Genomic DNA, 72089 nt, shown 5'->3' with positions numbered 1-72089 from the left:
CATGCAGTTTTCACCAATCAATAGAGTGATGCATGAGGAAGGTTTAGGTGTATAATTTGTTTGTGTAGCCAGTGCGAAGCCGGGGAATGTCCCTAGTTAAATATAGTAAATAAATGTATGTTATTCTAGTAGATATTTGTCAGTGTTGGAAAAAATATATACACACTTACGTTATAGCTACACACACAGAAAAACAAAAATTAAGTTACTGGTATAATTACTTAATACTTGTTTCTGTAGATGTAGGTATGTACCAAAAATGTGAGCATGAGTTTCATCAATATTCGTAACTTTTGGTAGTAAATCGAATTCTGTGTGTGTACAGTCAGCATCAAAAGTAGCGGATGAAACAACGTGCCAAAAGTATCTGATATTCCGGATAACTTTTCCAAATATAGATAAATTGTTAAAATTTGCGCTCAAAAGTATATCTTTTACAGTCTTAGTTGTTCTATATTAAAGACGACACTTTTTGTTAAGCTATTACAGAATGGTAGATACTTATGAAACGTTATTTGATCCGCTACTTTTGCTTATGCTGACTGTACGACCAAAGCGAAAGCAATAGCATAAAAATAGGCATAGGCAGCGTCACTACCAACCAACAAGGCTAGAATACCGTTTCGGTGTTTAGATATTTTATCGGTTACGGCGTGGTGAGTGCAACGTGGCAAAGTGTTTTGTACCCACACTAAGTTGAACATAAAATATAATCAGATTAGATTAGATCAATTTTATTTTTATTGAAAATTGCATGGTATTTTACAAATGTCACAATGTATCTAAACAGCGTGAATTCACAAAAAGATCGCCGTAATGAAAAATATAATAATTAAAAATAACACTATCTGATAATCATAAACAGACCGGGCAGTAAGGTACGAGTATATCTAGTGATTAGGAATAAAGGGAAATGCTTGGAACACATTTGAGGACTCCGTAAATTTGTTTGGACTAGTTATTTTATTTAACTTTATTGGGTAAATGGGAAATTGCATATCGTGGCTTGGAATCTAGCACGAGATCCAAAACAACACAGACAGCATGCACACAGCATGCTTTACAAGTAAGCGCAAATGTTACAAATGATTGAACACCATATCAACAAATAAAATAACTATCTAAACATTACACTATAACAGAGTTTACTTTACATTATTAAGATTTAACATCGCAAATGAGACAAACCCAAGTCAAAGCTGATGTCATCTGTCAGTGAGAGGAGAGAAGGATGTCGGCCAAGCATTTCTTAAACCTAGCAATGTGGGGGTCAAAATCACCGGCAATGATCACCGGCTAGTAGTAGTGTTGAGTTGCTCACTCGTGAGGCACCTCATTTGTACCACTCACTTTGTTAAATTGTCGCAGAACTTCACACCGCATAAATGTCATACATCACTCCTCAATTAATTTTACTCATTTACTCGCGCGCATCACACACAGCTCTTACCACTCAAACACTTCAAATTTAAAAAAAAACTCTCAGCCTTTCAAACTCACTCGCGTTCCTCACAACTCGCAAGAGAGTCGCGAGGCGCTCGGTGCTCGCCGACATTCAAATGAAGAAATGAGTCATTGACGTCATCGTATTCATCGCTCATACTATCAACTGCCCAACTACAAACCTTATTGCAAGGACAAAAGGTCCACCGAGAAATGCGTTGTGTTTATACCATTCACTCGCCTCACTGTGACATCCCCTCAAAAATCCTTTCAAAATGAAACAATGAATTGGATTTACCGAAAGAGGGAGTGAGACAGACACGCGCCGTGCTTCAATAACACCTCATCGAAAATACGTTAAAAATGAAACACGAAAGAAAACAAGCGTAAGCGTCCGCAAGCTTACATACATATTACGCCATTTTGATCCTAGCATTGCTAAGTTACTTGTCAAAAGCGAAAAATCTAAGTCATCAAAGAACCTACCGAAGAAATTTTTTTTTCTCTGTCGCACTTGTAATTTCATACGTAAGTGCGACAGCAAAGCAAAACTTCGTGGTTCGCGGTAGGCCTCCATATTTGTTAGCTATTATTGTACTAACGCGCATACCAGTATAACCTGACCTCAAGACTCATATTGCTGGTGTCATGTATAATCTGAATCAATTAGACTGGACAGTGAAATGGTTACTTGATAAGCGATTGAAATGCCAACCAAGTCTCACTGGGCATTTACGAAGCTTGCTTAAAAACAGTTATCGTTTAAGAGACCAAAATATTATTTAAATTATTGAAATATAATATAGTGGCGTACACAAAATATGATAATTTACATTAGTTTATTAATAAAAAAAGTAAATATAATTTGTATAGGTGAAATAAACATGTACATTTTAACGATTTGAATTTGTAATACTTTTTGTTAACGTGCTTCGTAAACTATTTCGATCATTTATGATTTTGACATATTTATAATACGAGAAACTCGAAAAAGTTGTTCGTAATCTTTAGTTGTGTTTTATAAATAGTGATCAGTGACCATTCTTATAATTATGCCAAAATAACAATATATTAACATTGTTTTCGCGATAAAATATACCTGTGGGTCTTTCGTTGTGTCTTTTGCATACAAAAATCAAGTGTATATTACACGCCGGTGGCATTACCGCGCGAACGTTATTGAGGCTTTCGTTTGTTATCATATTACAATGATATTATTACTGATAAATGATGAGGTGGTAAGTTAGTAATTTCTATATAATAATGGTACAAACAATATTGGATTTGTTCTCCTTAGTTTGTTAATTGTTTGTTTGGTAGTTTATGGTTAGTATTTATTTCAATATATGAATGTTAAACTTAAAATGATATCAAGTAGCAAAAATTGATACTGAACAATCTAACAATAAAAATAATAAACTGCTAAATTAGAACAAGTTTCATAAAAGCATCAAATTAAGTTGCAATAGGATGTATGTACTTTAACTCCTTAGTTTGATTCTTAAATGTATGTCTTCTGTTGTTAAAGTTCTGTTTTAAACCTCCAGAATTGCACTCCAATTAAATATTTAAAAGGAAGTTTAGCAATGCCTAAATATGTATTTACATTAAATATGGTTTGCTGCCGTTGGAGTTGATGGAATAGTCGATGCTGCAAAACTGCTAGTACCTCTCCTCATTTGAAGTAAGACATTGTAACACCTCATTTTAGAGAATGAGGTACTCATACAAACTCATTTTAAATTGATGTCCTACCCATCACTAGCTAGTAGGTCATTATATTGGCGACACATTCTTGTAATTGGATTATATATATTATTATATTAATATATTATAGAACATTATTACACAAATTGAGTAAGTCCCACAGTAAGCTCAATAAGGCTTGTGTTGAGGGTACTTAGACAACGATATATATAAATTTTATATATTTATAAATACTTAAATACATAGAAAACACCCATGACTCAGGAACAAATATCCATGCCCAACACACGAATAAATGCCCTTACCAGGATTTGAACCCGGAACCATCGGCTTCGTAGGCAGGGTCACTATCCACTAGGCCAAACTGGTCGTCAAAATAATTATAGAATGAAGTATTGCTTTTGTATACTGTAAGAGCGAAAAGTTGTAAGTTAGGAGGGGAACATATAAAAAAGAACATATTGCGATTTCAGGGTTTGTTCCACAGCAAAAGTTACTCAGTATGACTCAAACATTAATGGGTCTCTTTCTTTGCCTTTCGTTCTGTTCCATAGGGACCGTGCACGTTGGAGGGTCTGCCATCTTGTGGTCGGAATCGGAATTATATACATGTACATTTACACGTCACGTGTTTTCTTGTGCATAGTAGGTTCTGCCATCTTGTGGGCTACATCGGAACAATAAACATCACATTTACGCCTCGCGCCAAAAATCTGACGGCTCCTGTGCTGCCTCCTACAGTTCATGCACTTTTCCTATATTGTATATAACTGGGTGACCCAGCAAAATTTGTTATATAATGTGAAGAAATACAATATTACAATCAATGTAAGATAAAATTCCAATGTCAGCTTTAGAAAATTGAACCTACTACTAGCATTTTCAGAAAGTATCATGTGAGGTTTAATTGTGAGTCTAGCGGGATGCAAGAACGCTTCAATGATCTGACAATTCACTCATTTCCTTCCTGACTCGTCTTCATAATCTAAAGACATTTATTATTATTGGGGTTTCGGGCCTTTGATGCCACGTCGACCAGGTAGTGATCTATTGTGACAGCCCTTTAAAGTTCATTACTGATGCCCGTTGAATCCAGGAAATTCCAGATTCTTTGGGCCGTAATGTTCTGTACCTCATAGGGTTGCAATACGTGCCGCCCTAAGTGGGTACTTCTTTTTGACATTAGTGGTCCACAGGAGCAGAGAATGTGCATTGCAGTCTCCTCTGACTCATGGCAGAACCTGCATGTCGCGTCTTGTTTCTTCCCAATTTGAAACATGTGTTTGTTCAACTTACAGTGTCCAGTCAATATTCTGGTCACCGCGCAGGTTTTATGTCTTTTGAGCTCTAAGAGCTCCTTAGCAAATTTGTTGTTGAACCCTTTGATTAGAGCTTTCGAGTGTTCTTGTCCTTTGACGAATTTCCACCAATCGATTGCTCTTGTTTTTTCTAAGTTGCTGAGCAGAGAATATGCATCCCGTTTTGTGATTCCACAGAACGGTTCTGGGCCGACCGGGGATCTAAAGACATACATACTGATATACTGTGTAGGCGAACAGCATAAAATTTCAAGTAATTTACTATATCTTAAAATGAACTTTTAAAACACCTTTTACGATTTCCTTATCTTTTTGTTTCTTACGATTCTGTTGGTGACGATCAGCCCGTCTAATAATTGGGACTTTTTTTTCTGTATTTAAACTGAAGGAATTTAAATAGCTACTTACCTACTATAGACATTAAATCGTATACTCGCATTATACATTCGCTAGATCTATAAGATAGGCGTCGCAAATTTCACCAAAAACTGAGAGAAATAATTGTAGTTATGTTCTATTCATATAGATGGCATTACTTATTTATTATAATGTCCTTTTAACATTGCCCGTACTTATTAAAACGATCATCATTGATTGACTTTCTGGACCGCCGTCATAAATACAATGAGACTCGAGGCGTTGTGTCGATGAATAATATTTTTGATGAATTTATTCTGACGATATTAATATTATAACTTTGCCCACCAGGTTAATATGAATTATAATACTACAGTATAACTTCTCAAACGTAGGAGACGTACCACCACATAACCACATAATGCCATCTAACGACGCATTCCCACAAATTGTGAGAAATAGGTATATCATTATAGGTATCATACGAGATTGAGCGAGTCATACATTTAGTTTGGTATTTTTCATATGGGACGCCTAATATATTAAATGCGATAATTTCGCTAGGTGACAAATAAGTATATCATAGATATGAATTCCGTATTTCGTTTTAAAATCAATAGCATAATTCTATGTGTGTGTGCTTACCTACTGATTTTAGCGCTACCGAAGATATGTCTTTGATGATTACAGTGTTTAGGCATGACTCCACCAGTGTGCAGCACAAGCATTTTTGTATTGAATATGCTTGTGCCGCAGCGCAGCAAACTAACGGAATCCCGCTTTTAAACCTACCTAACCACCCAGTAATCTAAAACTAGAACTTGTCACTTATGGTTTGCGACAATAACTACCGTATACATTCCTCACTGGTTATCGGTGACTTAGCAAATAGTTATAAAACAACACCATTTAGCGACATATACCTTAACTACGTCGGCCATTGGTTAGCGGCGGCGCGCGACGAACAGCGGCGCCGGCGCCGCGTTGGTGCTCGCTGCTGGCGCTCCCGTTCCCCGACCAGCAGGTTGGGCGGAGAGAGTTTGCGCGTGCGCACCGCCATGTGCGCGCAGGACGGTTCAGCAACCCGCTGTAGAGGTACATACTGAGCTACTGGCGTGGCGGGGTCTCAGAGAGTTAATGATTGTAACGCCTTGGCCACGTAACGTTTACGTCAACGTTAGCGTTGAGCGTTGACGCACGGAACGTGCGTTCCGTGGCATTTGGGTGAAAGTTAAGTCTAAGAAAAATCTTGTCAGAGTTTGACAGATGACAGTTAAAAATCTCTTACTTAGAACGTTTTTATAATCGACCCTCTGTCGGGTGTCAAATTATGAATATGGGAAAGTAAAATATGTGCTTTTGTATGTTCATTTAATTATATAACAATTATTTAGGTAAATCTCAAAAATAATAAAACGGCTTTGATGTTATGAAGTACTCTCAACCAGCTGACTTCCTCTTTGATCAATACGCCGTCCAATATCGGAGCAGAATGTGCGAAAACGCTCCGTAAAGATAAAATTTTCAAATAAGTCAATGAATAATGTCGATATTATGTTTTGTGGTTACTGGATTGTCAAACGGCAACTTTGACCACCTGAGTGACGGCATATTACGTAGCTGGACAGCGCCATCTACATCAACTGTCAGATTCGAAGCAACATTTTTTTCTAAAATTTAAAAAATCTTCTACAATCACTAACTCTTTTCTCATAACTACTAAAGATGTTAAAGTACGGGAAAAGTGAGGAATCGTCTTACCAAAGGAATCAAAACTTTCTGTTACGGAACTTAAACTTAGTACGCGTCTTTGTATTCCTTTGTCGATGCTTAAATAATATGACCTATTTAGCGTATGATGGTTGCGTTTACGTCTTTGGAAAAAGCTACATATTCCTATAATCGTGTGAAGTATTTAGCACAATTATTTATTTCTCTGATTGCTTCGTACGATTGCCGCATCAGTGTATACATGTTTTTATTTTATTTTTAAATTAGTCCCAAATACATATCATCCCAAAAATATATTTACAAATTCCTCGTCTTTGCCCAACCTGGAAAGGTATCCAATATGATATGTAGACCTGATGTAATTAAATTTATTAAATGTTGTTGTCATTAAGCATTTGTGTCTTTATCTAGGACAGTAAACGCCCACCACACGTTCATACGCCAGTAGCTATAGCTGGGAGTCGCGTGACACGCCTAGTCAAGTTGTGGTTAATCGGTAGCTTATGGATCATTGCTGTCATTTTAAAATTTTCGTGCATAGTCAAACCAAGCGTTTGCAATGATAAAGTGTGAAAATATCATTGTAGATGTCAAAATTCTGAAAATATGATACGACAGTAGGTAAACATTTGAAAATTTGTCGCAACATGTTATTTTAAAAGTATGCCCTATTAGTTTAATACATATATTGTTAAAAATACTTCAGTACTCATCTAGCTAACACAAGGAAAAAACTGAAAAGACAAGTCTTCAATACAAATACAGCAAATTTTAGTACCTTTACTTTACCTAAAATTTATTCAATAGCTTTGGTGATTCATAAGTTACCGTGGAATTCGGCCCGTCGCCAATTTCGGCAACTCAGCGACGACACGGCAAGTGATAAAATGCCACTTTGACTACCGTGATAGAGGCCAATTTTGCCCAGCAGAAAGAAAGTTTAATGTCGCTCTTTTGTCGCCGTTGCGTCGCTTGAATCAACGACGTGCCTTTCGCTAGGTTTACAGTGTGTAAGGTTGACATGGTGGCTGATTTTGACAAACAGAAGCACTCCCAATGTAAAGAAAAAGGTAAAGAAATCGTTTTTAACTATAAGAGTTATCTAATTACCAGTAGCAAGGCATCGATATTTACTATTAGTGCAGGGAAGCGCTGACGTAGGAATTCAAGCATAATCTATAAATTTATCGCAGTCGATATGATAAAAAATAGAAACGATGTCGTGCGTTCGGACTAGGTAATCTGTGCATTGGCGGTCACTTGAAACAACAGCGCTTTTACAAATACAAAAGCCATCATGTCATCCACTGCACACGCACAGACTAGCACCGCTCACACGCCATCTTGGAAATACTACACGTTTTATAGCTCACCGCAACACAAAATACGCAAAGGAAAATCACAAAAAGCACATGGTATCTAGCCACGGATTTACAACACGTATTTCATTTGTACATACATACGATTACGCACATTTTTGACACTTCTGCGTTCTTTTTAGAAACACCATGTATCGCACAAACGTTTCGAATGATCTACCTACACCAAACTTCGCATCGTAGCAACGTTTCGTTCTGTTTTATTCCTTAAAAGAATATTTCACAAAAACTTACTGATTCTTGTTAGATACTGTTGTTTAATCGCACATCTTTTGTTCTCATAAAATACTTAAAAATCTAAGGTTTTATTATGTGACTTCGGATGCTACAATACCGCCATGTTCAAATTACAAAAAAGAATCTACCATGGATGCAACAAACAAATGATTATGATTAGCTTTTACAGAAATAAGGTGGGTTAAATACAAATAAACAAACGTCACATATAAAAGTATTCTGGCTAAAACGGAGCATCCGCAGTCATGTCTTAAAACCAATCCTTCCCCTTCTAATCCACACTTCTCCTTGCAGAAAGCACCACGACGGCAAACGCTACCGCCACCACGTGTCCCCCGACTGCAACACGGTCGCCTCCCTCGACTCCTCGTCCTCGGAGTCCCGTTCGGGCCTGAACAGGTACTACAGGCAAGCTTGGGAGGAGCTCCACGAAGCAACCGGCGCTAAAGGTAGAAGACACGACAGGGAAGCGCCGAAAGACGGGTCGGAACTTGTCGTGTCAGACGTCTACCCAGCCCCGAGGGACAAGAGGAGACATCATCATCACCACCATCATCGCCAGCCGAGGCATCCGGATTGGCATTCGCCGCATCGTCCACAGCACAATCATAAGCCTAGGTATTAACTAGCTGTTGTAAAAATCATTTCAGTCTGACGTTTTTTTCGCTAGTGTGTTGTGCATAAAACAGTCACATTTTGCAGTGTATGTATATGTTATTTTCATTAATATGCAGTACTCATAGAACTTTTTTAGATTGACTGATGATAGAATGATCAGTTTCTGATTTACGCTCGACAGAAAAAAATCACGAACATAAGCACTTTAAAAAATGTATAACAAATTTTCCACAATAGCTAAAAATATGGAAATTGCTTGAAAAAAATCGTCAATATCATGTTTGATCACTTAATGATTACTTTTTTTAATATCATTAAAACATACAAAAAAATTAAAATTCATAAACATGGTATCCGCGGTCCCGAGCGCGCACAACCATCTCGCTCAGAGAGAGGGAGAGAAGAACACTGGACCTCAAGAAAATACGAAGGGCGCAATTTGCAGGTAAAATAAATACAGTTGTTTTTAACTATGATTTAATTTAACGCAACTTTGCCCGGTCACTTGAGTATCTACATTCCACCAAGTGCAAAGTTAGACGTTGTTATAACACTCAGTGAAATGCGAGGTTGAAATTATTCACCTAAACTATGACTGAAATGGTTGTTAGACACCGTAATTTAAATATTGCTTCCATTGGGTCGAAATGGCGTTAGATTGTAGATGATGAACGTAGGTATTAAATGTCAGAAGTCCTTTGTTGGCTGGATAAAATAAAATATCAGGTTAACAAAGCGCAGTGTGACGAACAGTAGGATGACACGACTTTGTACAAAGCTCGTCTGTTAATAATTACATAGTACAGCTTCGTGTAGGTAGCGAAAACGTAGTCGTCTCGTCGTCGTACCTATAAATGTATACATATCTATTTAAGTAACGGTTTTTCCTGTAGACATTTACGTAACTTTATATTTGTTTTCTTTTTATTACTCATCAGAACGGCACATCTACCAAGCGAAATAAAATTATAAACTGAAATGAATGTCATATAAAACTAAGAAAAAGAAAAAGTTTAAGGTCTCCAGTGCCCCAGGCAGTGCACGGCGGCATAAGTCGATTTTTTCCAAGTAAGTACCTATATGCATTTACTGAAGGCTTATGACGCCCCCTGGCCACTCCTAAGGTAGAACAGTATGGTTCGACCTTCTAACTGAATTGACTCAGGTGATTCCGAGCTAGCGGGATAGATGGCGCTAATAACCATAATAGAATAGAATTAACTAAAGCAGAGCTAATTTGTATTCTTTATATTTCGGATAATTAACTAGCACTATAGTTTGTATCTTTAGGTATTTAAAATAATGTAAACAAACTACAATTAGGTATTTTATTAGGCAAGAAAATTCTTCAAGTCAATTAAACTCGATGTGCCAATACTTACAGAAGTTTTACTACGATATATATCTTACTCGACGTAACAACGAAGCTGCTGTAACCGTGCTATTTTGTTAATAGGAAGGTATCGGGATGATAAATGATACGATTTCTGATTTCTGGAAAGGGAATTGAGATTATTATTTATTATTATAGATTTCATTATATACTTATATATAGCTGCATTACTCGTTTACTTATATGATTTAATGATAAAGGACAAGCTATAATTATTAAAAAAAAAAAAACAGAAACGTCTGCGAACGAGTGAGTGAGTTGAGTGAGTTCAAGTCTCATCCAGAACAGTAATTTTTCCACTTATAAATTTATTCCAATCTATAGTTATTTATTAAACAGTCGATGCTTTGTACAGAGTCTAGTACTGAACCAAATAGCTATTTAAACAATTGTTATTTGTTAATTATGTTTAAACATTAATATAAGGGATTTAACGAACAATACTTTCTATAATATAATTATCAATAAATGATTTCATGACGTATACAACGAAGTAAGATATGAGACTGTCATTTTTATACATTTCAACTGTCATAATTCATAGTACTGTAGTATACATAGTGTCATTCACGAAGACGCGCGCCTTGACTCCCATTATCATGTTACTAAAGATTAGATTTGACAAATCTGCGAGTCATCGTGAATGGCACAAACTATAGGTATTTTACTTCACTTATGGAATCTACTTAATAATTACATTCTCTTCAGTAGTTGAATATATAATAGATTTAATTATATGTAATCGTTTATAGACACATGCAGTTGAGATCTATTAATTACTAGCTATTATTTTAGTAAAAAAACAAAGGAATAAGTACTAAAACGCATGTAAGTAGTGAATAATATTTACAGCTGCTCTAGTTTGACTGCTGAAGTATATAGCGCTATACAGCATCATACATTATGAAAGAAAGATACAAAGCAAAAATAATACATTATATTATGTAACATTTGTGACTTCAAAATATTACACGACTGTTATTAAAAAGCTTCTACAGACGTTGCAACGAATGGCATGCGAAATAAGATAATTGCTAGCTGAGTAAGATCAAAAAAGATCAAGAAAGAAAGATTAAATAAACTAGGCGAGCCGTCTCCACGTCATGTCAGGGTACTGCCAGATTCTTACTGCAGTGAGGGGCCCATTGCAGGTTACAAATATAAAGTAAGGCCCAGAAAAACTACGAGGTCCAGCGTTTCGCCATTGTGTTGATAGCTTCAGCTTTTCTCGCAGTGAACAGCGACATTTCGTCTTTTTCGCATTAAGAAGTAAGTTATTTGCTGTGAACCAGTCTAGTACCACTTCCAAAGCTTCATTGTCATGGCTATAATCGCTCAAGTTTCCTGTCAACTTTGAAAATTAGTGAGGTGTCATCAGCAAATAAGACTATTTCACATTTATGCTTTACAAGATTCGCGACATTTCCATCTTCACCACTTAGATCCAGTCCTCAACTGTGCCTTTCTCCAGAAACTTCCTACCTCACACTACTAAACTGTGGAATGAACTGTCGCTTGCGGTATTGCCGGACCGATACGACTATGGAGTGTGGAATTAAAAGGAGTGCAATCTCTTATGGTAGAACTGTTGCAAAAGTGTCCAGCTGTCAGCTATAAATAATAGTTCGAAATCTCTCCAGAGTAGCGCTGGAGTAGCTAAGAATCTAGGCGTTATTGACGGAGTGAAGTGCGCTGTCTATGATTTTATTATTGTTTCCAGTATTCTAGGTATTGTAGCGCCACCTATTTAAAGTATTTTGATAACACTTTTTGGTACATGGAGATTTCATTCCTTACATAGATACGACCTTCAAACCTTCAAGAAAAGAGCGTACTCCAATCTTAAATTCCGACAACGCACAACCCCAGTGTTACCGGTGTCCATGGGCGGCAGTGATCGATTACCATCGCTCCTATATCATATATAAAAAAAGGATCGAGCAACGGATTCAGAAATCGTTCTGCCAAAGCAGCAAAGTATTGCAAATCGCATGCGATTATCTGTGACGTTTGGAGAGGCCATTAGTATCCCTTTGTATTTAGTAAAATTTTATATTAAACGCTACGACTATGATTACCTTGATCTGTTCTTATTGTTTATTAGTTAATATTATATTTCTCATTTACACTAGTTTAGTCAGTAAGCAGTTATTCTCCACTGTACATATTGTAGGTTAAGTTCTGTAAGACTAGATTGAAGTTAATCATCGTGTTTCGCTCTTTAATAAGCTACCTGTATTTGTAATTATCATATTTTGTTAACTTTGCCCAGGTACAAAACTAGACTCCGTCTAAGCTAACTGAACAAAGTGAGGGCGTCATTATAAACGTCATACTTTCATAGAAATTTGACATAAATGTTGACATTGCCACACTATGCCATTACAGAGTTTGCTTGATTCGATTCTACCCTATTGTCAATATACTTTTAGTTTTAGTATTTTGATATATTTCCGGTGATAAATTCAACATCAGCTTTGTCGAATTTAATAATAAAATAATAAAATTTTAGGTACATTCCATTCCATAAACAACGCACCTTTTTCTTTAAAGTTCAATTTTCACCAAAGTTGAATTATACAGAAATACGATACTTTTTACCAGCGGCGGCATCATGGTTCCATTTTTAGGGTTCCGTAGCCAAATGGCAAAAAACGGAACCCTTATAGATTCGTCATGTCCGTCTGTCTGTCCGATTCTGTCACAGCCACTTTTTTCCGAAACTATAAGAGCTGTACTGTTCAAACTTGGTAAGTAGATGTATTCTATGAACCGCATTAGGATGTTTACACAAAAATAGAAAAAAAACAATAAATTTTGGGGGTTCCCCATACTTAGAACTGAAACTCAAAAAATCTTTTTTCATCAAACCCATACGTGTGGGGTATCTATGGATAGGTCTTCAAAAATAATATTGAGGTTTCTAATATCATTTTTTTCTAAAATGAATAGTTTGCGCGAGAGACACTTCCAAAGTGGTAAAATGTGTGTCCCCCCCCCCGTAACTTCTAAAATAACAGAATGAAAAATCTAAAAAAAATATATGATATACATTGCCATGTAAACTTCCACCGAAAATTGGTTTGAACGAGATCTAGTAAGTAGTTTTTTTTTAATACGTCATGAAATTAAAAAAAAAAAAAAAATTTCATCATACCCATACGTGTGGGGTATCTATGGATAGGTCTTCAAAAATGATATTAATGTTTCTAATATCATTTTTTTCTAAACTGAATAGTTTGCGCGAGAGAACCTTCCAAAGTGAAAAAAAGTGTGTCCCCCCCCCCGTAACTTCTAAAATAACAGAATGAAAAATCTAAAAAAAATATATGATATACATTGCCATGTAAACTTCCACCGAAAATTGGTTTGAACGAGATCTAGTAAGTAGTTTTTTTTTAATACGTCATGAAATTAAAAAAAAAAAATTTTTTTCATCATACCCATACGTGTGGGGTATCTATGGATAGGTCTTCAAAAATGATATTAATGTTTCTAATATCATTTTTTTCTAAACTGAATAGTTTGCGCGAGAGAACCTTCCAAAGTGAAAAAAAGTGTGTCCCCCCCCCTGTAACTTCTAAAATAACAGAATGAAAAATCTAAAAAAAATATATGATATACATTACCATGCAAACTTCCACCGAAAATTGTTTTGAACGAGATCTAGTGAGTAGTTTTTTTTTTAATAAGTCATAAAATTTAAAAAAAATTTTTTTCTTCAAACATATACGTGTAAGGTATGTATGGATAGGTCTTCAAAAATGATAGTTAGGTTCCTAATATCATTTTTTTCTAAATTGAATAGTTTGCGCGAGAGACACTTCCAAAGTGGTAGGTAAAATGTGTGTCCAAAGTGGTAAAATGTTGAACAAGATCTAGTAAGAAGATTTTTTTTTAATACGTCTTAAATTGTACGGAACCCTTCATGCGCGAGTCCGACTCGCACTTGGCCGCTTTTTATCACTTGTCACTATGCCCGTCACTTTCGCACTTACGTACTTGTTAGAACGGGACAGGTATGGTGACAAATGATAAAGAGCCGACCATCTTAGCCTTACTGTATTAAGATAAAGATGGGCAAAGTTACAATGCTTACCGTTTCTATTAATTACGCTATATATTTTTTTCTTATTTTATTATATCCTTTTACACTTCCACGTGTGGTACAAAGTAATATTAATTAAATCGACTCGTGAGTAGTACAAGTCACGTGCTTATTTTGAATATATATGAAAAAACAATTTGTATGAAAATGTGCCATGAACGGGCAGACATGACGTAAGATGATCTGATGGTGTGTAATAATTTATTACTGTAATTATTTAATATATACTGTGTACGAATAAATGTATTTGTAAATAATTTCACGGATTACAGTTGGCGATTGATGTGTAGGTATACTTATATTATTTGAATTCAAACTTAGAAACAATCATACTTCATTTTAGCTACCGACATGTTTTGATGACTAATAAAATAAACTAAATTCAATAATGTATTTTTTCAAGGGATCAATAGTCAGACCAAGCTAAGTTGGCACTTGGCAGTGATTTTGATAGCACAAGGTGCAAGTGTTATTTTAAACGTCAAACTTCTATGAAATTACAACTTGCACCGTCTGGGCTATCAAATTCGCTGTCATCTTAGCTTGGTCTGACAATATCAACACGTCAAAATATATTTGTTGCCGACTGTACCAGCCTGCGATATACTTATGTTTACGGTTGTATAGATGTCCGACTTGTATCAGAGTATTTTAGAATTAAATATTTTGTGATAAACAATATTTGTTTTTGTCCCTATCTATCTATAGGGAGTATTACTGCCATGTTCTGCCGCCAGAGTGCAGCACTAGCCCCTATCGTAAACCATAGAGTAACTTATACATACAGCATAGGGACCGTGCGCGTTGGAGGGTCTGCCATCTTGTGGTCTGAATCGGAACCATAAACATTTTGCTCTAAAATCGTTACCGGGCTTTTTTTTGATCGCCAAGAACACCTACAATCGTCGTCACTAGTCGTGCCCACAGCGCCAAGGATACCTATCTATAGGTGTTATGGCGGACGCTGTCAAAGTAACCTTCACACTTGAAAGTTTAATACTCCACCGAACACTGTCTATGACCGTAATATGATAAGATTCATATTATGGAGTGTGGAATTAAGAGGAGTGACATCTCTTATGGTAGAACTGTTGCAAAAGTGTCCAGCTGTCAGCTATAAATAATAGTTCTAAATCTCTCCAGAGTAGCGCTAGAGTAGCTAAGAACCTAGGCGTTATTGACAGTGAATTGCGCTATGATTTGATTTTTTTGTTCAAGTACTCTAGGTATTGTAGCGCCACCTATTTAAAGTTTTTTTGATGACACTTTTTGGTACATGGAGATTTCGTTCCTTATCTCCACCTTCCGTAATTCATATACTAGCCGTGTCTTATCCAACCTCGACATTGGTAGAACCATCAACACCTTGATGGAGCCATAACACGAAAAATTTATTGATTGAAGTAAAGTTTACATTCGCTCGCTTGGCCCAGCCATTCAGACGACGATTTAGACGACCAGTTTGGCCTAGTGGGTAGTGACCCTGCCTACGAAGCCGATGGTCCCGGGTTCAAATCCTGGTAAGGGCATTTATTCGTGTGATGAGCATGGATATTTGTTCCTGAGTCATGGGTGTTTTCTATGTATTTAAATTAATTTATATATTATATATATCGTGGTCTAAGTACCCTCAACACAAGCTTTATTGAGCTTACTGTGGGACTTAGTCAATTTGTGTAATAATGTCCTATAATATAGTGCAGGGAACACAGATGATTTTATTTTATTTGAAAATTGAACGAAACAAAACAAATGAAACACTGTTCCAATGGAATACGGTTTATTTTTCCTTGAACTGAATAAGTAAAGTTAAGTAAGATATGATGTAAAGTTGTTTTATAATCGGTTTGCTGTACAACTTCAATCTCTGATTCTGTGATTTTCTAGTCTAAGGGCATGTTTCACAATGTTCTTTCTTTATCATATCTTTATTGTGAAACGCCAAAATTGACTTTATTCGTCAGATTCGTAAGTGGCAAGTCGCTTATTCAGGATTTTATTGGACATTGTGAAACAGGCCCTAATTGGACTTCCTCCCTTTGATTATCATTTGGGATGAATTCTAGTAATCAATATAATGTACTTCCTTAATTATGTACTCACGACTACTAACACAAACGTTATTAATTCTACGATACATTTACGACTATCAAATGGACGAACGTTATATTAAATCTACTTTTTTAGGGTTCCGTAGCCAAATGGCAAAAAACGGAACCCTTATAGATTCGTCATGTCCGTCTGTCTGTCCGATTCTGTCACAGCCACTTTTTTCCGAAACTATAAAAGCTATACTGTTCAAACTTGGTAAGTAGATGTATTCTATGAACCGCATTATGATGTTCACACAAAAATAGAAAAAAACAATAAATTTTGGGGGTTCCCCATACTTAGAACTGAAACTCAAAAAATCTTTTTTCATCAAACTCATACGTGTGGGGTATCTATGGATAGGTCTTTAAAAATGATATTGAGGTTTCTAATATCATTTTTTTCTAAACTGAAAAGTTTGCGCGAGAGACACTTCCAAAGTGGTAAAAAGTGTGTCCCCCCCCCCCGTAACTTCTAAAATAACAGAATGAAAAATCTAAAAAAAATATATGATATACATTGCCATGCAAACTTCCACCGAAAATTGGTTCGAACGAGATCTAGTAAGTAGTTTTTTTTTAATACGTCATAAAAATTTAAAAAAAAAAATTTTTTCATCAAACCCATACGTGTGGGGTATCTATGGATAGGTCTTCAAAAATGATATTTAAGTTTCTAATATCATTTTTTTCTAAACTGAATAGTTTGCGCGAGAGACACTTCCAAAGTGAAAAAATGTGTGTCCCCCCCCTGTAACTTCTAAAATAACAGAATGAAAAATCTAAAAAAAATATATGATATACATTGCCATGCAAACTTCCACCGAAAATTGGTTCGAACGAGATCTAGTAAGTAGTTTTTTTTTAATACGTCATAAAAATTTAAAAAAAAAATTTTTTTCATCAAACCCATACGTGTGGGGTATCTATGGATAGGTCTTCAAAAATGATATTTAGGTTTCTAATATCATTTTTTTCTAAACTGAATAGTTTGCGCGAGAGACACTTCCAAAGTGAAAAAATGTGTGTCCCCCCCCCTGTAACTTCTAAAATAACAGAATGAAAAATCTAAAAAAAATATATGATATACATTACCATGCAAACTTCCACCGAAAATTGGTTTGAACGAGATCTAGTGAATAGTTTTTTTTTTAATACGTCAATAAATTAAAAAAAATTTTTTTCATCAAACCCATACGCGTGGGGTATCTATGGATAGGTCTTCAAAAATGATATTTAGGTTCCTAACATCATTTTTTTCTAAACTGAATAGTTTGCGCGAGAGACAGTTCCAAAGTGGTAAAATGTGTGTCCAAAGTGGTAAAATGTTGAACAAGATCTAGCAAGTAGATTTTTTTTTAATACGTCTTAAATGGTACGGAACCCTTCATGCGCGAGTCCGACTCGCACTTGGCCGCTTTTTTTTAATTCAGTCTTTGACCATCTTTAGAGAAATAACTTAACCTACAGTTGAACATTGCAACAGCTGCAACTGAAACAACATTCTTAAACATAATTACATATACTATAGGTACGGTCACTAATGAAAATATCGATACGGACAAAGTGCCATAAATATGTATAAACTACCCTAATATATGGACCATAAAGTCGTGTATACATATTTTTGGCACTTCAATCGTGGCGTTCAGACGTGACTAGACCCCGTCTTTTAGCATTGAAAGTAAACAATCCTGACGTGTTTATAAAAAAAAACTTGAAAAATAATTTACATGAAGTATGTAACAATTTATATGCAGATGGAAACGCCGCCAGCATCCTTGGTAAAGTCAACACATTCACTGCCAGACAAAAAACGGCGCACTACCCCAGAAACCGGTGGTCTATAGCTGCGTACAAAACAACCCGCCCAGCGGGTTGTCCGGCATCTGAACAAAGTTCACGAGCGCCCACCAGGTGGGTCCCCTGCAGTGAATGTGTTAAATATCGATACGGACAAAGTGCCAAAAATATGTATGCACGACTTTATGGGCAACAGCGGCAACTTAAAACTACATTCAATACGCGACCTTAATGCCAATACATTAAGGTAGTGTGTACATATTTTTGTTACTTTGTCCGTATCGATATTTATTACCTTGATTGCACAATGCCTCAAGGGCCTATTTTAGATTTAACCTAATTATAGTAACACCTCGGTATATATCCATTATGTAAATAAATAAATAAATAATAAATAAATAAATATTATAGGACATTATTACACAAATTGACTAAGTCCCACAGTAAGCTCAATAAGGCTTGCGTTGAGGGTACTTAGACAACGATATATATAATATATAAATATTTATAAATACTTAAATACATAGAAAACACCCATGACTCAGGAACAAATATCCATGCTCATCACACGAATAAATGCCCTTACCAGGATTTGAACCCGGGACCATCAGCTTCGTAGGCAGGGTCACTACCCACTAGGCCAGACCGGTCGTCGAAACATTTACTTATATATATTTTATTATCATTTACATTAATTTGGTTTCATAAGTACCTATATATAAGTAAATTCCGAGAGATGGGCGCCGACGTGAGATGATGGCACACCAAGAAGACTATTTTTTTAAACGTTTTTTTATTAAAAAGGCACGTCAAGATTGTTTATCCTTTTTCTAATGCAAAAAAACGAGGTATATTAATGGTGGGTTATTCATAATTAATATTATTATGTAATCGTTTTTAACACTTTCACTTCCAACGACGCGCTAGGCGGGTTCTCTGTTCGCAGGCGTTTTTCCCTATAACTCTGTATCTTTAGGTATTTAAATAAAATTAAACAAATCATTTATACATTTTCGGGTAGTTATAACATTTATTGGTTAACCAACCAAATACAAAACCGCCTGGATCTGTCACTGAACGATCTGACTTTAACCTACATTATTTGATCATGTAATGTTTTCATCTACCCTCTACTGGCTTGAGGAGCCATTTGAGGGTAGATTTTGTTTACTTTTATTTAAATACCTAAAGATATTACTACCTTATCGGCTTGCGCTAGCACTGAATGTGTTAATATCTGTACAGTCACGTCTCAAAATGACGATACGGACAAAGTGCCAAATATATGTATACACTACCTTAATATATGGCCAACAAGTTCGTCTATACTATTATTGGCACTTTACACATATCGATATTTTTAGACGTGATTGTAATCACTTGTACTTAGGTCATACTGAAAGCTCCTGAAATCTTTTTTTTAAATATTTATAAAATCCCTGACATATAATTTTCAAACAGCATTCCAAAAATACAAATCATCACCGAACAAATTGTATCTAAAAATATACAATTTCCAAACAAGTTATATTTTCAAGATTTTCATTGCGTGACCTCTAAATGGCTCATTCCAGAAACTTTCAGTATTATCCACGTACTAAACTATGTACAGTCCACTGTAGATAGTTCAGTACTGACGACCCTTGTTACGCTATGGTTCATGTTTTTCGCTATCTTACGTTTTACATTACTAAACTTAAATTAACTTAATGTTACACATTTACAACATTGAAAAAAAGTAGATTTCGCGGAATAGGTTACGCAAAATTCTGCGTAGGCGCCACTAGCACAAACTGTAAATCAACCGCCGTAATACATCAATGTCATATTTATTTGTAACGAATGATCTGCGAAAACTTGTCTATAAACTGTTTAATGCATAGTATACAGGGTGACCTTAGCCATTGGACAAACCCTTAACCTCACCCTTACCCTTGGAGCTTATTAGTATCATAAATGATTACTCTGTAGTGGAAAAGCGTCGAGGATTTTTCGATGAGGAACTATGATTTTTTTTTTATTATTATATATATAAGGTAGAAGTACTAGTGCTCGACGCTGCACTAGTACTCGACTTGGGCACTTTATGTCAAAGTGACAAGGATTAAGATCGAATACAGAAAAATCTTCGTTGTTCAAATTTAACCTATATTTCCATGAAATAAAGTGCCCATGTCGGTGACTAGTGCAGTGTCGAGCACTAGTACTTCTACCTTATGTCTTTTTTAATAAATTCTGATTAATAAATCGTTTAACGCTTTATTTTTCGGATTGTAGGTACCTACTGCAAAGTAGAATTTTCGTAAAAAAAAAAATTAAATGAAAAATGCAAATATGCATATTCCGTGTTTGGTATTAAACTTTGTGATGGTAGTGTATGTTACTCTATGGTTTACGGTATGTGCTAGTGCTGCCCCTGGCGGCAAATTGCACTATTACTATCCCTTTTAAAGCTTTGGACGTAAAGCCCCCGGTTCATTTTATGAACTCCTTTTATTTATGAACCCCCTTATTCATCAACGTGTACTAAAGTTACGATGCCGCTGATCATCGTTTGTCCCTTTCCATCATACCAATACGTCGGAAAGGGACGAACGATGATCAGCGGCATCGTAACTTTAGTACACGTTTATGAATAAGGGGGTTAGTGTTAAACCCCGCCATATACGAAGCTGGCCCACAAGTACGATGCCATACAATTTGTATCATTATTTTTGTTTTTTTTTCTTACACGTCTGGGGTCATCAGTTTATTACATCGCATGAATTTTTGCCTCCTTGTTACACCTGGTCACATTAGGCAACCCTCCCCCCTGGTGTGTCGTCACATATTTGTCAATCTCTTTAACGAAATAACTGAAATAAGCAATTAGAATGAAGTATTATTTTAATAAAAAAATATTTTTATTAATATCAATTTAGAAATTGTATGACACGAAACCGATGAGGAATAAAATGTCACGCAATAAAACTATATATCGTTGCAAAAACTAGTTATTTAGCTGTACAATTTTTGTTTATATGTGAAGTTAAGTGACGTCACAAAGCTGTTCACTCCCCCCATGTCACATGTCACATTTTTTGTACCCCTCCCTCCCCCTCGTGTGATGTTATTAATGGAGGACCCCTATTTTAAAAAATAACATTATAAATGAAAACTAAATTAATTTAATTTAAACAAAAAGTATTATTTTCTAAATATTCTTCAAACGCACGTTTGTTAAAATCATCAAAAATAAGGTATGTCCCCCCCCCCGGTCACATTTTTGTACCCCTCCCTCCCCCTCGTGTGATGTTATTAATAGAGGACCCCTCTTTTACAAATTACCATTATAAATGAAAACTAAATTAATTTCATTTAAACAAAAAGTATTATTTTCTAAATATTCAAAACGCACGTTTGTTAAAATCATCAAAAATAAGGTACCTGCTCCAAATAAGGCCCGTTTTTATTTTGCTTATATTTTACGTGAACTTGTAGTTTTGTCTATGACACTAGCGAATACGGACGCAAAATTCACACTTATGGTCTGTCAAGCAATTTCAGTCAGTAGAAAAAAAGTGGCATATTTAAAAAATGTATGCGCGAAATGTTATCGTCCCATAGACAATTTGAAATCCGCGCTTTTTTCTATTAACGAACTTGTTTGACTGATTTCACAATAGCAAACCATTTTGGAAGTAGGCCAGTTTAAGTACCCTTTGGCGTAGGTACCTTATGCGGTGCGCAGTTTAAAAAAATGGCAACGTTATCTCCCGGCTTGTAAGATGGGAGGCTGACGATACAAACTACATCCCGAATCCCGCGGGATCGGAATCCCACAACAAGTGGGACTAAATGCGCGGGATCCCGGAATCGTAAGCCCTATTCGGCCTGGAAACATCAGTGAAGGGGCTCCGGCCGTTCCTGTCGACGGCTGCAGTGTGCTCCTGAGGCATTTTGAGTGGATGCACTGGTTTCGTCTAAAAGAAAATATCGCAATTTTTTTAAATAGACATAATTTTAACAAGCTTTTATTTACTTTCACCTGACCGTTGTCTGTAAACAAATCTTGCAAGTTAAATTTGACCAACTTCCCGGTTTCCGATTGAGCTGAAATTTTGCATACATATGTAACTCGGGTGACAATGCAATATTATGGTACCATCGAGCTGATCTGATGATGGAGACAAGAGGTGGACATAGGAACTCTGTGATAAAACAACGCAACCTAATTTGGGGTTTTTAGAAAAGGCTCGATATTATCGAATTAGTTCGTACAAAATTTCACTTACCCCCCTCGTTGCACAATGTACTATTGGGAGAATCAACTTTTTACGTCACTCGTTGCCATGGTTACGATTAGTTGTCCAGGGGACAAAAGTTCATTGAAATACTGATTCTATGGTACTTAAATGTATTAAACTTGCGTTTTTGTGGTCGTTATAACCAATGTCCATAATGGGCCCCCTACTAAGCATGTTAATAGAACGGCATACAACGTCTCTTCAAACAAACTGTGCCACTGTTGTCCCTTGGACAACGGGACAGAATAACAAAACAAAAAAAGTTGATTCAGCCTATTACTAATGACTTCACTTTAGACTGAGAATTGAAGAGGGTTACATAACATGTATAAAAAACACACCTAGCTATCTCGGATTTGTCTCAAAATTGAAATCTTTCTTAATCCAGAAGGTCTACTTTTCCGTAACTGGACTTCTGACTGAATAGCTTTAAAAAACCAATAAATTTTTGACATGAATTAATATTGATATTTTATTTCTTATTTCTACAGATTTTTATTATTTACTCCTTACCTGTGTTATTATTAGGCACAATTTATTGTTTTATGTTAATAAAATAATAATAATTCAGCCTATATACGTCCCACTGCTGGGCACAGGCCTCCTCTCATACGCGAGAGGGCTCGGGCTATAGTCCCCACGCTAGCCCAATGCGGATTGGGGACTTCACATACACCTTTGAATTTCTTCGCAGATGTATGCAGGTTTCCTCAAGATGATTTCCTTCACCGAAAAGCAAATTAACTAAGTCCCACAGTAAGCTCAATAAGGCTTGTGTTGAAGGTACTTAGACAACGATATATATAATATATAAATATTTATAAATACTATTTAAAAATGATATTTCGTACATAAGGAAGCGGTGGTGGCCGAGTGGATATGACGTCCGACTTTCAATCCGGAGGTCGCGGGTTCAAATCCTGGCTCGTACCAATGAGTTTTTCGGAATTTGTGTAGTAATGTCCTATAATATTAAAAAAAAAAATGACAATGTATGCTTTTTTTTTATACTACGTCGGTGGCAAACAAGCATACGGCCTGCCTGATGGTAAGCAGTCTCCGTGGCCTATGTACACCTGCAACTCCAGAGGAGTTACATGCGCGTTGCCGACCCTAACCCCACCCCCCTCGTAAAATAAATGTGAATATGACTGACCTCTACTCGGGGTCCGCGTGGGCGCTCTGGTCGCCGGCGGTGCGCGCGTCGAGCCGCTCCAGCATCTCCTCGAGCGCGGGCGTGGTGAACGACGAGAGGAACTCGAGCGTGTGCAGATCCACGTTCTTGTGCTTCCTGGTCTCCAGCAGGCGGAGCGCGTGCTCGGGGCACACGGCGGACTTGCGGCCCGTGAGCCCGGTCACCTATACAATAATAGTTATTTTCATCACACTTGCTCGAAAAAGATCTTATTTCATATATAGTCCTCCTCATCGATTTCGATGACGGCGACCTCAGCAATTACGGATTACGCCGATTATGGGCCCTAATGTGGCTGGCCAGGCCGAACTTGGTCTTAAAGACTCTTTTACAGGTGTTACAATAGAGTTGGCCAGACGCGTTGTATGTATACGTGTAAGAGGGCTTCGGTCTCTCTTTACGTTGTTGGCGTTTGGTATCTAAGGCATTGAGGCGGTTTTCCTCAAACGATTTGATGTGGTTAAAAATGGTGGACCGCCAAGATGCTCTGTCTGCAGCAAGCTCCTCCCAGCGCTCAGGGTTGATGTTGCAAGCATTCAGGTGTCGTTTGAGCACGTCCTTGTAACGCAGATGCTGACCGCCGTGCTTGCGTTTGCCTTCCACCAATTCAGAGTAGAATACGGTTTTGGGCAACCGGCGGTCATCCATACGGAGGACATGTCCACACCACCCTAGCTGTCGCTGCATTAGTAGAGCCTCCATACCATAGAGGCCAGAACGACGCAGGATTTCAGAATGATGGATTGTGAAGAAAAAGCTATAACTCCCTAGCGTAATATGGTAATTTTCGCACTAGTGCTATAAAGTAGCTCCGGGGGTAAGAATATTGCAAACTCGAGTCTTAGATTATCACCCTCGTGTCCAAAATTTCACTTTCCCCCCTCGTTGCACAATGTACTATTACAGTACACATGCTGCTACTTTTCCGCACTAGTGCGTAAATTAACACATTATGTAACTATGTCGAAAAGTTAAAGGGTTGTAATCGTAGTTATGGTAACTGCTACATAATAAAAGGCATTAAAATACGCGAGTGTGGGTTTAAGAAACGAACGAAGTGAGTTTCTTAAAAAGATCACACGAGTGTTTTAATGCCTAATTATGTACAGTTACGTACACTATTTTATCTACACGCATATTATAAACTTTCTATGAAATATTTACTAACCCAAATAACAGCCAAATATCTGAACACACGTCTATTATCAAGGCGTTAAAAGTGCGTGTTCAGATATTTTTGAGCACCTCGACCGCTCCGATATATCTGATGGCGACTGTACATTACGATACAAGGGCGAAAAATAGGAAATTCTCACATGTATCGTACAACGTTTTACAGTAAATATGGCCCTTTAAACTTTCGACATAGTTACGTAATGTGTTAACAAGACGAGTGTTGTCCTGTACGCGCGGAACTTGAGAAAATGATTATAAGTGCATGGCTATAAGGCCGCGGAATACGTGACCGGCGGTGGCGGGGTGTGATACTGAGAGCTACGTTTAGTGATGTCTAACCTTGGACAGGAACAGGGTGGAGCGGCAGTACTCGCACTCGTCTTGGTAGCGAGTGTTCCACGCGCGGACTACGTGACCGGCGGTGGCGGGGTGTGATACTGAGAGCTACGTTTAGTGATGTCTAACCTTGGACAGGAACTGCGTGTAGCGGTAGAACTCGCACTCGACTTGGTCGCGAGTGTTCCACGCGCGGACTACGTGACCGGCGGTGGCGGGGTGTGATACTGAGAGCTACGTTTAGTGATGTCTAACCTTGGACAGGAACAGGGTGGAGCGGCAGAACTCGCACTCGACTTGGTCGCGAGTGTTCCACGCGCGGACTACGTGACCGGCGGCGGCGGGGGTTGATACTGCGAGCTACGTTTAGTGATGTCTAACCTTGGACAGGAACTGCGTGTAGCGGTAGAACTCGCACTCGACTTGGTCGCGAGTGTTCCACGCGCGGACTACGTGACCGGCGGCGGCGGGGGTTGATACTGCGAACTACGTTTAGTGATTTCTAACCTTGGACAGGAACAGCGTGTAGCGGTAGAACTCGCACTCGTCTTGGTCGCGAGTGTTCCACGCGCGGACTACGTGACCGGCGGTGGCGGGGTGTGATACTGCGAGCTACGTTTAGTGATGTCTAACCTTGGACAGGAACAGGGTGGAGCGGCAGTACTCGCACTCGTCTTGGTCGCGAGTGTTCCACGCGCGGACTACGTGACCGGCGGCGGCGGGGGTTGATACTGCGAGCTACGTTTAGTGATGTCTAACCTTGGACAGGAACAGGGTGGAGCGGCAGTACTCGCACTCGTCTTGGTCGCGAGTGTTCCACGCGCGGAAGTACGACGTGTTGAGCGGCGCCGACGATGGGGGACGTTCTTGCACCTGCAAATAAAATGTCGGAATAAAGAATCAATAATTAATTCAATCATCTCTTAATCCTCCTTTTTTGAAGTCGGTTAAAAATAAAGTTTCCTTTTATCAAAATGTCCTATGTCTTATATCTAAGGTTTCCCTCGATGTCCCATAATGTGGGGACGGCCTGTGTACAATGCAAGCATCGCACATTTCTCGCGTCAGCGTTTAAATTAAATATAATGACTTTATAATAATTGCTGTATTTGCGATTACGCCATACATCGATTTATGAATTAGTTTACGTTTATACGTGCTCCTAGCTAGTACTCATATACCTTGGTTATCAATAAATGCATATACCAAAATCAGTGTTTCCATCAAGACCACAATCAACCATCAAGAATCATATCAGCTCAGATGTACGACCCGTACATCTTTTGGTCCTTCGAACCCATCAGTGACTGTGACAGTGATTTCATCCCATCGGCCTCCCACAAGCGGGTCCCGCCGTGCGGATTGAATCTATATACACTTAGTTTTCTCAGACAGGGCAGGGACGTATTCTGTGCAACACGGGCGCGTTACCTTGAGCCCCTTGTGGTCGAGGGCGCGGCGGTGCTCCAGCTCGGCGCTGAGCAGCGTGGCCAGCACGGAGCACACCTGGTGAGGGGCCGAGGAGTCGGCGCTGCCGTTCAGGAGGAGCTGCTCCAGGGAGAACATGGTCGGCTCGCAGCTGTTGCGCAGCTCCTGTTGCCATAACACGTTATTTTCGTCACACTTGCTCGAAAAAGATCTTATTTCATGCAGGTGTGCTGAAGGACAAAGGCCTATTTTGTTCCCGCGGGAGTTATGGATTGTCAAGAAAAAGCTATAGCTCCCTAGGGAGTTAAAGCTTCTTTTTTAATTATGTCACTTATTCATACAAACCGAGTAGCATAAATGAGTTTTACTCTTAAAATACTAACGTTTATAATTTAACTTTTTTTGTTTATGTTTAAAATTATTTAATTTGATTAATTTAACAGCCGTTTAAAATATGTTTATATAATTTTCAATCGTGGCTGAATGCCGACTATGTCTGTGCCTTCGATGCCTCACCTGCCAAGAAATTACAAAATGGCGGACGAATGTTTGATATATCACCGTATTTAAGAATTATTTGGCTTATAATTTAGTTTTTTCTTCGCAAGTGTGATGAGAAACATTGTGTGTAACTCCGGGGGTAAGAATATTGCAAACTCGGGTGGCTCCAGCCTCCGGCTGTCGGGAATTACCACCCTCGTATCCAAAATTTCACTTACCCCCCTCGTTGCACAATGTATTATTATTTCATGCAGGTGTACCGAAGGACAAAGGGCTATATTGTTCCCATGGGAGTTATGGATTGTGAAAAAGAAAAAGATAACTCCCTATTTTTTTTTATTATGTCATTCCCTTTAAATAGCAACAAAAAAAACTCACTTGAAACAGTTTAAACACATCCGTCAGCCAAGCGTTTGATGCAAAGTATACACTCTCCGATATCCCGAACCCAGTAGTTATTGAGCAGGAATGGGCTTCGGGGAACACCAGGACATATTCCCCGGGCCGCTGCAGCAGCCTTGACAGCTTCACTCCATGCTCGCTGAGGATGTTGGGTGGCACCATGGTGATCTCGGAGGCCAGCCAGATGGACTTGTTCTGACAGTAGGCGGGGCACAGTGTTTCTACTGCGCGACGGAAATTTGCGCTTTCGTCGCGAGGGATGCCGTACCTGGAATAAAGCCATGTGGAGACTGGTCTGCTTCAACTTCAACATTTATTCAGCAAATAGGCCACAAGGGCACTTTTACACGTCAACATGGAATTTACATACAAACAAAAACAAGCACATCAACAATTAAGTATAAAATACAATTACAAAAAAATTACTAAAATAATAATAATAAAAAAAAGGGATACAAAAAAAAACTGAAATTATCCAGAGGTGTAAATATCTCTAAATGTCAGAACTAAATGACTTTTATCAAATTAGTCTTAGAGAGACACCTCATTCGGTTCTCGTATGTTTCTTTTATCCTGATGAATGTTTTAATTATACTGAATTTTTGACTCTTAGAGACTCTTTACATCTCTAAGGATAATTTGATAAAAATCATTTAGTTCTGACATTTAGAGATATTTACACCTCTAAGTAATTTTAGATTTCTTTTTGTATCTGTTTTTTTTTTTTTTTGTAATTCAACATTTAGAGACTTCATACATCTCTAAGTAATAATAATAGTTTACTTACTTTTTTCTTTAAACAATAATACTTTATTTTGCATTAATATTTTCAATTAATTGTATTTTATAATTGTTGATGTGCTTGTTTTTGTTTGTATGTAAATTCCATGTTGACGTGTAAAAGTGCCCTTGTGGCCTATTTACTGTATAAATGTAAAATTGAAAAATTGTAATCGAAAAGTTATTCATTACTGAATTATGGTCCTTTTTGAGTGCCACGTCGATCTGCAGTGATCTATTTTACCAAAGAGAAATTGAAATAGAGGTGGATTGTCAAAGAAAACTTCGTGGCCACAGTAAATTTACTGAGATCATTCGACACATTATTAAAACCTTTAGAACGCCATTTGACTTAGATCCTTATTTTTTTTAATCATGTGTTAAATTTGTTAAATATCAAAAAGTGGCGCCATCTTACTGGGCACAACCACGTATTTAAGTAAACAAAATCTACCCTCAAATGTCTCCTTAAGTTGAGGGTATATGAAAACATTACATGATCAAATAATGTAGGTTAAAGTCAGATTGTTCAGTGACAGATCCAGGCGGTTTTGTATTTGGTTGGTTAACCAATAAATGTTATAACTACCCGAAAATTTAGACATTGTAGTAGTAGTAGTAAACACTTTATTGCACAAAACAAGTACATAACTCAGAAAAAATACGGTAAATGTGTACAAAGGCGAACTTATCCTTTTAAGGGATCTCTTCCAGCTAACCTTTAAGTGAGAGAGATACATAAGAAATGGTAGTCAAACTAAAACAATATGTACATGACGGCAAGGCTAAAGAAGTAACTAATCCTACAAACGTAACTAAATACTACACGATGCATTAAGTGCAAAGGCATATATATATATATATATATATAAAACTACATATTTATAAACATATTAATACATACCTAACATACACATTAATAAATAGTAAATATGACATATTGAGAAAAATTATAGAAAGTAAAATAGAAGGTAAAAGAGGTAAGGGAAGACCTAGAACAACATGGAGTAAAAATATTTGGGATTGGACCGGTACCAAGAACGCCGCCACTCTTTCTAGAACGGCAAAGATTAGAGAAAACTTTCGCATGATGATCGCCGACATCCGATAGGATATGGCACCATAAGAAGAAGACATACCTAACTACATATATAAATAAATACATACAAATATTTTAAAATATGTAACCTACCTACGTTTCTTCCAATTGAAATTAATTTTGATTAGAATAGTTAGGTTACTTTTATTTAAATACCTAAAGATACAAAGTATATATGGCAGTCACTACCTACTATAGTTGATACAGAATAAGAATATTTTATTTGCTATAAACATTACCACGCGCACGCACGCACGCACGCACGCACGCACGCACACACACACACACGCACACAAACACACACACACACACACACACACACACACAAGTGCACGCACCATATCTTCTCGGCCCCGCTGTGCATGTACTCGGTCCAGGGCAGGCCGTGGGGGTCGCGGTGCCAGCACGAGGTGCTGAACAGCATGCTGAGGTGGAGCGTGGGCACAGTCACGCCCAGCACTGGGCCGAGGTAGCGGAGCACGTTGTTCGGGTTCCGCGCCAGGACCTGTGAGGAGGTCGAGGGTTCGAATGCTGACACTGCCAGGAACCCACCAGGTGGGCGCTCGTGAACTGATGCCGGACAACCCGCTGGGCTAGTCTTTATACAGAGCTACAGACCCCCGTCTACGCCAAAGAGCCCACCTAGCGAGCGCACATCGTCACGGCTATATCGCCCGGACACCAGCAGAGAAGATTTATTTATTATAATTGAAGTAAACACAAAGACAGCTGGATATAGACTGATTTATTATTTTTAAAAACCTACCCACACCAATACATATTTATGAATATACTACATCTCCCTCTTAATGAATTGTTGAAGTAATCCAATTATTACAAGTTTTAACCGATTTGGATTACAGTAATTATAAGTTATTGTAACTCCTTACAGTATATAATTATAGCTAGTACATTTCATGAAGAGCCTTGATTTTCACTTTTATTATTATGTTATCAAAGTCTAATTTCGCTAGACAGCTTACCTTCGTGAGATGCAGTATCTATAATCTTAATCTTACATATTGGCCGCACAGTTATGAACATAACATACTAATTTATAATGTTTATCCTTCCTATCCTTGTGAATTATTGTTGTGATCATACGTATGCCTAAACTTAATTGCAAACTTGTGTTAAAATAACAAAGCAAGGAATAAATGAAATGAAATTAATTAAAAACAGTTAGATATTTTTAAATTTGCTTGTATCAGGTCCAACTTAACATTAAGATTATTTGTTTAGGTACATACTTTAACTATTACATTCAATAATCGTTCATATATAAAAGTTCTCATATACATAAGGTTTATTTTTGCTAACACGAGGAACTGCAATTACGATATACATGATTGACATAGGTAAATATGTAATATACCTATTTTATATATATTTAACATGGGTTATTATTGCTTTAACTTTTTTCTGGCCTCTATAGCAGCAGCCCTCGGCAAGCGTTGATAGCTATTTTCATTACGCCCTGAGACAACAGGCTGACCGGTCTGAGAACGCGTATCCTGAACCGCGGTGTCGGGGGCCGTATCGAGTGACTCTCCTACGTCGTCGTAAACCCTGTCATCGCTTGAACACCCTGCATCTTCACCGTCCAATATCTCGTGATGAGATGATGCGTGAGATGCAATCTCGGGTTCCAGCTTAATCAGATGCCGCCTATTTCTTCGGTAACGCTTGCCTGAGGCATCCGTTACGAAGTACGATCGCGGCTGTGACGCCCGGCCCGTGACCCGCGCCGCGCGCCTCCGGCCGCCACTGCCGTCTAGTGCGATGACGTCATCACCCGGCTGCAGCTCCGGCAGCGCTCGCGCCCGCTCGTCGTGCCATTGTTTACTCCGCGCCTGATTACGCACTATGTTATCATAATTTATTTATTTATTTATTTAATCTTTATTGCACAAAAGAAAACAATCTTATAGTACAAAAGGCGGACTTAATGCCACGAGGCATTCTCTACCAGTCAACCTTAAGGCTAAGCAGAGAGATTGAGAGCGGTGCTACAATTACAATAGCAAAACAAATCAAGCAAAAATACATGAAATAACATATACATACAAACATAATACACACATACATATATAAATAAATATGTAGATATATATACATATATATAAATAAAGACGAAACATCTGAAGCTAATAAATAAATACATTAAGAATCTTTCATTCTGCTAGCAAAGAAAGCACGTAATGATTTTTTGAAAGCGAACTTATTTGGCGCATTTTTGATGTAAAAAGGAAGTCCATTCCAAAGACGCGCCACCTGCACGGTGAACGAATTTGACATGAACCCAGTCCGGTGAAGAGGGATGGACAGAGACATATTGCCAGAAGAGCGAAGTTGACGGTCGCGGGTAACGCCATAATATTGAAAGAAGGATTTGAGGTATTCAGGAGAATGTGGATCGTTAAGCACAGAAAAAAGAGTGGAAAGCAAGCGAATATTGCGTCGTTGACGAATGGGAAGCCAGCCAAGTTGTGCGCGAAAAGAAGAAACGTGATCATATTTGCGGAGGCAAAAAACGAAGCGAATGCAGTTATTAAGCAGGCGGTCCAATTTATCGAGCAACTCTTCGTTTAAGTCCGGATAACACACATCACCATAATCAATAATGGGCAGTATAAGGGTGTTAATTAGCCGTGTTAATCGACCGTGTTGTCCCTATCCGGTACTAATTTATCCTCATGAATTGGTAATCGCGTATTTAATCTCCTACCCATTAGCAGTTGTGCAGGACTAGCGATTCCATCCCGCGGCGTGGCTCTAAAATTCAATAAACCTAAATAAAAGTCTGAACCCGTGTCCAATGATTTTTTTAAGATCATTTTCATTGTCCTTACCGCTCGTTCGCTGCGACCGTTTGATTGAGCGTAGTTGGGAGATGACGTGGAGTGCCTAAAGTCCCAGACTTCTGCAAATTTCTTGAATTCCCTCGACGCATAGGCTGGGCCGTTATCTGAAATGAGCTCCACTGGAATTCCGTGTCGGGCAAATTGATCCTTTAGTGCTAGCACTACAGCGGCTGAATTTATAGATCTTAAGGGACATACCTCGACAAAGTTTGAAAAGTAGTCGACTAAGAGCAAGTAGTTTTTACTCTTGTACTCAAAAATATCCGAACCAACTTTGGCCCATGGTATGCCCGGTATGAGGTGCGGCACCATCGGCTCCCGCTGCGGCGCGGGCGCGTGCTGCGCGCAGGTGCGGCAGCGGCGCACGGCGCGCTCGACGTCACGCGACATGCCCGGCCACCACATTACCTCCCTGGCGCGCCGCTTGCACCGGTCTATGCCGAGGTGGCCTTCGTGCACCCGCGACACCATCTCTGTTCGGAGTCCGGTCGGAATATACACCAGATTATTCTTGAATAAGACGCCGTCTGTGTATTCAAAGCATTCCCTGCCGTCCCATAATGCTCGCACACATTCATCAGACTCGTGTTTTGAGGTTGGCCACCCGTTTTTGATGTAATTTATTAAAACTTGACATACCTTGTCCTTGCAAGTGACTTGTCTTATTGTATCCATCTTGTTATCACTTATGCGCACCGACCGCAACAAGAAACAGGTTTGATCGTCAACTTCCTGTGAGATCTTATCGCTCATTAAGTCTGGAAGGGCCGCACGTGACAAAGTATCCGCGATGAACATGTACTTTCCGGGTTTGTATACAACAGAAAAATCATACCTCTGAACACGCAACATCATACGCTGCAACCGAGCCGGTACAGCATCCAGGGATTTCTTAAACAGCGCTTCCAAGGGTTTGTGGTCCGTTTCAACTACCACGTCTGATTTCCCGTATACATACTGATGGAACCTCTCGAGAGCAAAAACAATCGCCAACATCTCCTTCTCGATCTGCGCGTAGCGTTGCTGCGTGTCGGTGAGCGTGGCAGAAGCAAACTCAACCGGACGCTCCTGTTGCAGGACAACAGCTCCTAGGGCCTGGCTACTCGCATCTACGGAAAGCACGCAGGGACGATCCGGCGCGAACAGCGCCAGCACCGGCGCCTCACACAGCGCCTGCTTCAACGCGCGCACCACGTGCTCCTCGCACTCGCCCCAGCACCACTCACTGTCTTTTTTAAGGAGGTTTCTAAGTGGAGCTACTTGTTCCGAATAACAAGGAATGAACTTGGCAACATAATTGATCATACCTAGAAACCTTTCTAGAGAGTGCCTGTCACTAGGGCTCGGCATTTCTTTAATAGCCTTTAATTTTTTGTCATCGATTTTAATCCCTTCCGAATTAAAAGTATGACCTAAATATGTTACCTCACTCACACAAAATTCACACTTTTCCTTATTAAATTTTATACCTACTTGTCTCGCTCTTTCAAGCAAACTTCGTAACCGACTGTCATGCTCTTCCTCCGTGGCTCCCCAGACGATAACGTCATCGACGAACGAATCGACACCTTCGAGGTCCTCCAGCAGCTGTCTTATTTTACTGTGAAACACCTCAGAAGCCGAATTAATTCCATATGGTAAGCGTAAAAATTGATACCTACCATATGGCGTGCCAAATGTGCACAGATCGGCACTGTCATCGTCTAACTGGATCATCCAGAACCCGGACCTGGCATCTAACTTACTGAAGTAACGCGCTCCCTTTAACTTTGTCGCTATCTCTGTTACCGTAGGCAACGGGTAGTGCTGACGACGTATAACGCGGTTCAATGGTCGTGGATCGAGGCACACTCGAAAACTCCCATCTTTTTTAGCAACCATAACTATAGCATTTACCCACGAGGTGGGGTGCGTAACCTTACGTATGACACCTAAACTCTCCATGCGAGTCAACTCGGTCAACAACTGATCCCTGACACCTAACGGTATTTTGCGTACAGGACAAATGCATGGACACGCGTCGCTTTCAATAGGTATCTTATACTGACCTGGAAGTTTACCTAGGCCACTGAACAAATCAGTAAAGTCGTCAACGTTTAGCGAATAGACACGTTTTACTAGGCCTAATTCTCTCAGAGCGTATTTTCCAAGAATACTTTGATATTCCCCCTCCGCTATAATAAATTTCAACATAAATTCCTGTTGTTTGTATATGCATTTAATAATACACGAGCCTATAAAGGGAATATAATTGCGACAATATGATTGCGCTTTTATATTGTCGGCGCTTATATCCGAGAGACTAAAGCCTAATTTCACAAAATTAGATTTAGATATTACATTGAGATCTGCACCAGTGTCCAGTTTAAATTTATGTCTTACTAATCTATCTGAACAAAGTAACGGTAATGATTCATACCACTCTGAGTCCTCAATGTGATCGACGTTTTTGATAGTGTCCAAATAATACAGGTCGTCGCTGTCCTCCTGTAGTTGATACACTTTGTTCGATTTACGCGCCGGACACACTTTTTTAAAATGACCTCTGTTTCCGCACAAAAAACACTTAACACTTTTAGCCGCGCAACGAGCCCCGCCGTCACAATAGCTTTCAGCACACGATGCACATAATCGCTCCCGAGCGCTCCCGGCCGCTCCCGCGCCGCCGGCTGCCGCGCCAGCGCCGCCGACGCCGCCGCCGGACGCGCGCGCGCCGCCTCCGCGGCCTCCGCGCCAGCCACGACGCACCGACCCACGCCCACAGCCCGAGCGATTCCTCAACGCATCTACCGACATACTCACTGACTCCTTCTTCACGCCTTCGATCTCCCGGTTCTCTTCACTCGTTATTTCACTAGACTGACATATTCGTATAGCTTTTTCTAATGTCAACCCGTCTGTGCGCAAGAGTCTATCCCGTACTACGCTATCCTTAATCCCGCACACGATGCGATCGCGTAGCAAGCCATCTTCGAGTTTATCAAACTCGCACTGTTGACTAATGATTCTCAAAGCGGTTACATATTCATCGATGCCTTCACCCGGCTCTTGACTGCGTGTGAAAAACTTAAATCGCAGCATAATAACATTTGTTTTTGTGCCAAAATGCTGATCAAACTTTTCAATCAACTTATCAATGTCGTCGCGATCCTCCTCTTTATCAAACTTGAACGTTGTGTACACGTCGTATCCCTCGGACCCGATAAGATTTATTAATAAACTCGCTTGTACATCCGAAGGTTCCTTGTATACACCAGATGCCTTTAAAAACACTTTAAACTGCTTTAACCATTTGCGCCATGAATCAGCACGATTCGCCGGGCCGCCTTCTAAAGCTAATTCCGTAGGAGGACGCGCGTGCTCCATTGTTAAAAACACGTATTTACTAACAGTGCACTTGTATTAATGTTAAAAGTTCACCGCACGACACTTAATAATGTAATTTATTCGATATTTCCGAGCACCGCTGCCACCATGAAGTAAACACAAAGACAGCTGGATATAGACTGATTTATTATTTTTAAAAACCTACCCACACCAATACATATTTATGAATATACTACAATAATATTATTTACTCCGATATGCTCGGAAATGTTCACCTTATTGTACTCAAATAAAAAAAAAACAGTATTGTCGTGTTTTAGCGGACGGCATACAGCCAATTAATATAGCCGCGGGCCGCGTCTACACGACCCGGTCAGCGTCATTTCAAGATATAGGATAGAGTCGTGTAAGACCGACGTGTATGATCGTGCGAATACTGCTTAATAAAATCAAAGACTATATAACTTTTATATTTTTTTAAGGATCTCATGCGTGCAAATACAGCTTATATTGCACAATTATATTGAATGAGCGAATATTGAATGGTACTGAATGGCAGAATAGTTGTGCCTTTAACTTTAAAAAAATAATTAAAGAGCGAAATTGATTTTAACGTTTTTGATGTGAAGGCTCGATTTGAGTGCTGGTTCATGTTTAAATTATGATTATTTTACCTGATTTCCTCGCATGTTTGGAGAAAAGCACTATATATGCCTCGGCAGGAACAGCAATTCGTGGATTCGTCTTCTTTGTCGGACTCCGCTTCGCGTCGTCCGACAAAATCAAATCTCATCCACGAATTGCTCTTTCCCGGCCTCTGCAATAATGTACTATTATAGACATGCAACAAGTTTTTAATATCATAAATTACGAACTGGAAACTAACTTCTGTATATTTTGAAACCTATATAATGGTGTGGTGTAAAACCAATTAATACGTAAAGTAACACGAAGAATTTTAATAATTGCTTTATAGTCTCGATTAATATTAGTTGTCTGTTGATATAAAAGTACAGTCAGCGATATTTTTTTTAGAAACCTACCTTGAGATTCCAGGGGTGCGCGCCGTAGTCGGCCTGCGGGTCCTTCGGGAAACCATAACCCTCCTCTCCCGTGTCTATGGACGCCGTGTTGGCCACTGAACAAAAAAACATAAATATATTAAATTATTAACAAACTAATGAAACACTACCCATTAATGCGTTTGAGGCATCTACCGGGTGTTTCCTGTAACACGAGCAAATAATTAAACCATATATTGTACTCCTAAAACGATATAACTTTTGATTAACAACTTTTAAAACAATATAGATCAATTAATTGCTTTTGGTAACTGTAGTTACCAACTGTCACCCTTATTATATTATAATAATAGAGGTCACTGAAAAATATGAAGTCGATAAATTGACATGAATGTAATTTGTAATCGTATGTTGCATAAATAAATAAATCTATATCTTATACCTTTAAACGAGCAATTCTTGTATATATATATATTTCCGGGATCTCGGAAACGGCTCTAACAATTTTGCTGAAATTTGGTATATGGGGGTTTTTGGGGGTATACAATCTATCTAGATTAGTCTTATGTTTGGGAAAACGCGTGTTTTCGAGTTTTCATGCGTTTTTCTTTCGACGCAGAATATGGTCGCTAATTTCGTGTTGCCGGCCACTGTCCGTCTGGTTCAGCGGGTTACGACGCGGACTGCTAAACGAGTGTTACGGGTTCGAATGTCGCCCGGTGACTAACTTTTTTCTTTATATGTTCAAATTTATATATTTTTTTTTAATTTTTATTGTTTTAGACAAGTTTAATTTAGTAAAAAAAATAGTTAAGATTACCACCTATACACCACCATATTACAATAAATAGTTATAACCGAGCAAAGCTCGGTCGCCCAGGTACTATAAATCTAAATGTATACCGATGTGCTCGGTGCCAAGCAGCACGGCGCGCCAGTACGCCTTCTCGACGTCGACGGCGCCCGGCGGCTGCTTGGACGGGTCGAAGTGCGCGTCCATGAGCGACGTCGCGATCTGAAATATGATCACATTATTTATTTTACAGTACATATGGGGCTACTTTATAGCACTAGTGCGAGAAGTAGCATATTACGTTACTGTGTCGAACATTTAAAGGGCCATATGTACTGTAAAACGTTGTACGATACATGTGCGAATAGGTAATTCGCAACTCGTGTCGATTTAAAACACTCCCTTCGGTCGTGTTTTAATTTATCGCCACTCGTTTCGAATTTCCTATTTTTCGCACTTGTATCGTAATGTACTATTTCATCACACTTGCTCGAAAGAGATCTTATTTCATGCAGGTGTGCTGAAGGACAAAGGCTTATTTTATTCCCGCGGGAGTTATGTATTGTGAAAAAAAGCTACAACTCCCTAGGGAGTTATAGATTTTTTATTTAATTATGTCACTTATTCAAACAAACAGAGTAGCATAAATGAGTTTTACTTTTAAAATACTGACGTTTATAATTTAACATTTTTGTTTATGTTTAAAATTATTTAATTTTTATTAATTTAACAGCCGTTTAAAATATTTTTACATAATTTTCAATTGTGGCTGAATGCCGAATAGGTCTGTGCCTCACCTGTCAAGAAATTATAAAATGGCGGACGAATGTTTGATATGTCACCGTATTTAAGAATTATTTCGCTTAAAATTTAGTTTTTTCTTCGCAAGTGTGATGAAAAACATTGTGTGTAACTCCGAGGGTAAGAATATTGCAAACTCGGGTCTTAAATTCCCTCGTATCCAAAATTTCACTTACCCCCTAGTTGCACAATGTACTATTAATCTCTCCTAATCGGAAAGTTCACCTTTCATAGGCTAATAGCCGGGTGGAAAATTGCATTTCCCACCCTAGGGTGGAAAGTATTTTTTTAAAATTTGTAATTCGAGCAACGGCTAACAGCCATATAAGCCATATTATTCAGCTCTCAAATTAGCTTCCGCATTTTCCTACAAAGTATTATCGAAATTAAATGTCAATTGCATTATCAAAAAAATACACTACTTGTATTTTATATTTAAATGTATGAAATAAACATAAATATTTGTTAATAAATCAATATGAATGTTTAAAATATTATCATTACATTACATTCATTCATTCAGTTTCACTTTTTTAAGGCGCGTATTCATGAAGGCCGTTTCAGACACATCCCAATTTAAGATCGGATTGTCTATGGTTTTAGATTTTTTCCGATCAAAATGTAAATGGCGCCAATTTCAGTCATAACTCATAACCTACATTTCTTGTTTGTGTTTGACTTTCCTCATAGTCGAAATGAAAAGTAGAGTGTTTAACTCGGGTAAAAGTAACCATCTCACCCTCGAAAATATCTCGGGTGATATGGTTCACTTTCCACACACTGTTTAACAATCTACTGTTTTTATTCTATTGTATTATGGCAACAAAGAGTCATTACGTCAAAAGATATAACATCCTACTCAATCAGTGTATCTTTTCTACAGTGAAGACCGTATCCGTTTTGAATGATTATTACCATACATAGAAGTTATTGTGGCAAAATAAAGTGATTGACAAAATCAAATATCGACATTTCTATTATCGATGTTACCTTAGCGTTATTAGTTATTTGTGTCCCAAGGGAGGAAAAGTAGGAAATTGCGTGCCGCGTGTAAAATTGTTACCCGAGCCGAAGGCGTGGGTGACAAACACGCGGGATGGAATGTCCTACGTTTCCTGCCGTGGTGCGCATACTATTGTTCTGCTAGACGGAGGCGGAAAGCGGCAACTTCGTTTAGCGCAGCGGGAGCAAAGTCCGCCCGGAGGGCAGAAAATATATTTTAAACATTGTATAAAAAGATAGCTACCGCAAAATACACAGCACGTTCGATATCTTCTTTGATACAGCCAATTGGTAGTTTCTTATTTTTTGGCACAGTATTCTACATTTAACGTTTTTATTTTTAAATACTTAATATATGTATTAAAGAAATTATGGTCCGATTTATAATTGATTTGCATTCTTGAAATTATTAATCTATGACTGACTTATCTATAACATATTTGTCGATGTTTCATTTTCTCAAGCACTCGTTTTTGCCACAATAAGTTCTATGTCTGATTATTATTGAAAAATACCTCAGGATTCTCGCTAATATAAGAACCCCCGATAATTGCAGACGGTCCCATAAGAAATGTATGTATGTAAACACTTTTTTCAAATTTGTTAACAATTTGAATAATGGGGTCCCAGCGCGCACAAGCGAAACGTCTGGTTGACGTAATTGGTGAGGTGGCCGAAGAGCTGGCGGCTTCCTCGCACAACTTATCAGTATTGCGATACAACGAGGAAATGCCACCAGCATCCTAGGTACAATGCCTCAAGGGCCTATTTTAGATTTAAGCTAGTTATAGTAATCCTCTGTATATATCCATTATGTATTTTGTTAAAAATATTTAATAGTAAACTGTTTTTATTATTACAGGTCTGTTAACTAAAGCTGGCGCGATCAACACATTTACACATTGCGCTTGTGTAGTGTCTGTGAATAAGCGCGCGGCGTGACGTCGCACTGCATACGCAACATGAAATGTCTGCCCGTCTCTCTCGCGCGCGGTCTATCTTATGAGCGTGAAGGAGACAGTTATTGTTTTTCTTTTGCTACTGTTTATAAATACAGCATGATGTTATTGTAAATGTTAGTGTCAGTCAGTCACGTGTGATCGACGCGCGGCGCTGTGTTGTATTTGGAGGTTTATTTTTAAACATGCTGTATAGTGAAATTGCATAAGTGTGAGTACTGTGAACGCGCCAGCTTTAGTTAACAGACCTGTATTTTCATTTATATTAGTTAAAAAAATAGTTCGATTATGTACTAACTATCGATTTTTTTGGGTGTGTTTATTTGTCCTCAGTCCCATGTAGCGCACCAGCTGAGTTCCCACATTTTCCCCTTCGTCATCAGATTCTGACTTACCTTCTTGAATGTGACGAGGTTCATGGACCGCCCCTGCACTATGCAGTCCTCAGCGTCATGTAGCGCACCAGCTGAGTTCCCACATTTTTCTCTTCGTCGTCAGATTCTGACTTACCTTCTTGAATGTGACGAGGTTCATGGTCCGCCCCTGCACTATGCAGTCCTCAGCCTCATGTAGCGCACCAGCTGTGTTGCCATCTTCCACTTCGTCGACAGATTCTGACTTACTTTTTTGAATGTGACGAGTTTCATGGTCCGCCCCTGCACTATGCAGTCCTCAGCCTCATGTAGCGCACCAGCTGTGTTGCCATCTTCCCCTTCTTCGTCAGTTTCTGACTTACCTTCTTGAATGTGACGAGGTTCATAGACCGCCCCTGCACTATGCAGTCCTCAGCGTCATGTAGCGCACCAGCTGTGTTGCCATCTTCCCCCTCGTCGTCACTTTCTGACTTACCTTCTTGAATGTGACGAGGTTCATGGACCGCCCCTGCACTATGCAGTCCTCAGCCTCATGTAGCGCACCAGCTGTGTTGCCATCTTCCCCTTCGTCGTCACTTTCTGACTTACCTTCTTGAATGTGACGAGGTTCATAGACCGCCCCTGCACTATGCAGTCCTCAGCGTCATGTAGCGCACCAGCTGTGTTGCCATCTTCCCCTTCGTCGTCACTTTCTGACTTACCTTCTTGAATGTGACGAGGTTCATGGACCGCCCCTGCACTATGCAGTCCTCAGCGTCATGTAGCGCACCAGCTGTGTTGCCATCTTCCCCTTCGTCGTCAGTTTCTGACTTACCTTCTTGAATGTGACGAGGTTCATGGACCGCCCCTGCACTATGCAGTCCTCAGCGTCATGTAGCGCACCAGCTGTGTTGCCATCTTCCACTTCGCCGACAGATTCTGACTTACTTTTTTGAATGTGACGAGGTTCATGGTCCGCCCCTGCACTATGCAGTCCTCAGCCTCATGTAGCGCACCAGCTGTGTTGCCATCTTCCCCTTCTTCGTCAGTTTCTGACTTACCTTCTTGAATGTGACGAGGTTCATGGACCGCCCCTGCACTATGCAGTTCACAGCCTCATGTAGCGCACCAGCTGTGTTGCCATCTTCCCCTTCGTCGTCAGTTTCTGACTTACCTTCTTGAATGTGACGAGATTCATGGTCCGCCCCTGCACTATGCAGTCCTCAGCCTCATGTAGCGCACCAGCTGTGTTGCCATCTTCCACTTCGTCGTCAGATTCTGACTTACCTTCTTGAATGTGACGAGGTTCATGGTCCGCGCCTGCACTATGCAGTCCTCAGCCTCATGTAGCGCACCAGCTGTGTAGCCATCTTCCACTTCGTCGACAGATTCTGACTTACTTTTTTGAATGTGACGAGGTTCATTGTGCGCCCCTGCACTATGCAGTCCTCAGCCTCATGTAGCGCACCAGCTGTGTAGCCATCTTCCACTTCGTCGACAGATTCTGAGTTACTTTTTTGAATGTGACGAGGTTCATTGTGCGCCCCTGCACTATGCAGTCCTCTGCCTCTTGGAGCGCACCAGCTGTGTTTCCATCCTCTCCTTCGTCGTCAGATTCCGACTCGCACTCGGTGCCCAGCATCCGGTTCTGACGCTGGAAGGGATTGCGGGCCCGTTCTAGCATCTTCTGGTACTTGGTGGTCCAGCATTTTTCCACTTCCGCCATTATACTTTGGCGTTCCTCTGTGAATGGAAAAAGAGCTTAAAAATTGCTACTTGCTAATGAAACAGTAGTTTGGGCTCGGTTTAAAGATTATTTTCACCACAATAGGTCGTAAAAGCTCTCTTAATTATTCAAAAACGGATAAGAAAGTTGGATTCTATCCACATGTGTTGCAAAGTAATTTAATTTAAATTTTGCGGTTGTTTTCTTATGTTGGCTGGTAGAATTGACTTTTAAATGATAAATATTTAATGACGTTCACTTTGGATTGATTTCGTATGATGGTTTACAGTTACGAGTAGTATTTTCCTTGCGTTGGTGTGGTGGTAAAGCAAAGTTTGTTTAACACACGTGCCTTGAAACCCTCACAACGCTCTAGATTCGATTTTGAAACCTTCCCATTACTCGGGTATCAATATTAGCACGAGCGGTTAAACACAACCCCCTGGTAAAACAACTACTGTTCTCATACATTCAAGGTTCACATTTTGCATTATATGAAATAAATGATTGATTATCTTAATAACTTACGATCGGACAACGTGGCGTAGGGCAGCAGATATCGCATGTATATGGGGTCCAGCTTGCGCTCCGGGTGCTGCAACTTGGTCAGCTTCATCTCGTCGGCGACGCGGCCCCACCGCTTGCGTTGTATGACGTTGCTGAGACCGCCGTTGCGTTCCACGGCGTGGTATAGCCTGGGGAGGTTCACTTCGCTGCCGTCCAACTAAAACAGTAACAGGTTTTTAATCACACTTGCTCGAAATAGTATTTTATGCAACAGTTGTATAAGAAGGGTCAAAAAAGGCGAGTGGCGTGAGTTACGGAAGTAAAGGAATACGCCACGAGCATTTTTTGCACTATTTATACAACGTTGCATACAATGCTTTTCCTAGGAGTCAAAAACAAAAATAATACTAGAATAATACTAGAATCATATAGGTAAACAAACCAAAAGTATACAGCTAAGATACACGAGCATACCTTCATACGCGCCCGGAACCGAACCCAATGTAGCATACTTTTGGCACACAAGAGGTGGCCTTAAGAACTTTGTGATAAAACAACGCAACCTAAGTGTGTTTGGGGTTCTTAGAATTGTCTATTGTATTAGTTGCCTGTGGAAAAAAAAGTACAGTCAGCGATAAAAGCTTGTACCAAAAATGAAATTTTGCCAAAAGCTTATTTATTTTTATTTACCAACGACGCTCTGGGTCTCCAGGGCAAGGGGGCCCAGCGGCTGTACATCTTGGAGATGTACTGGTATATGACCGTGTCGCTCATGTCTGAAGTCGTCCGGGGGAACTATTCCTAGGAGATACTTGGGTCATGTCGCCTGCGGGTAGAGGGTGTACTCTTTTATACTACGTCGGTGGCAAACAAGCATACGGCCCGCCTGATGGGAAGCAGTCTCCGCAGCCTATGTACGCCTGCAACTCCAGAGGAGTTGCCTTCGAGTTGGATCATGTCGCCTGCGGGTAGAGGGTGTACTCACGAGGGGAGACCGCGCGAACACGACGCTCTGGGTCCGCAGGTGCGCCTTGATGGCAGCCAGCTCCCTGGACACGGGGCCCCAGCGGCTGAACATCTTGGAGATGTACTGGTATATGACCGCGAAGCGGATCGTGTCGCTCATCGTGCATGTTGGTTTGAAGTTTTCAGGGGGAACTATTTTGCAGAGGCCGTATTTTGAGGCCTCGGGGGCGATTTTGTCGTAGTATTTTATCGGATCCTGTAAATAATAAGTTAATAATCATATACACATAATTTCATGATAATAAACATTGTTAAGTGGAGATAAAAACTTAGTTTATTTTGCAAGACGCAATAGAAAAAGTATGACGATTCTCTACAAGTGTTTCTCTGCCCCTAATATTTATTTTAACCGATCTAACATGATTTATTCGAAGGGGGGAAACGAATAATGCTACCATAGCTATCGCGTGGAAACCGGACGGAAGCCGAGGCTCGGGGCGTCCTGTACACTCTTGGCAACGGTCCGTCCTAAGAGAGTTACGAGCGGTCGGGTTGAGCTGGAGCGAGGCCAGAAGACGAGCTGAAGATAGGAAGGCGTGGCGCGAGCTTGTGAAGGCCCTTTACACCTCTGGGGTGCTTTAGGACAACAACAACATGATTATAATGTAAGACTAGGGTAAAAGTTGCGTTACTTAAACTCAATTTTAACTAAGCTTGTGAAAATGTAATATAAAGTTAAGAAACGAATATAAACAGATTAGAGATGCAACGAATATCTAATTACTATTCGGTATCCGGGCAATTTTTTACAATACGGCCGGTTTCCGGATAGTGCGTAGTATCCGGCCGGATTCCGGATAGTGCTGCTTAGTATCCGGCCGGATTCCGGATAGTAATTTAGCACGATATTTATGAATACAATATGCACTAAACACTACTAAATCTTATAAATAACGAAACAAAGTTAATAAATCTGCACTCGCTATGAAAATATTAAATCAATAAAATAAAATAAAATAAAAATCATTTATTTCAGACCTTGGTCCATACAGTGTTAGTACGACTTACTCTAAAAATTATATTAAATTATTATTGAAATAAATTAAACTTACAATATTTTAGGGTTTAAACTTACAATATTTTAGGGTTTAAACTGGAGCCAGTCACATATACTAGTAATAACTACATACACTCATGTGAGCCATGTGTATGTAGCTACCAGTGAGTGTACCCTGGTCCAGTGCACAAGAAGCTGACTGTCAAGCCTGTCAGCTATAATTGCCAGGAGACTGTTGCGGCTGCCCCGCAGGCGCCGCAGCGCGCAAAACACTTACGAAGAAAATTGTAATTTGCGCTATTCAATTCTCGCAGTATGTGAATTTAGTTTACTTATTTATAAACGGCTGCCTATAACTATAAATAAGTTGCAACCTGCATCGAACTTTGAGCAAGCGCGCTATCTAATTTAATTAATTTTTGACCAAACTTTTAGCCGGATATCCGGCTTCCGGATACCGAATATTCGGCGGATCCAGCGGCCGCATATCCGGTATCCGTTGCATTTCTAAAACAGATTTAAATTCTCAGCCTTAGGAAAATACGTAGATCCCGCTAAGACCGTCTCTGCCTTCCCCAAATACGCCTCTTTTCTCCCAGTCCCTTCAGTGACCAAGCTCCTCAGCTCATTAAGAAGTTCTGTTCAGCAGTGGATACAATAAACACTAATACATTACCTCAAACTCCTCAGCCGTAGGATAGTACGCGGTTGCTTCAAGCACCGCCCCTGCTTTTTCCTCTAAAGAAGCCTCTTCTCTCCCAGTCCCCTCCGTGGCCAAGCTCCCCAGTTCATTGAGAAGTTCTGTTCAGCAGTGGATACAATAAACACTAATACATTACCTGAAACTCCTCAGCCGTAGGATAGTACGTGGGTGCCTCTAAGACCGTCCCCGCCTTTTCGTCCAAATAAGCCTCCTCCCGCCCAGTCCCCTCCGTGGCCAAGCACCCCAGCTCATTGAGAAGTTCTGTCAGCAGTGGATACAATAAACACTAATATATTACCTCAAACTCCTCAGCCGTAGGATAGTACGTGGGTGCCTCTAAGACCGTCCCCGCCTTTTCGTCCAAATAAGCCTCCTCCCGCCCAGTCCCCTCCGTGGCCAAGCTCCCAAGCTCGTTCTGAAGTTCTGTCGGTAAGGAGTTGAAAATCTTGTTTAACAGCGCTGGACTATTCGTCAGATTATCTATCAAATTCTTCCGCTTCTTATATATATCGTCCTCAGGTACCAAGCTGACACTAAGTACGTTCCCAACTTCTTTTTTTTTTGTATTAATTTTGGCTAGTTGAGAGCTTGTAGGGCATATGTCCATGTATTGTATGCTTTCGGGGCTCTGCGCGGGGGGGTCGGGGGTGGGCTGGTTGCGGCGGCGGAGGCCCGAGGGAGGCCGAGAGCCTTCTAGTTCGTCGAACTCGTACACGTCCGGGTTTGGCGGCGGAGGGTCGCGGGAGCTGGAAAAATAGGTTCTATAAGTATATACCTGTATCATATGAAGGGGATAAATAAACCCGGGATTTACCGTAATCCCCAGAATATGCTTATTAATTTACTTATTTAACCTTTATTGCACAAAAGAAAACCTTACAGTACAAAAGGCATTCTGTACTCTACCAGTCAACCGTAAGGCCAAGCAGAGATCTTATCATACTTACTTCCTGAGAAGTCTCGTGTTGGTGGCCACCTCTTCCTGGGCAGGGGCTGCCTTCGCCGCACGCTTCGGTAACGTTTTCTTCTCTTTGACCGGAGCAACTTTCGGTTTCCTGTATTTAAAAAAAAATACAAGCGTAACCTTTAACATACACAATAATCTTTAACCCTTTGAATGCCACATCTATCGAACGCGGCGTGTCATCGTGAGCCATATGGGAACGCACGAAGTCTGATTATCCTCGGTCAAAAGGTTAACAAAAAAAAACTGACTTAAACGGGACTTAATTTTTTTTTTATACTACGTCGGTGGCAAACAAGCATACGGCCTGCCTGATAGTAAGCAGTCTCCGTAGCCTATGTACGCCTGCAACTCCAGAGGAGTTACATGCGCGTTGCCGACCCTAACCCCACCCCCCTCGTTGAGCTCTGGCAACCTTACTCACCGGCAGGAACACAAGTAACACAACACTATGAGTAGGGTCTAGTGTTATTTGGCTGCGGTTTTCTGTAAGTTGGAGGTACTTCCCCAGTTGGGCTCTGCTCTAGATCTGGAATGACATCCGCTGTGCTGTGCCCTACCACACAAGGCGAGATGACATTCACATTGCCCATACCTCTCTTTTGGACAAAATATTAATAGCGTAAAGTTAAGTTTTTAATATACCTCCGACGTTTCGAGGACAAGTCTGTGGTTGCCGAGCATTTACTAGTCAAACAAATCACTGGATTGAGCTGCATAACCCTAAAATCATTTCTACGGATCGTAGTGAAGCCATTGAAATTAAAAAAACAAATCAATTTCAATCGGAAAGATGGTTTTAGGATCTCATTCAATTGTAATCCAGTCATTAGTAAATGTATCAGCGAAAACAAATATCGTGAGTGTTGTGTGTCGAGTGATTAACATCCCTAGTGCGCAAAACGGGTGCGGGTAGCACGAAAAACTCGCGCGGCTAAAACATTGGTGTCAACTTTAGCTAGTATTCTCCGAGGCCACGGGGACAATGCCGTCCTCGAAACGTCAGAGGTAAATACTGCCTCAATCGAGCAATGGAGCTGCAGAAGACATACACGAAGCTTCATGATACATCTTCTTTCACTACATTAATAATAATAATCCAGCCTATATACTTTCCATTGCTGGGCACAGGCCTCCTCTCATACGCGAGAGGGCTCAGGCTATAGTCCCCACGCTAGACTATGCGGATTGGGGACTTCACATACACCTTTGAATTTCTTCGCAGATGTATGCAGGTTTCCTCACGATGTTTTCCTTCACCGAAAAGCTAGTGGTAAATATCAAATGACATTTCGTACATAAGTTCCGAAAAACTCATTGGTACGAGCCAGGATTTGAACCCGCGACCTCTGGATTGAAAGTCGGCCGTCATATCCACTCGGACATCACCGCTTATTATAGGACATTATTACACAAATTGACTAAGTCCCACAGTAAGCACATTAAGGCTTGTGTTGAGGGTACTTAGACAACGATATATATCAATATTTATAAATACTTAAATACATAGAAAACACCCATGACTCAGGAACAAATATCCATGCTCATTACACGAACAAATGCCCTTACCAGGATTTGAACCCGGAACCATCAGCTTCGTAGGCAGGGTCACTACCCACTAGGCCAAACCGGTCGTCAACGTTGACGCACGCGGCCACAGCGCCCACAGCCCATATTAACTTTCGTCCATTCCGAGAAAGTTCACGATGACCACCGCACACTATAGCCGTGGCGTTCAAAGTAAATATTACTTTTTATGAGGAAATACCAGATTTAATAATTTTAGTTATATATCTCCTTCGCACTGACGAGGCTCCTAAAATGAGAGCGATAAGGACAACTGCAGCTTATGCGAAAAATCCAGCGTAAAAATCTTTGAAATCGAGGTTTCGTTCTCGCCATTTCCCCCCTCCAAAACTTAAGCAAATTGTAACCATATTTTCTCACCTCACGTTCTAAACCCACATTTTCTATTTCCTCCTGTGGCACACAGTATGCTAAAAACTCTTTCTTTAGGCGCACTTGTTATTTGTATAATGAATCTCTTAACGATATAGATATTTTTGTTCATAGTTTGTCCGTGTTCAAGAACAAAGTTCGGCAAATTTTGTTTTCTAGAAATTGATCAATTTGGTTCCAGTCATATTTTTCATACTTTTGTATGTTTTCTTAACTTACTTGCATGTAGCACACAACTAAACCGGTAATTTATAATTGCGTAATTTACATTTCCATGTAATAGTTTTCTTAGTAATGTAGGAAACTTTAGGCCTATTTTTAGTTGATTTACTTTAGACATATTTGTAAAAGGCTGTTTGTTTTCTAAATAAATTAAAATATATATATATATATATATTTTGGAAAAAAAATGAAATAGTTATTTTCATCACACTTGCTCGAAAAAGATCTTATTTCATGCAGGTGTGCTGAAGGACAAAGGCCTATTTTGTTCTCGCGGGAGTTATGGATTGTGAAGCTATAATTCCCTAAGGAGTTATAGCTTTATTCTTTAATTATGTCACTTATTCATACAAACCAAGTAGCATAAATGAGTTTTACTTTTAAAATGCTGACGTTTAAAATGTAATATTTTTGTTTATGTTTAAAATTATTTAATTTGATTAATTTAACAGCCGTTTAAAATTTATTTACATAACTTTCAATCGTGGCTGAATGCCGAATAGGTCCTCACCTGCCAAGAAATTACAAAATGGCGGACGAATGTTTGATATGTCACCGTATTTAAGAATTATTTCGCTTAAAATTTAGTTTTTTCTTCGCACGTGTGATGAAAAACATTGTGTGTAACTCCGGGGGTAAGAATATTGCAAATTACCACCCTCGCTTCCAAAGTTTCACTTACCCCCCTCGTTGCACAATGTACTATTGTACAACAAGAGAGCAAAGTTTGATATTTCTTCGAGTGCTTATTTTAATTAGTTAAATAGTGATGAAGACGGATTAGATTTTATTTTTCGCAGTAAGGGACTCAAAAGCGCACGAGATGTAAATAACTTTGATCTCGTGTAGTACACAAAAAATTTCACGACAGCAGTGTGAACATATTTGAAAGGTAAAAATACAACCTGAAAAAATGTAATCCGCCTTCATCACTATTTCACTCATGTTTTATTAAGGTATTCTAACAATTAAGTTTAATTACCGCAATAAATCAAAACGAAAGAAATTTCAATTAAATAATACCTACGGAAATAATGAAGTAACGAACATCAATTGACAGTTCAATCGACAACTTTTTTTTGGAAAAAAAAAACTTTGTAAGATACGGTCCGAATTGCGGATACAACTAATTGTCAAGTATAGTAGATATCGTTAAAAGTAGAATTATTTACTTTGCGTAACAATTGCGTATTTTTTTAAGTTCAAATACGTAAAATATGGTTTTTTTATTAAATTTTTATTTCAATTAATTATTACGATTGAGGACTAGTAGGGTGTTTTGGAACTATACGGTCTGACTTATTTCGGGGGTCTAATATCAACCGTCAATATACCGTTGAATTACGTATCTTATTTTTGTCTCTTTCTTTTTGCTAATGACGTGAAAGGGACAAAGACAATAGAATCCAAATATTTCGAACTTGTATCAGGCCCTGCACGTGAAATGACATTCGAATATAAAGGTTACTTGAATGTTATTTTGTCTCACTCGGTGAGCAAAATGCGATTTTGCAAACTGTTTTTAAGCAGAAAATTACCCTTGTTCCAGCTGCTGACGTGAAAAATAAATTTGATTTCTTTTTCATGTTTTGATTTTTGCGTTTATTGTTGCAGATTGTATGCTAAACGTCTGTTCACGGAGAATTAATTTACCTGTGTTTAGCGTTGTTTGAAGTAACCTAGTTCTTATAGAAACAGGAATATCAAAAAAAAAGTACAAATATAGTTAGTGGTGATATTGAATACCTATAAAAAAGAGCTCATCTCTTTTTTATAGGTATGACCACAATACAGAGAACGTATGAACGGGAAAATCACCACTAATGTTTCCACTTAGCCGACCATATTAACAGTTAAACGGATAATCTATACATACCTGCCCCTTGTTTCTTTCTGCACAGTTTTCTTCCCCACTCCCTTTCCTTTAATCCTCTTTGTTGCATCGTCTGGTTTACTGATGTCATCGTTTTCCCTCTTATGTTTCTCTCCTGCTTTCTTGTCTTCTTTGTCCCTCTTATTTTTATGTCCCGCTTTCTTCTCTAATTTGTCTCCCTCACCTGACTGTCCCGCTTTCTTCTCTATATTGTCTCCCTCATCTATCTGTCCGGTATTTTTGTCTTCTTTGTCCCTATCATCTTTATGTCCTACTTTCTTGCCTTCTTTGTCCCTCTCATCTTGTTGTTCTACTTTCTTGCCTTCTTTGTCCCTATCATCTTTATGTCCTACTTTCTTGCCTTCTTTGTGTCCCGCTTTCTTGTCTTCTTTGTCCCTTTCATGTTTCTGACCTGCTTTCTCACTGTCCTTATCTGTCTTAGCTTTGTTTGTATTTTGGTTCTTTTTCGCTTGTACATCAATACCTGAATCCTCATTATCAGAAACGTTATTTTTTTCTGAAGATTTTTTAGATTTCATTTCTCTTTTATCTGAGACTTCGAATCTGATTTCTTCAAGTTCTTTCCTAATGTTTTCGTCCATTATTTCCTTTTCTCGTACCAAATCCCCTTCGGACTGTGGGTCTTGGAACTCTGGGGTCGCGGTCCACCCTGGTGGAGTTCCAAGCCAGATGATGTCACTGCTGATGTCAGACAGGGACTTGAGAGACCGCGATGCCCTACACATGGCACATGGCATGGCTGGGGGTAAACACCAGTCTTCCACTCTGTGTAACAAACGATAAGTGTTGCAAAATGTTTCATTTTATAACATTTCTTAGTCTAACCCTTTGAACGCCACGCCTATCGTGTGTCAAAGGGTTAACAACGTAACAAAATTGAGAATTAAACGATGTGAAAATAAAACGAGAAGACCGAAAACTTCTATATTCTCCTAAGGCCCACCGTCCTATACATAGTACAAATTAAGGCTGCGATTCGACGCAAGCTGTGCAAGGATGGGTTTGTCATAAATTAATACTAGAACTTTATTTACGTATTCTCGTTTAGCGCCACTACAGTGGAAGCAGCTGAGCAGAGCGAGGTGTTTGTACATACAAAACAAGCGATGGAAATAGTATTTATGCAACCGTTGTCATAGAGACATAATAAAAACCGGCCAAGAGCATGTCGGGCCATGCTCAGAGTAGGGTTCCGTAGTTACTCTTCCGTCACAATAAGCTAAACTGGAACTTAAAGTATGGTACATTGTTAACCAAGGGATGAACTGTGGGTGTACGTCTTTTTACTATGAAGGGGAAACTTTTTGCGATAACTCAAAAACAGATAAACTGATCATATCCGCTATAGTTTTCATTTAATGTCTTTCTTAAACTCTATTTCCAAGATTTTTTTCATATTTTTTGGACCTATGGTTCAAAAGTTAGAGGGGGGTGGGGGACATTTTTTTTTTCTTTCGGAGCAATTATCTTCGAATATATTCACTTTATCAAGAAATGTTTGTTGAAGACCCCTATTAGTTTTGAAAGACCTTTCCAACGATATCCCACACTGTAGGGTTGAAGCAAAAAAAAAAATTTCACCCCCACTTTACGTGTAGGGGAAGTACCCTAAAAAAAATTAAATTTTTAGATTTTATTGTACGACTTGGTCGGCTTTATTGATTTATATATCCATGCCAAATTTCAGCTTTCTAGCACTAACGACCACGAAGCAAAGCCTCGGACAGACAGACAGACGGACATGGCGAAACTATAAGGGTTCCTAGTTGACTACGGAACCCTAAAAGTACATAGAGTGCTCACTGTATACATCAGTTTTGGTACCAAAACGCTTATTATTTTCGTAGTCGACATCTAGCGTCGAGTAGCGGAACTCTCAGTACTGCTACTCGACACTAGATGTAGACTACGAAAATAATAGTATTTTTGGTAACAAAATCGTTGTATGGAGTGACCACTCTTGGTCTTCTTAATTTTATTTGTCGTTGTATAGGGGTAAAAAAAGTCGAGTGGCTTGAGCACAATGTGAGCCGGAGCCGTAGGCGTCGGAATTGGAAATAAATACGCCATGAGCATACAATATTTTTCCTATGAGTCAACAAAAATAATATGTTAACTAGTATAATCATATAGGTGGGAGAAGAACTTTATAGCGTCACTCGTTGCCATGGTTACGATTAGTTGTGCAGGGGACAAAAGTTCATTGAAATACTGATTTTATGGTGCTTAAATGTATTAAACTTGCGTTTTTGTGGTCGTTATAACCAATGTCCATAATGGGCCCCCTACTAAGCATGTTCATACAACATACAACATCTCTTCAAACAAACTGTGCCACTGTTGTCCCTTGGACAACGGGACAGGATAACAAAACAAAAAAAGTTGATTCACCCAGGTAAACAAACCAAAAGTATGCAGCTAAGATACGCGAGCATACCTTCTTACGCGTCCGACCCGACCGACCGGCTGGTCAGCGACACCTCGTAACTCATGAGGCCCTGGTACTTGATCTTTGCTAAATTTGGACAGTTTTTTCTCGATTTTGGCCACAGTAGCCTATGGACACTAACAAGCAACGCTATGCGGTCTTCGTAGTCTATGGGTGTTGCTATATTACGGGTGTCACATGCGCGTATCTGACTTATGTAGCAATGGTTTCTACTATGCAACCAAATGAATATTTTGTAAGTTAACAACAATGCACTTAGTTTGAAACTATATTATGTTGATTTTGTTAGGTTGGTAGCCATTAATCGCAACTTTATAGCGATTTCACAGCGCAAGTGCTGTTATGAGGAATAGACAATATAGACTTTTCTACAAATCTTTAATCTATGTTCTAATATTCGTGTTCATGAATGTATGAATGACAAATAATAATATAAATAAATATTGTTAAAAATTGTTTTTTTGTTTTTTTTTACTATTTTTTTTGTTTGATTTATAGCTGATTAATACATGCAGTCATATCACATAAATATTTGACGACCAGTTTGGCCCAGTGGGTAGTGACCCTGCCTACGAAGCCGATGGTCCCGGGTTCAAATCCTGGTAAGGGCATTTATTCGTGTGATGAGCATGGATATTTGTTCCTGAGTCATGGGTGTTTTCTATGTATTTAAGTATTTATAAATATTTATATATTATATATATCGTTGTCTAAGTACCCTCAACACAAGCCTTATTGAGCTTACTGTGGGACTTAGTCAATTTGTGTACTAATGTCCTATAATATTTTTTATTTTTTTTTATTTAATTATATTTTCACCTCAGCAGCTGGAACAAGCCTTTCCTCACAGGGAGTGAGACAAGCTTTCGTCATAATGATGATGCCTTTCATTCATGAATGTAAATAAATGTGGTTAACTTTACTTTATGTTGATTTTTTTAAACCTTTAATTATTTATTTATTATTTATTTATTTATTTAATATGTTCTCACTACTGAGGTGAAAAGTTTGATGTGTCACACGAGAGCAAAGTTACTTTACAGCTCGTGTTTTTGAGTCCCGAGTAAGCGAAAGATTTTATAATTGAGTTTATCGTAATGTTGGTCATTATTTACGGATTTTGAAGGCATCATAGAGGGTTTATGACATATGTGTAGATAAAAACATTAAAAAGCTTCGATCCCGCCTCTCTGCACCCCGCTCACATATTTATTTAGAATGCTTCACACCCTCGCTACGCCTCGCACCACTTAGCTACCTCGCACAGCTCCGGCGGCAGCTTAAGATCGATGAAATTTAAATAATTTTCAATTGTAATACAGTTATATTTTCATCACACCAACTGGTAAAGACCCTCTAGATTGTTCAAAAACGAATGAGAAAGTTGCATTTTATCCACATGTGGGGCAAAGTAATCGGATGCAAATTTTGAATTGTTTCCTTATGTTTGCTGGTAGAATTGACTTTTAAATGACGATTTTTTATTACGTTCATTTGGATTTCATTTCATTTGAATTTTTTCGTATTTCATAGTTAGTAGTTTCCTCGTGTTGGTGTGTTGAAAAATTGTGTTTCACCCGGAGGCAAAGTTTGTTTAACCCTCGTGCATTGAAACCCTCGCAAAGTTTCCACTTCTCGAACGACTCGCTACGCTCGTGGTTTAATTTTGGAATCTTTCGCTTAGTTAGTTAGTGCTTCTGGGCATTTTCCGCAAATCGACAACCATTGTGCCTATTTTGCGTGAAACGAGGTAGCGCTACTCTAACCACCCTCTTCGCTTGCTCGGGTATCAATATTAGCACGAGCGGTTAAACAACAACTTTGCCCCCTTGTAAAACAAATAACTATTGTAACGTGCATGGCAAAATCAATTCTATTCCGTACATCATAGGTTAAATTTTTATTAGCAAATGAGGGTAGTATGACCATACCCGTTGGAGGGGACCGGCGATGGCGGGTATGAGGGGGCGAACACCTCGACCATACCGCAGGGTCTGCCAGAGTTTTCCACTTCCTCTGTGGAGTAGAATCAGTGAACACCGATTTATACCGTGTAGTCTAACTTTGAACAAAATAAAATGGTCATGCTCAGTCGTTTGTTAGTCGTATACCTCGAAATCAAAAATTCCTTGTAGCTTTTCACCTATTCGCGTTTCGCCGCGATCTCATAATTTCTGAACAGATATTTTTTGTAGCATGATTTCTGGTCGCCATTTACAATGGTGTATAAGATTCATAGTATATTTACTTCCCTGCCTTTCTTCACTGTAGTCGCTTTTCACCTCGATAGATATTTGTTTATAATGCGTTATTACATATCGCGACATTTCCTTTAAGCACTATACCTCTATAGATTTGTTTTGTAAATGCATTTCGCACTTGTAGTTTATCTCCTGGTTTTGAGTGTGTTATATGTAACCTTAGAGGTAGATTTCCTAAATAACAAATTCTCCAAAGCTAGTTAATGTATTGCTGTAACAATGAGGTCAATAAGCGACCGTATTTTTATTGTATCCCAGTGATATAGCCAATTTTTTTTACGATTAATACAATACAGTACAACAATATGCGACCCAGGTAAAATGCAACAATTTTTTTTGCGGAAAACTAAATAGGCTATTGATAATACACGCTACATCAAAATTAGCTACTGTTGTAAACATCTATTGAAAATATTTGCGGATAACTAAATAGGCTATTGATAATACACGCTACATCAAAATTAGCTACTGTTGTAAACATCTATTGAAAATATTTGCGGCTAACTAAATAGGCTATTGATAATACATTCTACATTAAAATTTGCTACCGTTGTAAAAATCTATTAAAAATATATGCGAGTAACAAAATACACCACCGATATTACACGCTACAGCAAAATACGCTATCACGGTGAAACGCGAATAGGTGAAAAGCTACAAGGATTTTTTGATTTCGAGGTATACGACTAAAGAACGTGCTCAGTGTAGGGTTCCGTAGTTACCATTCTGTCAGAATAGGCTAAACGGGAGCTATTAGTAAGTATCTTAAATGGATGTATATATAAGGGAGTACTTTGCAGCGCTTTATACGTCTTTATACCATGAAGAAGACTTTTCACGATAATTTAACAGCTAAACTGATCATGTCCGCTATAGTTTTCTATTTCTACGATTTGTTTCATATTTTTAGACCTATGGTTCAAAACTTACAGGGGGGGAAGGATTTTTTTTCTTTCATATTCATTTTATCAAAAAGTGTTTGTTCAAAATCCCTATTAGTTTTGAAAGATCTTTCCATCAATACTGTACACTGTAGGTATACAAAAATAAATTTAGATTTTATTGTACGACTGTCGGATTTATTAATTTATTGTTCAGCGTTGGAGGTGATGGAGACCGAATCAAAGCAGAGAATTACAATAGTTATATTTAATGTTAACAGAAGGCTAGTTGCAAAAAGTGATTTAATCTACACACATGTAGAAGCTTATATAGTCGCGTACAGCGCCACACTATGGATTGTTTATGAACTATTGCATACATTGATATGGCTAAGCTTAGATAGCAAGTACACAAGGTTTCGGTAGATGTCACCTTAATTAGGTACATTTCATAGGTGGTGCCACCTACCGACGATAGAGAGACTTAATCTATCTAGATTAGGTAAGTAGGTATTTAGGTATTCTAATACCTAAACTTGTTAAGATAGGTCTTAACATTTTGCCACCCCTTGAAATAGTTAATGTTTTATGCGTAACATTAGGTATTTCAAAGAATAGGCTTTGTACATATGTATTTACCTATTAGTAAGTATGGGCAGAGTTCTTTGTTATGGATTATAGTTAGGTAATAACTTACATTAAAATTAGAGCTGTGCCCATTCTTATAAATGAAACAACAATAGGACATGTTTTTTATTTTAAATAGGGAGTAGGTATTCTAATTCTATACATAGGTATTAGGTAAGTAAGGTATTTAAGGTACTTAATCATACTTATTAGGTACTTAATTATAATTGTTTGAATGTTACATTAGGTTGGTAGGTATTTACTATTTATATAACTTGACCCGAAGTAGGTAATGGACAAATGTTATTGAACGCGCGTTGGATGTCTCCTCTGGTGGTTCGGATGATGGCTACCCTGGTGACGCCATCCCGCCCCGGCTGCGTCGCGACGATCTTGCCCAGCCTCCACCGGCAGGGTGGCAGGCGTTCCTCTCGTACCAGGACGACGGTGCCGGCTGCGAGGCTTGGGCCGCGCGCGCTCCTCCATTTCGTGCGTTCCTGCAGCGTTCCGATGTAGTCACGTGACCAGCGCCGCCAGAAGTCCTGGGTGATTTGTTGCAAAAGTTGATAGTGAGTTAATCGGTTTTTTGGTACATGGTTATAGTCTTCGTCAGGAAGTGAAATTGGTGCTTTTCCAATTAAAAAGTGAGCTGGCGTGAGGACAGGATAGTCAGGATTTGAACTAGGTAAGGGACACAATGGCCTTGAATTTACAATCGATTCTACCTGATGTAGGATAGTTACAAATTGTTCATAAGTTAACAAAGATAATCCTAACACTCTTTTTAAATGGTATTTGGTAAGTTTTATACTAGATTCCCATAGGGACCCCATATGAGGTGTATAGACAGGAATGAAACTCCATTTTATGCCCTCGTCTGCGCAATGAGATACTAGTTCGCTCGAGCTGTCCTGTAGGTATTTTTGTAAATCTTTCAGCTCGTTACTAGCCCCGTGAAATGTTGTTGAATTGTCACTCACCAACTCCTTCGGTTTACCTCTCCTGGCTGTGAAACGTCGCAGCGCCGCCAGGAAATTAGCCGACTCGAGCCCTGTAATTAATTCGAGATGAATTGCCTTCGTTGCAAAACAAATAAATACTGCTATATAGCACTTATAGACCTTGTAACCACGTCCTGTCCTATCTCTAATGTTATAAGGTCCTCCATAATCTATACCAGTGATAGCAAAAGGGGGAGATGGGTTTACCCTCGAGGGGGGTAAGTTTCCCATTATAGGGTTAGTAGTCTTTGGATTTGCTTTAAAACACGGAACGCATTTATTTACAATTTTCGAGGCTAACATTCTACCCTTTGTTGGCCAGATGCGCTCGCGAATAGTTGAGAGTAATAACTGAGGGCCAGCGTGCAAAGTACGTATGTGTGCGTTTGCCATCAGTAGTTTGGTAAGCGTGTGTTCGTGACTTAATATTAAAGGGTGTTTTTTTTCATATGCATAATGTGAAAGAGCGATTCGTCCGCCTACGCGAATGAGTCCGTCCTTCATGAATGGGTGTAAAGATAATATTTTTGATTTGTTAAGAACCGGTTTGTTGTTTTGCAACAATTTATATTCGTGTGGGAATGATTGCATTTGTGCATGTCTAATTAATGTGTGATCCGATTTTTTTAACTCGTCTACGGACAATGGTCCTGTTAACTTTCTATTGGGATTAATTGTTCGTGTTTTATTTTTTGTGTTATATATAAATCGAAGTATGTATGCTAATACATGAATAAGTGTTTTATCGCTTGACCACCTGTGGAAAAGATATTGTATCGTATCGTTAGATTTTGTGTTAATAGCCAAGGTGAGTGTTACATCTACGTCGCTCTCGGCTTCCGGTGCATGATCCAGTGACTCAGAATCCTGGGTCGGCCATGTGTCCGAACTTTGAGTTAACCACGCCGGCCCGGACCACCATAACTGGTTGTTTTCCAGCTTGCCTGGTGCTACTCCTCGGGACAAAAGGTCGGCGGGGTTATCCTCCGAGCGGACCCAGGACCAGTCGTGCTTGTTGGTAAGTGACAATATTTTTGTGACTCTGTTACTAACAAAACAAGTTAATTTAAGGTTACTATTTTTAATCCAACATAATGTTATTTTTGAATCTGACCACAGGTTGATTCTGGAAATGTCACATTTTAACGCTCGTTTTACTTTGTCTACATGTGTCGCGAGTAGTAGACTTGAACAAAGTTCCAAATTTGGAATAGTCTGGGACGTAATTGGGGCAATTTTGGATTTTGAGTAAAGTAGGTGAACTTGAATGTTTCCTACCCTATCGCTCGACCGTATATAAATGGCAGCGCCATAAGCTTTAATACTACTATCACAGAACCCATGAATTTGTATTGTGACATAATTAGGTATGACTGTACATCTCGTAATTTTCAATTGGTTTAATAAAAACAAGTCTCGATAGAATGTGTTCCATTCTTGAATCAAGTCTTGTGTTAATTCGGTATCCCAATCTAATTGAGCCTTAAATATTTTTTGGATAAATATTTTGGCTACTATAATTGCTGGTCCCGTCAAGCCTAGGGGGTCGAAAATGGACGAAATTACCCCTAGTACCTTTCTTTTGGTGATTGGGTGTGAAATTTGGTTTTCTTTAATAGTATACATAAGCTCATCTGTGTCACTAGACCACGCTAAGCCTAGAACCTTATGTGTTTTATCTCCAAATTCGATTGCAGATGTGTTTTGGTGTGTGTGTGTTCCGCTCACCCGATTTATGACAGCTTCGGAGTTGGACTTCCATTTCCGCAGCGTGAAGTTGGCGCCCTGCAGGATCTCGTTCACCTGTGTTGCAGTTTCAGCTACCTGATTCTCGTCGTCGCCGCCGGCGATAAAATCGTCCATGTAGAACTGGTTCGCTATGGCCTCTGCAGCTGCTGGAAACGTGTGTTGGTTCTCGTTTGACAATTGTAACAAACATCTGGTTGCTATATGTGGTGCTGACTTTAAGCCGAAACTTAATGTGGTCAGCATATAAATTTGGAGTCGTTGGTGAGTATTTTCCCGCCAAAATATGCATTGTAGGTATTGTTGATTTGGTTTCACATAAATACATCTGTACATTTTTTGTATGTCGGCATTAATAACATATTGGTACTTTCGGAACCGTAGAAGTATATTTATGAGTTCGTCCTGTTTTATTGAGCCTTTGTATTGGATATCATTCAAAGAAACGCCGTTATCGGTGCGGCAAGAGCAGTCAAAAACAATGCGAATAGGGGTAGAGGGGGAGTCGCGAAAAATCGCTTGGTGGGGTAGAAAATTACATGGGCCATCATAATTATCTTGTAATTTAATCATATGGCCAGCTTGTTCGAACTCGCGCATGAAATTCACATATTTATCTTTAAATTCGGGGTTCCGCTCGAACTTGGTTTCTAAAGTTTTGAACCTCCGATATGCTATGTGCCTAGATCGACCTAGTTTGGTAGGTGGTTGCTTTAATGGAAGTTCAATTTCGAAATTACCTTCAGAGTTGTGAGTGTGAGTTTTCAGAAATATATCCTCACATTGTTTTTCATCATAAGGTAAATTTGGTGCGGAACCCTCCTCTATTTCCCAAAACCTTTTTAATTGCGTTTCAACTGTAATTTTACATTGAATAGCAGACTCGGATTTTTTATGTACGGGACCCGTGACTAACCATCCCAGTCGCGAGCGCCTCAGAACCGGTAATCCGGGCCCGAGCGAATATTTACCGGTAAGTAGTAAATCGAAGAATATCTCCCCACCGATAAGCAAATCTACATCTTGAGCTAAGTTAAACTCGTCATCAGCTAACTTATAACGCGACGGAATGTGCCAACGTTGCACGTTTGGTATTTCGATATTGGTAGTACAAATTGTAGGCGTAATAAAACAGAACAAATTCGTTGTAAAGTTACCGTCTAAGGAATGCAATGTTACGTCACACGATTCTACGACGCTAGACACTTTTTCATTGAAACCTATGACGTTTAAGGCATTTTGTTCCTTATTTAATTTTAACCTTTTTGCCGCATTTTGGGTAATGAAATTTTCTTGGGAGCCATTGTCTAAAAATGCTTTTAGTTTATGCACATTGTTATGCTTATCCCTAACGAGCACTTGGGCTGTTGTGAGGAAAACTGATCTATTTTGCGCATTGTTTATTTGTTTTTCGATTATAGTGTTATTCGACAAGGTAGTCTCGATTTGACTAGAACTCGGTTGTTCGTCGATTAATGTTGAAATTGGTAATCGCGTTGGTATGGGGTTACTACCTACATGAGTGTTGGTATTTGGTTTGTGTAGTAACGTATGATGCTTGCCCTTACATACTCGACATGTACTGGCCCTGCAGTTTGTTAAGACATGCGTTCCGGACAAACAATTAAAGCATAATCGTAATTTATTCACGGCTCGGATTCGCGCGATAACGTTTAATGCAATAAACTTTGGACACTGATTAATATAATGTGTACTCGAACAATACGGGCACTGGTTGGATTTAAACTGTTTTGAGGTTACCTTAATAGGTTCGGACGTGGTTACCATGGCCTTCTTGGAAGTGCTGGGTGCGTCCGATGGTACTGCTGGGCTGGTCGCTTCCAGCCGGTCAGCGCGGTTCTTTAGAAAGTTTTTGAAATCCTGCAACGAAGGTAATTTTCTCAAATCAACACTATTCTCCCACTTTGATTGCAATCGGCTGTCTAACTTTTTAACTAGTAAGTGAATAATTGCGAGATCCCAATTTTCGGTAGGTACATTTAATGAACGCAAAGATCTCAAATGTTTGGAAATGTTATCGCACAGACCTCTAAGACCCGAAGGAGTTGACGGTACCGGTTCCACGTCGAACAAGGCTCGCATGTGGTTGGAAACTAAACGTTTAGGATTGTTATAACGTTCACAAAGCATCTGCCATGCGAGCGTGTACCCTTCCTCGGAGAAATCGAGCGAACTAATTACCTCGAGTGCACCGTCTCGTAAACAACTGCGTAGGTATTTATATTTTACGATCGGTGCCAAGCTAGCTTGATTGACTAGAGCATCAAATGTGTCTCGAAACTGCAGCCACTGCGTTAGGTCTCCATCAAAGCTAGGGAGGCTAATTTCGGGATATTTTATCGACTCACCGAGGGGTTGCTGCTGCGGGGCTTGCGAACTATGGTCAATTGGTGGTGATTCGGTATTTACTTTCGCCAGCAGCTTGCCCTTAGCGCTAAGTCGGTAAAATGTGTCCTCGAAAGACTCACGTTCGGCCTCTTGGGCCTCGATGTCACCTTCCTCGCTGCACAGTGTCTCGATCCGGTCCTGTGTCTCAGAGAAATCATGGTATAACTTTGGTAATTGATCTAGTCTTAAGCTTACGTCTAAAATTATTTCGGCCGTCAATGCGCTTGTGTCGATATTTTCTATGAATTTCTTAAATATAGTTAATTTTCGCTTATAGACGCCTCGTTTACATTTTAACTGTTTAATTTCTAACTCCCCTAGAGTTATTTTGGATTTTTCTGTCTCATTACTCATGATTAAGCAAACGATTACAATTTACAATTGGTAGGGAGATTAAACGATTACAATTAAATTTGGTAGGGAGATTAGGTAAATAGGTTAGGAATTGCCAGCTCACTTGCCTTCTCGATTGAAGCTCGTGCGCGTGGTGTAACTTGATGATTGCCCTCGCTTGGGCACTCCTTCTGCCTTGGATGTGGTACCACCCACGTGGTCCCTTTGGTAGTTGCGGTCGTCGTTCCCTGCTGCGGGCCGCGTGCCACGCACGTGGTTCCGCTTTGGTGGCTCGGTCGGCGCCTTTCGCGTTGGCTCAGGCCGCTCGATCGAGTGGTGTGGTCGCCTCCTAGTCACCTCTTTAGCTTCTTCAGGTCGGCGGAGCCCCACGCGGTCGCTGCCTACGTGGTAACGTTGCTCTCCCGGCCTAAATCAGGATACGCGGCGATTCCTCGACGTACCGGCTTGCAAATTATACTAAATTTACTAGCGATTCGCTTGTGAATACTGAGATTAACCGCGATTTAAACTAGGGGTCACCATATGTTCAGCGTTGGAGGTGATGGAGACCGAATCAAAGCAGAGAATTACAATAGTTATATTTAATGTTAACAGAAGGCTAGTTGCAAAAAGTGATTTAATCTACACACATGTAGAAGCTTATATAGTCGCGTACAGCGCCACACTATGGATTGTTTATGAACTATTGCATACATTGATATGGCTAAGCTTAGATAGCAAGTACACAAGGTTTCGGTAGATGTCACCTTAATTAGGTACATTTCATAGGTGGTGCCACCTACCGACGATAGAGAGACTTAATCTATCTAGATTAGGTAAGTAGGTATTTAGGTATTCTAATACCTAAACTTGTTAAGATAGGTCTTAACATTTATTCATGCCGAATTGTAGCTTTCTAGCACTAACAAAGCCTCGGACAGACAGACGGACATGGCGAAACTATAAGGGTTCCTAGTTGACGACGGAACCCTAAAAAAAAAGTGGCTATAGTTTGCTATACTTAAATACATATGTATATATTAACATTAGCATTAAGATAAAAATTGTCACTAACACATAATAATGATCCAAGTTGGTCGTGAATAAATAATTTATTATTATTATTATTGGACAGACAGACGGACATGACGAATCTATAAGGGTTCCGTTTTCTGCCATTTGGCTACGGAACCCTAATGAGCGAATCTCGGGTAAAAAAAAAGCGGCCAAGTGCGAGTCGGACTCGCGCATGAAGGGTTCCGTACAATTTAAGACGTATTAAAAAAAAAATCTTCTTACTAGATCTTGTTCAACATTTTACCACTTTGGACACACATTTTACCTACCACTTTGGAAGTGTCTCTCGCGCAAACTATTCAGTTTAGAAAAAAATGATATTAGGAACCTAACTATCATTTTTGAAGACCTATCCATAGATACCTTACACGTATATGTTTGATGAAAAAAATTTTTTTAAAATTTTATGACGTATTAAAAAAAAACTACTCACTAGATCTCGTTCAAAACAATTTTCGGTGGAAGTTTGCATGGTAATGTATATCATATATTTTTTTTAGATTTTTCATTCTGTTATTTTAGAAGTTACAGGGGGGGGGGACACACTTTTTTTCACTTTGGAAGGTTCTCTCGCGCAAACTATTCAGTTTAGAAAAAAATGATATTAGAAACATTAATATCATTTTTGAAGACCTATCCATAGATACCCCACACGTATGGGTATGATGAAAAAAATTTTTTTATTTTTATTTCATGACGTATTAAAAAAAAACTACTTACTAGATCTCGTTCAAACCAATTTTCGGTGGAAGTTTACATGGCAATGTATATCATATATTTTTTTTAGATTTTTCATTCTGTTATTTTAGAAGTTACAGGGGGGGGGGACACACTTTTTTCACTTTGGAAGGTTCTCTCGCGCAAACTATTCAGTTTAGAAAAAAATGATATTAGAAACATTAATATCATTTTTGAAGACCTATCCATAGATACCCTACACGTATGGGTATGATGAAAAAAATTTTTTATTTTTATTTCATGACGTATTAAAAAAAAACTACTTACTAGATCTCGTTCAAACCAATTTTCGGTGGAAGTTTACATGGCAATGTATATCATATATTTTTTTTAGATTTTTCATTCTGTTATTTTAGAAGTTACGGGGGGGGGGGGGACACACATTTTACCACTTTGGAAGTGTCTCTCGCGCAAACTATTCATTTTAGAGAAAAATGATATAAGAAACCTCAATATCATTTTTGAAGACCTATCCATAGATACCCCACACGTATGGGTTTGATGAAAAAAGATTTTTTGAGTTTCAGTTCTAAGTATGGGGAACCCCTAAAATTTATTGTTTTTTTTCTATTTTTGTGTAAACATCCTAATGCGGTTCATAGAATACATCTACTTACCAAGTTTGAACAGTACAGCTCTTATAGTTTCGGAAAAAAGTGGCTGTGAAAGAATCGGACAGACAGACGGACATGACGAATCTATAAGGGTTCCGTTTTTTGCCATTTGGCTACGGAACCCTAACAAGTGACGACGCGACAGATTTGGTTAACGATAGTGTGTATAGACATAGAAGTTATTGTGGCAAAATAAAGCAATTGAAAAAAAATCAAATATCGACATGTCTATTATCGATGTTACCTTAGCGTTATAGATATTTTTAACATGATACAAAAATCGGTCTGACGATGAACCAATCTAAAACCCATTTAATGACCAACAGCAAGAAGCACGAGGTGACGGTGGATGGGAACATTTTGCAATATGTCGACGAGTATACTTATCTAGGCCAGATAGTCTCCTTCACAGATCGCCAGGACAAGATCAGGAAGAAGATCAAGGAGGAAGGATCAGGAGGATTGATAGAAGGATCGAAAACGCCTGGCGGAGCTTTTGGTCTATGAAGGAACTCATGAAAGGTAAACTCCCAATTGCACTAAAGCGCAAGCTCGTCGACTTAATCTTACCCATCCTCACCTATTGTGCCCAAAACTAGTCATTAACTGAGGCGCAAAAATCACGGCTCAAGGTTTGTCAAAGGACAATGGAGCGGAGTATCCTGGGTATCCGAAGATCTGACAGGGTGAGGAACACAGAGCTTTGCTCCAAAACCCGTGTCGTCGATGTTGGGATGAAGACCGCCAGGCTTAAGTGGGACTGGGCTGGACATGTCTGCCGGATAAATGATGACAGATGGACTAAAATAGCCACTAGCTGGCATCCCCGCTGTAGTCGTGGCAGAGGCAGACCGAGAAAAAGATGGCGGGACGACTTGGATGCGTTTCAGCGGGACTGGCGGGACCTTGCTCAGCACAGGGAGGATTGGAAAGCTAGAGGGGAGGCCTTTGCCCAGCAGTGGGACACACAAATAGGCTAATAAAATAAAATAAAATAGCTACCGCGAAATACACAACACGTTCGATATCTTCTTTGATACACCCATTGGTAGTTTTCTTATTTTATTTGCACTGTACGTTTTTATTTTAAGATACTTAATATACGTAATAAATACTCATAAAATATAGTCGGATTTGTAATTGATTTTCATTCTTGAAATTTCCCGATAAATTACATCAAGTAGAATTTACATACTTTAATTATTAATCTATGATGTTATTATTTGTCGATGTTTCATTTTCTCAAGCACTCGGTTTTGCCACAAAAACTTCTGTCTGTTTGATGTATTTAGCAGAAAAATTACTAGATTTAAAGATATAATTTTGACATGACAATACCTTTGACAGCGAGAAATAGATCGATGGATTCTAGCGACGCGCGACGCGAACTCGGCGGCGCTGCAACTGAATCAAAAACATATGTAAAATATTTCTACGCCGATACATGCCGGCAGAATATGCTGTACACCTTCTATGTATTCCTTCTAAACCATACTTTTAGAAATCAGTTATTGAAATTGAAATGAGTTTTTGGAAAAAATATTTTTTTATTGTACAAGCTATTATCGCTGACTGTACTTTTTTTGCACAGGCAACTAATACTCATCGAGACAATTCTGGAAACCCCAAAAACATTTAGGTTGCGTTGTTTTATCACAGAGTTCCTATGGCCACGTCACTGTCTCCATCATCAGATCAGCTCGATGGTACCATAATATTGCATTGTCACCCGACTTACATAATTATGTATGCAAATTTTCAGCTCAATCGAAAACCGGGAAGTGGGTCAAATTTAGCTTTCGAGATTTGACCCGCATAAACACATACTAACAAGGTGAGTTATATAAAAAAACTTGTGAATGATACAACAGAGCCCCTAGTGTACATTTATTCGATAGTGAAACATGACGTACGCGTTTGCGTTAAGTCTCATTTTGTATGGGATTTTGAGTTTCCAAAACGTCCCGCTGAGACTTAACGCAAACGCGTACGTCACGTCACGCTATCGAATAAATTTACACTAGGGGTACAGATTATGTAAAAATCGGTTGTCCACTATCATCTTGATCACATTGTTGTTTCTGTGTTTTTATGTCAAATACATTTGTATTTCTACTACAACTGGGTCAAAAATTTTTTCGTTCAAATATCAAATATCAAACATTTATTCAGCAAATAGGTCACAGGGGCACTTTTACATTTACGTTGTCTTATTTTTCGTCCCCGAAAAATGTGACTTTTTGTATGAGATGAAATTTAGATATTAATTTTTCTCGTGGTAAATGTAATCTACAGTCAAAAAGACATGCAATAGCACTTGTCTTTTGTATTTATTTGATAAAATACAGAAATACAAGCGTGACAGAGTCGTCCAAATCCAAAACAGGACCACGAAAATAATTTCGACCTACTTACTGGTTTCAGTGGGTGGAGGTCTCGGTGCCTTGAAACCGGACGGGCCCGCCTTCGATGTATTCTCGCCTATTAACAAATAAACACAATAAGTTTTCGGCAAAAAAATATTTTTCAATACAAGTTTTTATCGCTTTAAATTAAAAAAAATATATATATATCAGAGCAGCTCCATGTCCTAATAATATTGCATAATCATCCGATTTACATATAAATGAAAAATTTCAGCTCAATCGGAAATCGGCAAGTGGGTCAAAATTATCTTCTAAGATTTGACCCACCCCAACATACTAACAGGGTAAGTTCTTCTTCTTCTTTTGACAAAATTTTTAATTTTTGATCTGTATTTGTTTTCCACAGGCAACTAATACTCATCAAGGCAATTCTAAAAACTCCAAACACAATTAGGTTGCATTGTTTCATCATGGAGTTTACATTTCCACTTCCTTTCTCCATCCTCAGATCAGCTCGATGGTACCATAATATTACAATGTCACCCGACTAAAGTTGTACATTATATTCCATATTGTGACAAATGCATGTTCTATGTGTATTTTTTACTGTAAGAGCCTTAACACATTCACTGCCGGGAACCCCACTGGTGGGCGCTCGTGAACTTTGTTCAGATGCCGGACAACCCGCTGGGCGGGTTGTTTTGTACGCAGCTATAGACCACCGGTTTCTGGGGTAGTGCGCCGTTTTTTGTCTGGCAGTCATCTCAGAATGACCATCTTTAAAAAAATAAAAAAAAACACATTTTCAAAACGTTCTCAAAATGTCTAAAGTTCAAATCAACGTGGTGTCACAATGCTTTGGTTTCATTGCACCTTAATTTCATTTCACCCATTTACCATAATTTCTGGAGATCGAAACGGAATAATATTAAAATGTCAGAATCTCAGAAAGTCTAACTTTTTTCTCAAAAAAGCACATTCCCAAAATGACCTGAATCTCATATAACATGCATTAATGAGTACTATTTTACCCCATATGATATGATATTATCTTTAGTTCCATTCGACCGTTAAAATAATATTGTTAATACGATAAAGGTTTTAAGAATGGATTTTAGATATAGCTAAACTTAATATATTTAAAAAAAGAAGTCCGTCGGAAATTCGTCATTTGACGAAAGATACTTTGAAAAAGTCGTTATGACATTTGGCCATTTTAAAAAAGGGCACAATTAATATTAAAAGGCATTCTGGGACTAAGTTGTTTTGAAATTTAGGACATATGATATTTAATTGCAACCAAAACCACACAATACCCATACATAATTACACACAAACAAGACATAAAACTACTTATGTTATTTGTTATTTATATATATTACGTACACACAACACGTTGTTCCCTACCCTTCATTTCAATGAACATTGACAACGGGGTTCAGGGGACACACCGCACAAATTGACAAGGGGGTTCACGGGACACACCATAAACATTGACAACTAGGTTCAGGGGACCCACCACACACCATAAACATTGACAACGGGGTTCAGGGGACACACCGCACAAATTGACAAGGGGGTTCACGGGACACACCATAAACATTGACAACTGGGTTCAGGGGACACACCACACACCATAAACATTGACAACGGGGTTCAGGGGACACACCACACACCATAAACATTGACAACGGGTTTCAGGGGACACACCACACAAATTGACAACGGGGTTCACGGGACACACCATAAACATTGACAACGGGGTTCAGAGGCGACACCACACACATTGATCTTTAGTAGACCTCTGAGACGCTTTTCCGCACAAACACAGATCCCAATTTAAATCCAGGATATAGGCGCTTAACACACTGGATCTGATTCGCACGTCGGTCCGATGTGCGAGCGGGATATCGCTATAATACACGCATAGCGTTGTCTCGCTCAATCATCGGAGCGACATGCGAATCGAATCTAGTGTGCTAAGCGTCAGAGAAAATGCCCCTTCGTTTGATTTTTTCAATTTTATTAATATTATTTGAATTAGAAGCGAAAAGCCAATTCCATACAATTTTTTAAATTCTCCTAACTCTTATAATAGTTATAATTATCTTCTTCTTCCTCGCGTTGTCCCGGCATTTGCCACGGCTCTTGGGAGCCTGGGGTCCGCTTGACAATTAATCCCCAGAGTTGGCGTTTACAAAAGCGACTGCTATCTCACCTTTCAAGCCAGAGGATAAACTAGGCCTCGTTGGGATTAGTCCGGTTTACTCACGATGTTTTCCTTCACCGAAAAACGACTTGTAAATATCAAATGACATTTCGTACATAAGTTCCGTAAAACTCATTGGTACGAGCCGGGGTTTGCACTCTTGAGCTCCGGATTGCAAGTCGCATGCTCTTACCGCTAGGCCACCAGCGCTTTTGTTATAATTATCAAAAACATACATACATACATATAATCACGGCTATTTCCCGAAGGGGTAGGCAGAGACCACGGATTTCCACTTGCTACGATCCTGACATACCTCTTTCGCTTCCTTCACTTTCATGACATTCCTCATACACGCTCGCCGGTTTAGGGTGCTCTTGACCTGGCCTTTCAGGATTTCCCCGATTTGATCAGAGAAAGTCCGCCGAGGTCTACCCCTTCCAGCTCCCTCCTCTACTTCTCCCTTATACACTCTCTTTGTTAACCTTCTTTCTCTCATTCTTTCCACGTGTCCAAACTAGGGCTCCCGGTATCCGTGTTATACGCCGAAACGGATACCCGTGTTCTTAAGCCCGGCGGTGCTAAGAACACGGTTTAAACGGAACCGCCGGGATCCGGATCCGTCTCCAAGAACCGTTCCCAAGAAACGTTTCTCAGATACGTATCTCCGTTTAAACGTGTACTTAAGACCGGCCCGAACGGATCCGAAACAGTTTGAGCCAATGCTTACAAGGTCTACTATTGAATGTTGACTTCAGATGAATTTGTTAGGCGTAAATTTTTTTTTAAATTGTTTCTAACTGGGTGGATATTACATATTTAGCCAACTATACTATATATAAATCGAAGTAGGTGTCCCTATTCTATATTGTCTATTATTTTTAATTTTAAACCTATTCGGCCCTAGTTTAGAATCTTATTTTTATAGTATTACTGTTTTTAACCTAATATCATTACATATTATATTTCAATGAAAGAAACACATTTTATATATACTGGTGTAATAGTTTCGTGAAGAATATGTATTCAGACAAATACTACCTATATTAGTTAAAAATAACAGTTAAGAAAATAATTATTAATTACTTTGTGGTTATTTTTATCAATTTACTGCTATGCGAAAACAACAAATCTGCCAATGATGCAAAAAAAATACACACACAAGCGGCATTCGAAACGAAGAATTTCACGCGATAACCTTAAAGACTCATGCTACCTTTCTTACCTTTCGATTATATTGTTTAATACATTAAGATAGATCTCAAAATTGGCAATCATTCATATTCACTTGGGACACTTTCAGTTTGCCGCCCGGTGGCGTTCCATTCACTAGATTCTTAGAACGTATTGTTTTTCGAAGACCCTATTGTACGATATCGCCAAAACAAATAGGTTCCCAAACAATTATCAGAACTGTCACAACCAATTATGAGCTTTATGTCCTTGTAATAAGGTAAACATATCTGCATATATTAAAATTGTAACAGATGCAGCGGCAAAAATTAAAGTAAATGTATCCCATTGTTTTGTAGCCGCACCACACTAAAAGGCATTTTTCTATGACGAGAGTGAGAGCTACAAGATGTTATTACTTAGGTATATATTTGATTGTAATTTGTTTTCAAATTAATCTTAATACTAGCATTTGATTGTTTTTTAATAATTGTTTTAAGATATTGCATTTTTTAATTTTTACGAATATCATTTTGATTTCAATTTTATTGTGTAATCATTTAAATAAGTAGTCTACTCGTAGTCGTACTAATGATTAATTTTTTTTTATTAACCTTCCAAACTTTGTGTTCTAAGATATTACCTATATTTTTTACATACGTTCCCCAAGATGACCTATTTTTGAAATACAACTATTTATGTTATTGTTTGTTATTGATTATGCACTACATTTAACGAAATCTATTGATATCATTTGTTTATATACTTATACATTTTTGTTTTAAACGATATTCGATGGAATTAAGTAAATAATTTTAGTAAATATTGTCAATTTTGAGCCTTTGTTTGACTTCTGTTATATCTAATCTACCTACTGAACTCGACCGATCCTATAAAAAAAAATAACATTACCTATTCCTAAAAAGGCTTTTTCATTTCTCATGGTTTGAAAGTGGGTCGTTGTTTTTCTAAGAAGTGTGCAGAAAATGTACGTTTCTGCACTAGCGTCTTTTTTTCGTAGTTGGTTTTTTTTTACGATAAGCAATTAAACTTTAATTTTAAACGGATTTGTTGTACAATTTCCATTCTGATATTTAACTTCTTATTCTATAAATAACGATACCCTAAGTAAGTACCCTCAAGAAAGACTATAAAAGTTAATAATATGTACTTAGTTATATATTTTTAAACACATGTATCTTACTTTCCTTGTATTCCAAATGAAAATTAGAGTTGAGAGTGAAAATTAACTCAGATGAAAGGCACCATTTCAGCCTCGGACTATTGGCGATGTGAAAAACAGTATGAGTCTTATGTTAGATTTTTTTTTCCAGTTTGATTGTTAACATTTGAATCCCTCACTTTGATTAGAGTCCCTCGCTAGGCTTGGAGTTTTACTGTAAAATTCTTCGTTTCGTTTAGGATTTAATTTACACCCACGCCGTAAATATGTCTTTTTACTCCCTTGTGACACAAACTACTAAAGACTACAAGAATTACATAATAAAAATACAAACATAGTTAGGTTGTCTATGATTTTTAGTAATATTTATATTGACTCCACCATTGCGCATTATGGTAATTCTGATTTTGACATTTATTGCTTTAAGCTAAAAGGGCCATCTTATATTTATTAGTACACTTAAACGTATAAAGTTCATTTTATATGATAATAATATGTAAAACTTTTCGTAAATT

General features: G+C 38.9%; 3 protein-coding genes across 7 annotated transcripts; all 3 read right to left on the bottom strand.

Moving 5' to 3' along the window:
• Nucleotides 1-21457: 21457 nt before the first annotated feature.
• On the bottom strand, nt 21458-28385 carry LOC133534206 (protein Jumonji-like). 2 transcript variants are annotated; one of them, XR_009801996.1, is made up of 4 exons: nt 27486-28385; nt 26610-26771; nt 23628-26051; nt 21458-22147 (listed from the first exon to the last, which is right to left on the bottom strand). XR_009801996.1 is itself a non-coding variant. In XM_061873299.1 (3 exons), the coding sequence occupies exons 1-3, from the start codon at nt 27669-27671 to the stop codon at nt 25923-25925; spliced, it is 477 nt and encodes a 158-aa protein (XP_061729283.1). In that variant the 5' UTR covers nt 27672-28385; the 3' UTR covers nt 21458-25922. The 2 variants fall into 2 exon arrangements, 1 of the variants encoding a protein (XP_061729283.1); XM_061873299.1 differs by having other exon boundaries at nt 21458-26051.
• LOC133534204 (protein Jumonji-like) lies at nt 28381-46083 on the bottom strand. Of its 2 annotated transcripts, XM_061873296.1 has the most exons (7): nt 45767-46083; nt 43728-43964; nt 42764-42959; nt 42023-42252; nt 37505-37616; nt 36623-36717; nt 28381-29893 (listed from the first exon to the last, which is right to left on the bottom strand). In XM_061873296.1, the coding sequence occupies exons 1-7, from the start codon at nt 46073-46075 to the stop codon at nt 29624-29626; spliced, it is 1449 nt and encodes a 482-aa protein (XP_061729280.1). In that variant the 5' UTR covers nt 46076-46083; the 3' UTR covers nt 28381-29623. The 2 variants fall into 2 exon arrangements, with proteins under 2 accessions (XP_061729280.1, XP_061729281.1); XM_061873297.1 differs by lacking the exons at nt 36623-36717; nt 37505-37616.
• A 10758-nt stretch (nt 46084-56841) lies between these two features.
• LOC133534203 (uncharacterized) lies at nt 56842-62565 on the bottom strand. 3 transcript variants are annotated; one of them, XM_061873294.1, is made up of 3 exons: nt 61521-62565; nt 57706-57776; nt 56842-57267 (listed from the first exon to the last, which is right to left on the bottom strand). In XM_061873294.1, exons 1-3 carry the CDS (start codon nt 62233-62235, stop codon nt 56992-56994), a joined length of 1062 nt encoding a protein of 353 aa, XP_061729278.1. In that variant the 5' UTR covers nt 62236-62565; the 3' UTR covers nt 56842-56991. The 3 variants fall into 3 exon arrangements, with proteins under 3 accessions (XP_061729278.1, XP_061729277.1, XP_061729276.1); XM_061873293.1 differs by lacking the exon at nt 61521-62565 and adding an exon at nt 61234-61512 and having other exon boundaries at nt 57706-59621; XM_061873292.1 differs by lacking the exon at nt 61521-62565 and having other exon boundaries at nt 57706-61512.
• Nucleotides 62566-72089: the final 9524 nt, after the last annotated feature.

This window comes from Cydia pomonella, unplaced genomic scaffold (genome assembly GCF_033807575.1).
Source record: "Cydia pomonella isolate Wapato2018A unplaced genomic scaffold, ilCydPomo1 PGA_scaffold_69, whole genome shotgun sequence".
NCBI classification, from domain to species: Eukaryota; Metazoa; Arthropoda; class Insecta; order Lepidoptera; family Tortricidae; genus Cydia; species Cydia pomonella.
Note: the sequence above shows the minus strand (reverse complement) of the source record. Positions and strands in the feature narration are given on the sequence as shown.

Coding starts and splice junctions, on each gene's coding strand:
- LOC133534206 (XM_061873299.1), bottom strand. CDS start 27,671: ATGGTGCCACCCAACATCCTCAGCGAGCATGGAGTGAAGCTGTCAAGG. Junction 26,772..27,485: donor ATGTGTTTAAACTGTTTCAA/GTGAGTTTTTTT, acceptor TTATGGCAACAG/GAGCTGCGCAACAGCTGCGA. Junction 26,052..26,609: donor TCGACCACAAGGGGCTCAAG/GTAACGCGCCCG, acceptor TTTTATTTGCAG/GTGCAAGAACGTCCCCCATC.
- LOC133534204 (XM_061873296.1), bottom strand. CDS start 46,075: ATGGACATATGCCCTACAAGCTCTCAACTAGCCAAAATTAATACAAAA. Junction 37,617..42,022: donor ACCTCGTCACATTCAAAAAA/GTAACTCAGAAT, acceptor ATCATATTTCAG/ATCGCGACGTCGCTCATGGA. Junction 29,894..36,622: donor CGCACCCCTGGAATCTCAAG/GTAGGTTTCTAA, acceptor ACCTCCTCACAG/GTCCTGGCGCGGAACCCGAA.
- LOC133534203 (XM_061873292.1), bottom strand. CDS start 61,260: ATGGTAACCACGTCCGAACCTATTAAGGTAACCTCAAAACAGTTTAAA. Junction 57,268..57,705: donor GAGGTAAACCGAAGGAGTTG/GTGAGTGACAAT, acceptor CAAATCACCCAG/GACTTCTGGCGGCGCTGGTC.